Genomic DNA, 72,089 nt, shown 5'->3' on the forward strand with positions numbered 1-72,089 from the left:
CATGACTGTATGTATGAGAGCATTTTTTCAGCTGTAGTACACAATGATTCTTTTATATCACTAATTATGATACTCGTGTCATCTGCAAATAGTAGAATTTTGGCTGAGCTGTCTGGAGCCTGTATATCATTAATATAAATTAGAAATAACAATGGGCCCAGAATGCTGCCCTGTGGAACACCTATTTCAATTTGTTTTGGTTCAGATATGAGTTTAAAGTTGTGAAGATTGTTGGATGACCTCAGCTCAACAACTTGTGACCTGTTTTGTAGATAAGATTCAAACAATTTTTTAACAGTGCCCCTGATGCCTATTGCTTCAAGTTTCTCTAGTAATATTACATGGTTCACAGTATCGAAGGCTTTGGATAAATCAAGATTAATTCCAACAACCTGTTTATTTGACTCCCAATTTCTTACTATTTCTGTTGTGTAGTCCAATATGGCTGTTTCTGTACTGTGCCCCGCTCGAAAGCCATGTTGACTGTTATTTATTAGTTTATGTTTTTCTAGATATTTTGTAACCCTGATTTTCATTAATTCCTCAAGTATTTTTGAGAAGGCTGGGAGGAGAGATATAGGTCGGTAATTATCTATTTTATGTCTGTCACCATTTTTGTATAGAGGTATCACTTTAGAGAGATTTTAAGTTTATCTGGAAATACCCCTTCACTAAGGGACAAGTTTGCAATGTGTACTATAGGTTTGACAACACATGGAGCAATTTTCTTATTTATTGATACAGGTACATCATCCAACCCAGAGGACATTTTGGATTTCAAGCATTTAATGACCTTTAGAACTTCAGGCTCATCTGTTGGGACTGCCATCATGCTGGTATTTACCATTGGAGTCGTCACCGTTGGTTGCTGCTTAAATTTACTACTTAAAGTAATGGGAATATTTACAAAATAATTGTTTACATAGTTTGCCATGGCATCTTTTTCTATGGGAATATTTTCATTATTTTTAAGATTGATTTCCTGGTCTTTAGTTTGACCTCCAGTTTCTTTTTTTTTACCATTTTCCACATCATTCTGGACTTGTTACTAGCCTTCCTTATTAATCTATCATTACTTAATAATTTTGCTTTTGCTATTACTTTGCGGTAAGTCTTTTTGTATGTCCTCACATACTCAACAAACTGCTGATTATGACAATTTTTTAACTTTAAATTTAGTAATTTCATGGTTTCACTTGACTTTTTAATTCCAGATGTAATCCAGGTCCCTTTGGATCCAGATGGTCTATAACTCAAAAGCTTTTTTGGGAAACACATTTCAAAGTATATCATAAAAGTGGAAGCAAATATATTATAAGCATCATTTGTGTTTGTTTGTGCCAAGACCTCTGACCAGCATTTTTTAAATTATTTTTGAGCTGATTACAATTTTCAGTAGAGAAAAATCGTTTGTACTCCTTCTTATTTTTCTCCACCTTTAGAGTTGCAGTGAGATTAAAGGTTAGTGCATTATGATCTGATAATCCTATATAAACACATTTGAGAAGATTTTATCTATTAGGCTTTCACTGGAATCTGTTGTTCTAGTGGGAGCTGATATGTGGGGGAACATGTTGAAGCTTTTTAGTATGTCTAAAAACTTGTTTTTTACTGGACTCTGGACCAATAGATTAATATTAAAGTCACCACAAAGAATTATGGTAGAGTTCTCATTTGAGAAAATGTTGAGCATTTCTTCCAAATTCTTAAGAAAGACTTCAGTATCTCCTGATGGTGACCTGTAAATTGCTGCAACAATTATTTTCTTCTTTAAACTATATAACTGAAAGGCTACTGCCTCAAAATCCTTTTCTATGATTAATGGTTTAGCCTCGTATCTTAACTTAAATTTAAGCTTGGGATTTAGATAAATGCATACACCACCTCCTTTGGCATTTTGCCTACAGTACTGACTGGCAAGTTTATATTGGCTTAAGTTTGTGCCTTTTAGTTCACTGTCCCTGCACCAATGTTCCATATCACATAAACAATCAATATGGTCACTATTTGCTGCCACCTCAAGTTCAAGGTACTTGTTTTTAAGACACTGAATGTTCAGACTCATAATTCTTAGCTGATTTGAACAATCCGACTGACCTGTGACTTTACACTCTGTTGATGCATTTTCTCTTACACTGTTACAAGATTTCATACCTCGTTGTAGATTCCTCTGCTGGTAAGCATTTATCTCTTTCCCTGTTATGTGCTGTTGTTCACTGTTTTGCCCCAGCAAAAATCCTGGCTTCTCAAAGGTGGCTGCATTCTTCTGATGTGATGACTGCTCCTATTACAACTGCTGCTGCTGTGTGCTGTTGCAGTGAATGCCAGTGATTCTGGTTGCTTGGTTATTGATGTTGGAACTACTGCTTCTGATGTTACTGTGACTGCTAATGATTCTGGTTGGTTGGTTTTTGATGCTGTAACTATTGCGTCTGTTGTTAGTTCTGCTGCTGCTAATGTTGGTTCAGTAGTAGGTTCCTCTGTTGCTACTGTTTTTTGGATGGTCCATTTGTGTGCTGCTCCTGTTTGTGCTGGTGTTTCTGCTATTGGAGATTTATACCATCCCAGTTCAGTGGCTGTCACTTTGTAATTGCATTTAATTGCTTCCCTTATTAAGTTTCCTAACCTGGCCTTGCCATTTCAGTTAAGGTGAAGCCCATGTTTCATAAAACATACTCTGTCAAGTGTGCTTGAGTCAATTAATTTCACATTGCTGAATAGCCTACAACTACTTTTAAGTTTCGCATTAATTCTGTGAATTTCCTTATTCACACATGACCATTCAGGTAAATCATGCCTGTGGGTAAAGTGCACCAGTAAAATGTTTGTATTTGACAGTACTAGCAAAAGACTCAAGAGCTGTTTATACATTTTCATTGCATTGTTTTCGTAAATGTCTTTAGCGCCTGTGTAGATTACAACACTGTCCTGCTTGTCATAGTTATATTTTACGATGTTTTTTGTCACTTCTTTGAATCCAGCACCTGCCTGTGACTGTCGTTGATTTACTATTTCCTTGCAGTTCTTGAGAAATTCCTTTGGCGTGACTGTCTTCAAAGATGTCGACTTTTGATTCTTTCTTCTTTGTCACACACGTCGGATATTGTTTATTTGTATTTTCACTTTGTTGCAAAATGTTGTATTTGTTTTTATCGCAAAATGTGACAGATTTTACAGAGTTTTTTATTCTTTTAGTGGACAAGGGATTACCTTTTCGCAACACTTTTATCCACTCGGACGTTGTTTCACTGTCTAGCTGCATAGATTACTGTGTACCGTATTTAGCCTACATAAGCTTAAATATTACATATTAATGTTTTATATGATTAGATTAGATTAGTATTTGTTCCATATATCATGCATACAACATTTTGTAATGATGTGGAATGTGTCAGATTAATAAAAGGTGTCTATACAAGATATTACCTTACACAAAATATTACATGACATTTAATTTTTTTGTGGGTAGGATGGGGGGTGGAGAAATTACCCTCTTACTATCTCCAGAAATTCATCTAATGAGTAGAAGGAGTTGCCAGTTGCCATTCAGAAATTCTTTTAATTTCTTTTAAATGCTATATGGCTATCTGTCAGACTTTTGATGCTGTTAGGTAAGTGACCAAATACTTTGTGGCAGCATAATTTACCCCTTTCTGAGCCAAAGTTAGATTTAACCTTGAGTAGTGAAGATCATCCTTTCTCCTAGTGTTGTGGCCATGTACACTGCTATTACTTTTGAATTCCTTTGGATTGTTAATAACAAATTTCATAAGTGAATATATATATTGTGAGGCTACAGTGAAGATCCCTGGCTCGTTAAATAAGTGTCTGCAGGATGATCTTGGATGAGCAATTATTTCAGCAATTATTCTGATTACGTGGTTTTGTGCAATAAACACTCTTTTACTCAATGATGAGTTACCCCAGAATATGATGCCATACAAAAGTAGAGAACGAAAATAGCCATGGTTAGCTAATTTACTGAGATGTATATCGCCAAAATTTGCAATGATCTGAATAGCATAAGTAGCTGAACTCAAACATTTCAGCAGATCTTTAGTGTGTTTTCCCAGTTCAGCCCCTCATGAATGCATACACCTAGAAATTTTGAATATTCTACCTTAGCTATCGATTTCTGATCAAAGTCTATATTTATTAATAGTGTCATTCCATTTACTGTGAGGAACTATATATACCGTGTTTTGTCAAAGTTTAATAAGAGCCCATTTGCAGAGAATCACTTAATGATTTTCTGCAAAACGTCGTTTACAATTTCATCAGTTAATTCTTGTCTGTTGGGTGAGATAGCTATACTTGTATCATTGACAAAAAGTACCAGCTTTGCATCTTCATGAATATAGAATGGCAAGTCATTAATATATATTAAGAACAGCAGATGACCCAAGACCAAACCTTGCAGAACCCCATTCTTGATTGTTCCCCAGTTTGATAAATCACCAGTTTTTTGCATATTATGTGAACTGTTTATTTCAACTTTCTGCACTCTTTCAGTTAGATATAATTTTAACCATTTGAGCGCTGTCCCATTCATACCATAGTACTTGAGCTTATCTAGAAGCATTCCATGATATACACAATCAAAAGGCTTTGAGATATCACAAAAAATCCCAAGTGACTTCCGGTTATTCAAAGCATTTAATATTTCATTACTGAAAGTATATATAGCATTTCTTGTTGAAAAATCTTTCTGGAAACCAAACTGACATATTGTTAAAACTTTATTTTTACAAAGGTGTGAAGCTACTGTACAATACATTACTTTTTTTTCAAGAATTTTGGATAAGGCAGTCAGAAGAGACATTGGGGCGGTAGTTGTTGACATCAGATATACCTCTTTTTTATGCAGTGGTTTAACAATGGCATACTTCAGTCTATCTGGGAAAATACCCTGCTTCAGAAAGCTATTACATATGTGGCTAAGAATCCCACTTATCTCTTGGGAACAAGCTTTTATTATACTGATGGAAATGCCATCAATTCCCAATTACATGTGAGCTTTTATTCTTGAGAGAGTTTATTATCTTCCTAATTTCAGGAGAGGTGGGTGGAATTTCAATTGTATCAAATTGTGTGGGTAAGGCCTCTTCCATTAACTGACTTGCTTCTTCTAGTGAACATTTAGATCCTATTATCTCTACAACAATTAATAACTCTTCTTAATGTAGCGCAGTAGTTTTTGTAATATTTGGCAGTTTATGGGTCATTACTCTTTCTTGTTGTTAGATACAGTTCCCTTTTGTGGTTACAAGATATTTTTATTCCTTTAGTAAGCCAAGGTTTTTTGCATGGTTTCTTATAATTAGATTTAAGTACTTTCTTGGGGAAACAGTTTTCAAATTCTCTTACAAGCAATTGTATATATATATATATATATATATATATATATATATATATATATATATATATATATATACACACATTAAAAACAAAGATTCCAAGACTTACCAAGCGGGAAAGCGCCGGCAGACAGGCACATGAACAAAACACACAAACACACACACAGAATTACGAGCTTTCGCAACTGGCAGTTGCTTCGTCAGGAAAGGGGGAAGGAGAGGGAAAAAAGAAAGGATGTGGGTTTTAAGGGAGAGGGTAAGGAGTCATTCCAATCCCGGGAGCGGAAAGACTTCCCTTAGGGGAAAAAAAGGACAGGTGTACACTCGCACACACACACACACACACACACACACACACACACACACACACACACACACACACACACACACACACATATCCATCCGCACATACACAGACACAAGCAGACATATTTAAAGGCAAAGAGTAAGGGCAGAGATGTCAGTCGAGGCGGAAGTACAGAGGCAAAGAAGTTGTTGAAAGACAGGTGAGGTATGAGCGGCGGCAACTTGAAATTAGCGGAGGTTGAGGCCTGGCGGATATCGAGAAGAGAGGATATACTGAAGGGCAAGTTCCCATCTCCGGAGTTCGGATAGGTTGGTGTTGGTGGGAAGTATCCAGATAACTCGGACGGTGTAACACTGTGCCAAGATGTGCTGGCCGTGCAACAAGGCATGTTTAGCCACAGGGTGATCCTCATTACCAACAAACACTGTCTGCCTGTGTCCATTCATGCGAATGGACAGTTTGTTGCTGGTCATTCCCACATAGAAAGCGTCACAGTGCAGGCAGGTCAGTTGGTAAATCACGTGGGTGCTTTCACATGTGGCTCTCCCTTTGATCGTGTACACCTTCCGGGTTACAGGACTGGAGTAGGTGGTGGTGGGAGGGTGCATAGGACAGGTTTTACACCGGGGGCGGTTGCAAGGGTAGGAGCCAGAGGGAAGGGAAGGTGGTTTGGGGATTTCATAGGGATGAACCAAGAGGTTACGAAGGTTAGGTGGACGGCGGAAAGACACTCTTGGTGGAGTGGGGAGGATTTCATGAAGGATGGATCTCATTTCGGGGCAGGATTTTAGGAAGTCGTATCCCTGCTGGAGAGCCACATTCAAGGTCTGATCCAGTCCCGGGAAGTATTCTGTCACAAGTGGGGCACTTTTGGGGTTCTTCTGTGAGAGGTTCTGGGTTTGAGGGGATGAGGAAGTGGCTCTGGTTATCTGCTTCTGTACCAGGTTGTGAGGGTATTTGCGGGATGCGAAAGCTGTTTTCAGGTTGTTGGTGTAATGGTCGAGGGATTCAGGACTGGAGCAGATTCGTTTGCCACGAAGGCCTAGGCTGTAGGGAAGGGACCGTTTGATATGGAATGGGTGGCAGCTGTCATAATGGAGGTACTGTTGCTTGTTGGTGGGTTTGATGTGGACGGATGTGTGCAGCTGGCCATTGGACAGATGGAGGTCAACGTCTAGGAAAGTGGCATGGGATTTGGAGTAGGACCAGGTGAATCTGATGGAACCAAAGGAGTTGAGGTTGGAGAGGAAATTCTGGAGTTGTTCTTCACTGTGAGTCCAGATCATGAAGATGTCATCAATAAATCTGTACCAAACTTTGGGTTGGCAGGCTTGGGTAACCAAGAAGGCTTCCTCTAAGCGACCCATAAATAGGTTGGCATACGAGGGGGCCATCCTGGTACCCATGGCTGTTCCCTTTAATTGTTGGTATGTCTGGCCTTCAAAAGTGAAGAAGTTGTGGGTCAGGATGAAGCTGGCTAAGGTGACGAGGAAAGAGGTTTTAGGTAGGGTGGCAGGTGATCGGCGTGAAAGGAAGTGCTCCATTGCAGCGAGGCCCTGGACGTGTGGGATTTTCGTGTATAGGGAAGTGGCATCAATGGTTACAAAGATGGTTTCCGGGGGTAACAGACTGGGTACGGATTCCAGGCGTTCGAGAAAGTGGTTGGTGTCTTTGATGAAGGATGGGAGACTGCATGTAATGGGTTGAAGGTGTTGATCTACGTAGGCAGAGATACGGTCTGTGGGGGCTTGATAACCAGCTACAATGGGGCGGCCAGGATGTTTGGGTTTGTGAATTTTAGGAAGTAGGTAGAAGGTAGGAGTGCGAGGTGTCGGTGGGGTGAGGAGTTTGATGGAGTCAGGTGAAAGGTGATGGATCGGTCAGCTTTCAGATCACGGATAGCCTGGGCTTCGGCTGTGGTGATGTTGGGAGTAGGATTAAGGTTTTTCAAGAAAGATTGAGAGGCAAGGCTGGAAGTGAGAAATTCCTGGAAGGTTTGGAGAGGGTGATTTTGAGGAAGAGTAGGTGGGTCCGCTGTGATGGAGGACGGAACTGTTGCAGGCAGGGTTCAATTTGGATAGTGTCTTGGGGAGTTGGATCATTAGGAGTGGGATCAGGATTGTTTTTCTTCGTGGCAAAGTGATATTTCCAGCAGAGACTACGAGTGTAGGACAGTAAATCTTTGACAAGGGCAGTTTGGTTGAACCTGGGAGTGAGGCTGAAGGTGAGGCCTTTGGATAGGACAGAGGTTTCGGATTGGGAGAGGGGTTTGGAGGAAAGGTTAACTACTGAATTGGGGTGTTGTGGTTCCAGATTGTGTTGACTAGAAATTTGAGGTGTTGGGGGGAGTGGAGCTGGAAGTGGGAGATTGAGTACATGGGAGAGACTGGGTCTGTGTGCAATGAGAGGAGGTTGAGGTTTGTTGGAAAGGTTGTGGAGGGTGAGTGAGTTGCCTTTCCGGAGGTGGGAAACCAGGAGATTGGATAGTTTTTTGAGGTGGAGGGTGGCATGTTGTTCTAATTTGCGGTTGGCCTGTAGGAGGATGCTATGTACAGCCGGTGTGGATGTGGGAGAGGAAAGATTGAGGACTTTGATTTGGGATAGGAGTTGACAGGTGTGTTCATTGGCCGAGTCGATGTATAGGTGAAGGATTAGGCGGGTGAGGGCTATGGATTGTGCTGTTTGGAACTGGTATAAGGACTGATGGAAAGAAGGATTGCAGCCAGAGATGGGAACTTTAAGAGTGAGGCCTTTGGGAGTAATGCCAAATGTCAGACAAGCCTGAGTAAATAAAATATGGGAGCGTAATCTGGCTAGGGTGAAGGCATGTTTGCGGAGGGAATGTAAATAAAATTTAATGGGGTCGTTGTAGGGATGTTGTGGGGTTGACATGGTATTAGTAGGTGGAAAGGGTAATATGAGGTTAAAGTGAAAGTAAATAGAGATTTATATAGGGAGAGATAAAGGTGTGAAAAAAGTCGAAAAAGTGTTGGTTTGAGATGAGCTATGTTGATCATGCGCTGAACTTAGGTTGGTGAACAACAATGGGTGCAAAGGTTGGGTAGTTATGTTGTCTCCAGATCACGTTAAAGGGTGGGGAAATTCAAGAAAATTTCGAAAAAAAATTTTTTCGAAAAAAGTTTCGAAAAAATAATTTCCGAAAAAATAAAATTCGATCTAAATTTTCGAATAAAATCTCGAAGAATATGTGTGTAAATGTATTCAAAGTACTGGTTATGTACTGGCAGGTTATGAGAATGAGGCTAACAATTGTTTGATGAAGAAATAATAACGTGTAAACCTGTGGGAAGCTGCTAAAAAATGATCGGTTATGTGGGAAAAAAACGGGAACGGAAATAAAACGAAAGTTGTTGGAAAAAACTGAGATGGTTGTGTAATGGGTGAAAGGAACTGAACCTGTGAAATAGTATTCACGAGTTTACACGAAATGTTTGTAAACGTGGAACAATGGATTTTATAGCAGCGGTTATGTTGAAAGCGTTGAAAATTTTAGGTTATGGTTTGGAAGTAAATTACCCTCCACCTCAAAAAACTATCCAATCTCCTGGTCTCCCACCTCCGGAAAGGCAACTCACTCACCCTCCACAACCTTTCCAACAAACCTCAACCTCCTCTCATTGCACACAGACCCAGTCTCTCCCATCTACTCAATCTCCCACTTCCAGCTCCACTCCCCCAACACCTCAAATTTCTAGTCAACACAATCTGGAACCACAACACCCCAATTCAGTAGTTAACCTTTCCTCCAAACCCCTCTCCCAATCCGAAACCTCTGTCCTATCCAAAGGCCTCACCTTCAGCCTCACTCCCAGGTTCAACCAAACTGCCCTTGTCAAAGATTTACTGTCCTACACTCGTAGTCTCTGCTGGAAATATCACTTTGCCACGAAGAAAAACAATCCTGATCCCACTCCTAATGATCCAACTCCCCAAGACATTATCCAAATTGAACCCTGCCTGCAACAGTTCCGTCCTCCATCACAGCGGGACCCACCTCCTCTTCCTCAAAATCACCCTCTCCAAACCTTCCAGGAATTTCTCACTTCCAGCCTTGCCTCTCAATCTTTCTTGAAAAACCTTAATCCTACTCCCAACATCACCACAGCCGAAGCCCAGGCTATCCGTGATCTGAAAGCTGACCGATCCATCATCATTCTTCCGGCTGACAAGGGTTCCACGACCGTGGTACTTGATCGTCGGGAGTATGTGGCTGAGGGACTGCGTCAGCTTTCAGACAACTCTACATACAAAGTTTGCCAAGGTAATCCCATTCCTGATGTCCAGGCGGAGCTTCAAGGAATCCTCAGAACCTTAGGCCCCCTACAAAACCTTTCACCTGACTCCATCAAACTCCTCACCCCACCGACACCTCGCACTCCTACCTTCTACCTACTTCCTAAAATTCACAAACCCAAACATCCTGGCCGCCCCATTGTAGCTGGTTACCAAGCCCCCACAGACCGTATCTCTGCCTACGTAGATCAACACCTTCAACCCATTACATGCAGTCTCCCATCCTTCATCAAAGACACCAACCACTTTCTCGAACGCCTGGAATCCGTACCCAGTCTGTTACCCCCGGAAACCATCTTTGTAACCATTGATGCCACTTCCCTATACACGAATATCCCACACTTCCAGGGCCTCGCTGCAATGGAGCACTTCCTTTCACGCCGATCACCTGCCACCCTACCTAAAACCTCTTTCCTCGTCACCTTAGCCAGCTTCATCCTGACCCACAACTTCTTCACTTTTGAAGGCCAGACATACCAACAATTAAAGGGAACAGCCATGGGTACCAGGATGGCCCCCTCGTATGCCAACCTATTTATGGGTCGCTTAGAGGAAGCCTTCTTGGTTACCCAAGCCTGCCAACCCAAAGTTTGGTACAGATTTATTGATGACATCTTCATGATCTGGACTCACAGTGAAGAACAACTCCAGAATTTCCTCTCCAACCTCAACTCCTTTGGTTCCATCAGATTCACCTGGTCCTACTCCAAATCCCATGCCACTTTCCTAGACGTTGACCTCCATCTGCCCAATGGCCAGCTGCACACATCCGTCCACATCAAACCCACCAACAAGCAACAGTACCTCCATTATGACAGCTGCCACCCATTCCATATCAAACGGTCCCTTCCCTACAGCCTAGGCCTTCGTGGCAAACGAATCTGCTCCAGTCCTGAATCCCTCGACCATTACACCAACAACCTGAAAACAGCTTTCGCATCCCGCAACTACCCTCACAACCTGGTACAGAAGCAGATAACCAGAGCCACTTCCTCATCCCCTCAAACCCAGAACCTCTCACAGAAGAACCCCAAAAGTGCCCCACTTGTGACAGAATACTTCCCGGGACTGGATCAGACCTTGAATGTGGCTCTCCAGCAGGGATACGACTTCCTAAAATCCTGCCCCGAAATGAGATCCATCCTTCATGAAATCCTCCCCACTCCACCAAGAGTGTCTTTCCGCCGTCCACCTAACCTTCGTAACCTCTTGGTTCATCCCTATGAAATCCCCAAACCACCTTCCCTACCCTCTGGCTCCTACCCTTGCAACCGCCCCCGGTGTAAAACCTGTCCTATGCACCCTCCCACCACCACCTACTCCAGTCCTGTAACCCGGAAGGTGTACACGATCAAAGGGAGAGCCACATGTGAAAGCACCCACGTGATTTACCAACTGACCTGCCTGCACTGTGACACTTTCTATGTGGGAATGACCAGCAACAAACTGTCCATTCGCATGAATGGACACAGGCAGACAGTGTTTGTTGGTAATGAGGATCACCCTGTGGCTAAACATGCCTTGTTGCACGGCCAGCACATCTTGGCACAGTGTTACACCGTCCGAGTTATCTGGATACTTCCCACCAACACCAACCTATCCGAACTCCGGAGATGGGAACTTGCCCTTCAGTATATCCTCTCTTCTCGATATCCGCCAGGCCTCAACCTCCGCTAATTTCAAGTTGCCGCCGCTCATACCTCACCTGTCTTTCAACAACTTCTTTGCCTCTGTACTTCCGCCTCGACTGACATCTCTGCCCTTACTCTTTGCCTTTAAATATGTCTGCTTGTGTCTGTGTATGTGCGGATGGATATGTGTGTGTGTGTGTGTGTGTGTGTGTGTGTGTGTGTGCGAGTGTACACCTGTCCTTTTTTTCCCCTAAGGGAAGTCTTTCCGCTCCCGGGATTGGAATGACTCCTTACCCTCTCCCTTAAAACCCACATCCTTTCATTTTTCCCTCTCCTTCCCTCTTTCCTGACGAAGCAACTGCCAGTTGCAAAAGCTCGTAATTCTGTGTGTGTTTGTTTTTATATATATAGTTGTGTAAAATCTGAATATTTGCAATAGGTATGATGTAACACCCAATGTTGTGCCATATTAGGTATAATGGTACATTTGTATCATGTATATATAATCACATATGTATATATGACTGTACTCAGCTTGTAAAAAATGCTATGATGTTTGCAAAAGATACCAGTTGCTGTCTCCATTTAAAAAAATACAATATATAAATAAAATTAATTAAATTTTATTTCACATCATTTCTCATGAAGTAATTAATGAAAATCATATTTTCTTTTGCATGTTTTTTGTATGCCCAAGTAGCCATGTTTCTTCTGTTATTGATTATGTACAATCTCTTTAAATTTCTGGAACGTGTCTATGAATATAATGTAAGGTACTTGAGAGATCAATGAAATAATATTGTCCATGATTTTTATAATATCAAAATTTTATTTTTGGCTGTTAGATTCTAAAGTACAGTATATGACAAATTAAATAATACTGGCAGTGACATAAATGTCATTATATTTTTTGCCCAAAAATGACAAGTGATGAGACTGTTACACAAACATCACATGTAATTTTAGTGCAGTTACCCCTCATCTCCCATATGCTTTGTGGATCCAGGCCAAATGTTCATTTCTTCCCATACCTGTGAACAATAATGATACATGTGATTCTTGAGTTTCTCCCGGCATATTTGATAATCAAAATATCCACAGGTGTACTGCTGGTCTACAGTGTCCAACGGGCACAATATTTCGGTGATCATACATGTCGTCATCATCAGGTGAACTGACGGAACAAGCTCCTGTGAACGTGCCAGTACAGAGATCTGTACGCTATGGCTGCTCAGCGGGAACTGGCCTGAGCAGCCATAGCGTACGGATCTCCGTACTGGCACGTTCACAGGAGCTCAGTCCGTCAGTTCACCTGATGATGGCGACATGTATGATAGCCAAAATTTTGTGCCCGTTGGACACTGTAGACCAGCAGTACAGGCGTGGATATTTTGATTAATAATGATACATGTTTATGAAAGGATAAATTAGACAAGAAAATTCATAAAAAAAGAGTCGTATAATCACAGAAATGGAGCAAATACTATTTCAACATCAACATCTACATTTACTTTTACTTCTATCCTCTGCAAACCATTGTGAAGGACATGACAGAGAGTATGTTCCATTTTTCCAGTTATTAGAGCTTTTCCCCATTCCTTTCATTTATGGAACATGGAAAAAATAACTCTTTCAGTGCCTCTGTGCATGCTTTTATTAATCTAATCTTGCTCTTGGGATCCCTGATCACTGTAAGCATTATAAGTAGGGAGTTGTAGCACATTCCTAGAGTTATTATTTAAAGCAGGTTCTTGGAATTTGGAAGTAGATTTTCTGAAGATAATTCACATCATCTTCAAGAGTCTGCCAGTTCAGTTCTTTCAAAATCTCTGTGAAACATTCCTATGGGTCAAACAAACCTGTGACCATATATATATACATCCAATACTCCTTGTTACCCCTATTTGGGATGGGACTCACAAAACTGAACAATATTTTAAGATGCATCATGCATACACAAGTGATTTGTAAGCATTCTCCTTAGCAGACTAAGTGTATTTCCCTAGTATTCTAACAATAATCTGAAGTCTACCACATGGTTTCCCCATGGATGAGTCTAAGTGATTATTTACCAAGGCACTTGTATGAACTAACCAATTCAAGTTGCAGCTCATTGAGATTGCAGATGTAGTATTCTATGCTTCTTCCTTTCTCTCTCTCTCCCTCTCTCTCTCTCTCTCTCTCTCTCTCTCTCTCTCTCTCTCTCTCTCTCTCTCTCTGTTTGTGTGTGTGTGTGTGTGTGTGTGTGTGTGTGTGTGTGTGTGTGTGTGTGTGTGTGTGTGAAGTGTATGATTTTACTATCCTGAACATTTAAAGCAAGCTGTCAACCTTTGCACCAGTTGAAATTTTATCAAGAACAGAATAATATTTGCACAACTTTTTTCAGATACTACTTCACTGTAGATAACTGTCATCTTCCAAAATGTCTGAGGTTACTATTAATATTTTCTGCTAGAACATTAATACAAAACATCCTCAGAAAAGGCCCCACAGCACTTCCCTGTGAAACTTCTGTATCTATCAATGACTCCCCTGTCTTGACATCCTGTTGCATCCTCCCTACCATGAAATCTTCTGTTGCATGATAACCTTGATGTTAGCAATAATTTAAAATCCAGAGTTCATGTTTGCTTCCACAGTGTTTATTTGATGAACGAGAAACATGTGAAACAATGTACAGGATAACATATTTACTGTTCTCTAAGATGTTTCTTTAATCTTATGTCTCTCATTGTAAGAATATCCATTTTAATAAAAATTTATAGACACATGCATTGTTGTTATGAATTAAAAACACTGTCATAAGAACCCAAAAATAATCAGAATTTGAGCAACTATACAAATTACAGCAAATGACAATATTCTGATTCCTAATTTTTATGTAAATACAACACAGATCTTAAATATTCATTGATACTAAATAAAAATTATAAACTTTATGTGTTTTATCTTCATGTGAAAATTTTACATGAATTAGGAAATTGATCAGTAGTTTCATAGACAGCTTTATTGTTAGAGTAGTAGCATATAAAAGGACTACTAAATTTTCTTTGAGAAAACTTGCATATTTCAGTATCTTCTTTTTCAATAAGCTTATATGTCACTTAACAGCAATCCAGTTATTTCAGTAGTATACACTTTCTAATATACTTTCCTGCCCCAACAAATCCCATACTTATTATCTTCCTTCATCCATCACTACCTTTTCCCCACATTCTCACCGTTTCTCTCCTACCTCCATCATTTGTATCTCTGTTTTACAGATGCAAAATATAAGTGGTAAGTTGAAAGACTAAAGTTGCTCTTACCCATATCCTCCTGCAGATGAGTGGCTGGCAGAGAAGCTTCCAGTGTACGGCCCAATGCCTGCAGAGAAGCTTGCACTTGAGGACTGGCTGTGTGATCCACTATAGCCTCCACCATAGCCTCCACCATACCCACCTCCTGGATAATAACCTCCACCATAGTTGTGATGGGGATAATAGTTATATCTGTGGCCATATCCTTCATCTGGATAGTAGTTATATCTGTGTCCATAACCACCAGATGGATAATAGTTATATCTGTGTCCATAGCCACCTCCATAGTAGCCATGACCACCTCCATAGTAACCTCCATAGCCACCTCTCAATGTACTCCTGCAAGTAGAAAAGAGTCCTTACTGTATGCAATATGTTTTTAAGTTAATTTTCACGTAAAAATACACTGATTTGAAACTTCTTAACAGCACTGGAAAATAAGTACAGTATCATTAACAATATCTGAAATAATTTTCTAATTTCTATAGCTCCCCCACATATCCACTGATCCAAAGGTACAGCATTAATTCCCAATGACTTGCAAGAGCTCAACTTATTCAGCACTGTGTCAAACCTTTGTCCTATTACTGGAGCATCTGTTGCTTCCACATTGACTTCTTCTCCACTTTCGAGGCTTCCAGGAATATATTACGAACTTTCTCTTCTTCTTCTAATTATCTGATTATGTGTCACAAAATTTGTTTCTTCTGTTTTCATAGATTTTCCTTTCCTACATCCATGCTGTTCTTAATCTAGGATATTTTGTTTCGCTATGTATTTTATAAGTGTTTTCATAGCCTCTTCTACAGTTTTTGATAAGGTGGTTGCCAATCATTATAGATCTATAGTTTGCAGGATCCTCCTTGTCACCAAATTTATAAATTTGCACTACTTTATTCTTTTTCAGACAAGTTGAGAACAGCCCTTTCTTGATTAATAAGTTCATGAGGAATGTCAGAGTCTTTGCTAGATACTGTGAGCAGTGTTTTGTTACTTTTGCAGATATTCCATATATTTAAGTGTCCAGAGCATCATATGAAGATTTTATGAGGTCTCAATTTGATATTTATACCATAATATCTGCCTCATCATCTTGTTAAATTTTTTCTTCTTATCTCTGTACATCTTACAGTCAGCTTAACTATTACATATTTCATATGTTTCATAGAAACCTTTTATACCTTTTAACATTCATGATCTCTATGGTGACATATTTCTTATTACAAAGTGTCGCTATAAAATAATGGGACTGATGCCACAGTGTAAATATGCACGTGCCTTAAGATGAATGACCAATAGCTATGAAGCATGTAACCATCTTGTTCAAATGCAGCATTACTGGTGTCTGTGGACAAATCAGTGTGCTCGTGGCTTCTGTTTGTGTAAGAGCTGTTATTTTGTTTTGCAGAAAAATGATAAATGTAATAATATAGGAACAAATTGTCATCAAGTTTCACATAGAACTTTGAAAATTTTATACTGAAACCTATCTTTCACTAAAATAAGTGTATGGCAAAGACTGTTTATCATGTACATGAGATTTTGAGTGTTTCACAGATTTCCAAGATGGAGAGGACATTGAAGATGACTCATGCTTGGGAAACCTCCAACATCAAAAACAGATGAAAAAGTTGGAAAAGTAGGTAAGTTATTTGGTCTGACTGTCAGGTGAGCATCTGATCGATTGCTGAAACTATAGGAATTGACAAAGAGTACATAAGGCAAATTTTGCATAGCCAGTTTAACATGAGAAGAATGTGTGCAAATTTGTCAAAAATTATGGCAACCAAACAAAATAAAATTTGTGAAAAATTTGTACTGACACCGTGAATACCATTGAAAATGATCATAATTTCTTGGAAGAGTGATAAGGTGATGAATCTTGGTTTGTCACTTCTGATCCAAAAACTAAGTACCAATCCAAGCACTGAAGGGATCCAATTTCACCAAGAGTGAAAAAAGCTCAAATGAACAAATAAAGATTCAAAGTGATGATGATTTATTATACATATTATGAATTGTGTACCTCCACTGAGTTCCTCAACATCAAACTATTAATAACATTACTACCCTTGGGTTCTTGCACAACTGTGTGAGAAAATGAGAGAGAACGACCCAAATTGTGAAACAAGAAGTAATGGGTTCCGCATCAAGACAACACACTGGACCATACTGAATTGCCTGTTAGAAGGCTTTCAGTGGAGTACAGCAGCTAGCGATAGAACACCCACCTTGTTCACCTTACTTAGCACCGTGTGGCTTTTATCTATTTCCCAAAGCCGAATCTGCATTAAAAGGAGCAAGATTTCAGTCAATTGAAGCAATGAAAGAAAAAGCATCATGCATCATCCAGGGGCTCACTTTTCCATCCATGGAAAATTCACTTACAGTGTTGTACAGATAGAGGAGGGGAATTAAGGGTGACAATAACTAAAAACATATATTTTTGAAATAAAACATTTTATAGCAATATTCCCGTTATTTTATTGCCACACACTTGTCTTTCTGTGGATCTCTCAACAAGCAGTATACATGTGGTGACTTCTATCTGGTCACTTCTCTGTACTTAAGAAAGGTTTTCCATTTGTATCATCAATCAACATTTCATCTGTCTGTTAACCAGACTAGTTTGTCTAAAACCATTTCTTTCTCAACTTCTTTAGACGGTTTCTTTTCTGCATAATGATTTAGGTACTGTGTACTTTCTGTCATTAAGCTAGAAAATTTCTTGAGTTATCCATTGCTGCTGTTCATCTGTTTTCACTGTGCCTATTGTGTTCTACCTTCCTTTTGTCTTCCGCTTAACTACCCGTGGCACTTTTATTTTATCATTTCTCATCACATGGGAGAATTTTCACTTGCTCTTATTCTGTCCTAAATTTTCAATATTCCATTTCCCCTAAAACTTTTTTTCCATCCTCTTGAACTTAAACCTCACTGTTAAGTTATGGTCTGAAAGTATGTCTACCTAACTCACTGCCAAATCATAATGTGGTCAGTTTGATATCTTCTCATATATCCTGTTCTTTTCAAAATCTACCTTCTGCTCTGCTGATTTTATGAGATGAAACAGTTGGCAGAACTCTACTCTATATTCTCCAGTAATTTTGCCATTCCTTTTCTCCATTAATATAATGTTCCAGTCAATTAGTATCTTGGTATCATCACCCTTCATAAATATTATCAAGTCTTTTATTTTCTCATTTTGTGGCATGAACATGTGAAATTGCATACTGGTGACTGATACTGGCTTTGATTCAGTCCTCAGAAGAGTAAGTTGGTCACTACACTGCATTATCAATCCATTAGACTCTACTAATTGTAACCTTAACTGACTCATTTTTCCTTTGAGATTCTTCAGTTTTCCTACAAAATTGAAACTTCCAACATTACATTCTCTAATTTTTCAAACATTATTCGTGTATTTCCCCATCCTGCCTCTGAGGAAATCCAACCCAAAAATCCAAACAGTTATTGCCTTGATTTTTTCTGATATGACAGTGTGCGCTGTAGGTGCACTCTTCATGACTTTAATGCAGTGGTATCCATTTCCTTCTAAATCCTCAAGCTGCTTATCATTTTTTATTCTTTTTTTAGTAGCAGGTTCCCACCCCTCTGAGAAAGTGTGTGCCCTGATTTTTCGCTTTAATCTGGCAAGGCCATTTTCAAAATTGAGGCTGAACATTATGCTGAAAGCCTTTGGCTAGCATAGACATCATTTTTATACAAAAGGTAGATTGTGCTCCACCTGTAGTACTGATACCACTTATCAAAATTTCATATGCAATACACAAAGTTAGGAAAAGCAACCACTTAACTTGCATACAGATTATACATTGCACATTCAGACAGGCAGAAAATTAGAAAATCATACAAGCTTTCACCCTTTTTCTCATGTAACTACAAACACTCACATAGGACAACTCTCTCTATATGTATGTGTGTGTGTGTGTGTGTGTGTGTGTGTGTGTGAGAGAGAGAGAGAGAGAGAGAGAGAGAGAGAGAGAGAGAGAGAGAGAGAGAGAGAGACAGACCACTTACACCTGGGAAAGAGCAAAAGTTAATGCTATTTTCCTATCTGGTACATTTGTCTATATGCCACTCACCATTTAACTTCAGTTGAACAGTTGCCTTTATTAGCCTTTATTAGAGAAATTACAGCAACTTCTAAAAACACTTCAAAAAATTAGTTCCCTACAAGCATTTCACAGTAATCTAGATATTACCTTCCTCTGCCAACAGATGCCTCAGTAATGCACAGTAATCACAATAATTTATGAATTGTGGTATTACTTCCAGAAATTTCAGTGAGAATGAGGTTTGCAGAATTATAAGAAATGCTTCAGAATCTAAATGTTATTAAAACAATTTTCAGATACATTTATTTTTTGCTCTAGAAAACTGTGTGCTGTTAATATTGCATGCATTGAATATTATACACTACCAGTCATAAAAATAGTTACCAGAGGGTTGTTGAATTGTTTTATGAGCAGATGATCTCAAACTGTTATATAAATGACAAGGTCACCTATATTATCTAATTCCTCACTTCCTGCTTGTTAGAAACATCTCATTTTCAGTATGCAGACAGAATACAAAGGATGTTGACCAAGTAAAGAACATTATTCAGAATTCCTTCATGAACTAAGTCGCTTGTAACTGCTTTTAATGACTGATATTGTAATGAAATTCATTAAATGTGACTTACCCAAGGGCAAAACCAGCAGCTTTACCAAGTAAAAGCCCTTTCCCAAAACCAAGGCCAGCTCCAAGCAAAACAGTTCTTTTGTCCCGCTTTTCTGCTGGGCCAACTTCTGCTGCTATTTCAAATGAATCTCCTTCTGAGAAACAAGACAGAAAGAAAAGGAAATTAAATTCTAATGCACATGATATGTAGCAACAAAGAAAGGAAAGGCTATCTCTTAGTTAAAGCTATACAAAGATTTTGTATGACATTAGCTGGATTTGTGCCATGAAATCAGTCAGTGGCAACAGGTGAAAATTTGTGCCAGACCAGGACTTGAACCCAGGTCTCCCATTTAACTTGAATGATCACCTTAACTGTCTCTCTCCATCTAACCCAAATTCCCAGCCTGCTGTATGCTAGTGGCATAGCGTCATCTGCCCATTAACCACTCATGCACCATTTTGGATTCTGACAAGAAATCAAGCATGGTGTGCATCCAAACTGGAAGAATGGATCTCTGGTGTATATATGAGATGACTAAAGATCCCTTCAATTACCACTACATCATACAACACAACCTCTAACCATATAATATCTTTGTAACACTGTTTTGTAAAAAAACACAAACCACGACTTTTCGTACCACACTTGGGTGTATAAATTATACATTCCTTGCTAATCCATACTCAGAAAGCTCCAGCATATTATCGCAGTACTGGTAACCCAAAATACTACAAACATTTTGTGAACAGTCAGCGAACTTTACTTTCTTAATATCCGGTCACTAAAATCAGTTCTGTCATCTGTTCCATAAAAAACTGAAACGAACCAATACTGTCAAATGCACAGCTCCGTGCATCATTGCATCTGAGGCTTTGTATGATGAGACTGACTCGTTAAAGAAAAATAGCACTTCAATTGACTGGTAAGTAAGAAAAATATCAAAGGTAAATTTGTTCTTATGTAGGAAGCTTTATTCAACAAAACAGCTGTTTTGGCATCAAAAATATATCACCCCTGTTGTCTGAGGATGGAAGTTCCAACGTTTTGAAATATTGTTATCTCGAAGAAAACTATCTATTGACAGATATCTGGCACAGATTCAGAAAATGTGCTTGTGAAACACAACTGGCTCTATCCCCAACAGATCTCAAGTTGATTACTTATTTCTAGACTTCCAGAGGTTCTTCATGGGTGGTTTCTGAGCATATTGCGTGTCTGTGGAATATCATTTTCTGTGCCTTTGGATTCGTAATTTCCTGTCGTAAAGATCACAGTTAGCAGTAACTGACGGGAATTGATCTAGTGCAGCGTCTCCAAGAAAGTGTTGTGTGCCCTCTGCTGTCCTTAAATGGACGATTTTGTCCTATTCGTAAATTTTGAGTTGGAACCTCACGCCAAGTTGTCATCTACATCTACATCTACATTTATACTCCGCAAGCCACCCAACGGTGTGTGGCGACGAGCACTTTACGTGCAACTGTCATTACCTCCCTTTCCTGTTCAGGTCGCGTATGGTCCGCGGGAAGAACAACTGCCGGAAAGCCTCCGTGCGCGCTCTAATCTCTCTAATTTTACATTCGTGATCTGCACGGGAGGTATAAGCAGGGGGAAGCAGTATATTCGATACCTCATCCAGAAACGCACCCTCTCGAAACCTGGCGAGCAAGCTACACCGCGATGCAGAGTCTGCCACTTGAGTTTGCTAAACATCTCCGTAAAGCTATCACGCTTACCAAATAACCCTGTGACAAAACGCGCCACTCTTCTTTGGATCTTCTCTATCTCCTCTGTCAACCTGACCTGGTACGCATCCCACACTGATGAGCAATACTCAAGTATGGTCGAACGAGTGTTTTGTAAGCCACCTCCTTTGTTGATGGACTACATTTTCTAAGGACTCTCCCAATGAATCTCAACCTGGCACCCACCTTACCAACAATTAATTTTATATGATCATTCCACTTCAAATCGTTCCGCACATATACTCCCAGATATTTTACAGAAGTAACTGCTACCAGTGTTTGTTCCGCTATCATATAATCATACAATAAAGGATCCTTCTTTTTATGTATTCGCAATACATTACATTTGTCTATATTAAGGGTCAGTTGCCACTCCCTGCACCAAGTGCCTATACTGGATAAAATGTAGCACATTACACAAAGGTTTGTCATAAATAAAACACTTATAATCAAAAAGTACCTTGTACACACAACCGTGTCCGTATATGTACCGGTCACAGATGACTGTTATATAAAAAAAATTACAATGCCCAATAAATTGCACGGTACCACTTCTGTTTACGTTGGCTGGACATGTTCTAATCATTGCAGACCCACCTTAGACGGCGTATGAGGCAAAAACAGATGTTTTATAACTTTCATTACAGTTTTAAAATTATTTACGCCTCGAATATTGGTAGAAACACTGGGTTTCCAGAGACCGCTTCTAGTAGTGTACCTTACAGAAAAATTACCCCGTGAGTTAAGAGTTTGCAGTAAACGCCGGTCTTTGAAGCCTACTTTGTCGGTACACAACTTCATGTATTTCCAGAACAGTCACTGTATCAAACGCCAGTAAAAATGGTTCAAACGGCTCCGAGCACTACGGGACTTAACATCTGTGGTCATCAGTCCCCTAGAACTTAGAACTACCTAAACCTAACTAACCTAAGGACATCACACACATCCATGCCCGAGGCAGGATTCGAACCTGCGACATTAGCGGTCACGCGGTTCCAGGCTGAAGCGCCTATAACCGCACGGCCACATTGGCCAGCAACGACGGTAATACGAAAGCAGTTTCATTTGCGCTCGATTTAGACATCAGTGTATCTCCAGTTCAAGATGGAAATAGTGAAGGATCTTCTACAACACTGTTAAACTATCATCGGAAAGCCTGTAGACCTACAAAGTGAAATTTTAATTCGCGGTAGCGAGACGGAGAGCGTCGTTGCCAGAAGGCCCCTCGTGGGCTGTGAGGGTAATGACAAGCCGAGTAAGGCACAGCACGGAGAGCCCTCACCTGGTGCCGGCTGGTCCGCAGCGTCGAGGGCCGCGACGGCGGCTGCGGCGAGCAGGAGCAGCGCCAGCCGCGCTAGGGGGCTGCCTGCGGCTGCCATGGCGACACGCGGTGGGAGGAAGGCGGTAGTGCGCCGAGCCGCGCCCGCCGCCGCCTTATATACGACGGCGGCGTCCCTCGCGAAACGGCGGGGACGAGCGGGCTAGCCAGCGACGGCCTAGCTGCGGGCCTTCCCAGAAACCAGCCTCGCCTACCGGATGAGCCGCTGGCCGGTCCCAGGTCAGGGCCGTACCGGCTACTCTTCCTCCAGGGACTTACAAGGAGTCGGGGATTTGTCCACAATTTTTTGTGGTGAAAGAGGACCCCCAACACCTCACGTGGTTAAAATATTAGGACGCACTACTCCGAAAATCCCCAGAAAAATCGATCCAAAGTTTATTAGGTGCCTTATGAGTATAAAATGTTACTCTAGTCTGACGCCGCTGTCTGGCCTACATGGTTAGCGTTCGGACCCATGAGGCAGCGGTCTCGGGTTCGATTCCTCCTGTGGCACTTTTTTTTCCTTCTGTTGCTTGCAAAATTGCAGGGCATTGTTACAGGAGATCCATGAAATTAATTCCCGGGAAGATTGTATGAAAATTCCTTCTATAATTCACCATCAATCATCGTCACCAATATTCCGAGACATGATTTAATATGCCTGGTTTGCCTCAAAATTGTCAGAAACTCGAAACATTTCGTAAATGTTAATGGGGCATGTTTTTGTACAGATTTATTGCAAAGGCCCTGTGATTGTAAAAAATTGCTTTTATATGTTGCGCAAGATGTTGCAAAAATTATTGTTTTGTTTGTTTTTATAATAATTAGCACTGCGGTTCTTGTTTATAATTACTATTTCTATAAAAATTGAATGTTTCCCAATCGACTTTGTTATTCTCATTAAAAAGGCAATGTTTCTCCTCATATACTTTACAATGAAAAATGGAAAACCCACTGCCATGAACTGTGTTTTTGGACAATAATTTAACTAATTTGTTAAAGATAATGTAGGTTTGGGAAACTTTCTGAATAATTGGTGGGATAACCAAACAAAATGAAACAGAAGAAAAAAAAATTGCCAGAGGAGGAATCGATCACGAGACCTCTGGCATGACAATCCGAGCCTTAAACACCGAGGTCAGGAGGGGCTCGGCAGTATACTGACACTTTATAAGGCACCTAAGAAACTTTTGATCGATTTTTCCCGGGATTTTCCATGTAGTGCGTCCTAATATTTAAGCCACATGAGGTGTTAAAGGTCCTCTTTCACCACAAAAAATTGCCGACAAATTCCTGACCCCACGGTCGTGCCGTCTCCTTGTGAAGAGTATGGGCGCGTTAGAAGATTCAGCTTGTACGACAGAAAAGAGCTATACACAAATTCCAAAAAATAAGTTCCATTAAACTAAATGAGAGCACTTTCCCAAAAACGATAAGATATTTGACATAGGGAAAAATATCGTAATACCAAAAAATAATTAATGTGGAGTAAGCAAATTTTGGGAACACATTCGTCCAGGTAATACAGAGGGGTCCAAAAAAATGTATCCACTGTTTAAAAGTCCATAACTGGCAAACTAATTGACGGAGTTGTCTGATCTTTGGTAGCGTAATAGTTTGTAGTTCCGGCAGTCGCCACACAAGCGTTGTATTGCGTTGTTTTGTTTTGTCGGTTCACAGTCACCAGATAGTGTTTTGTTCTTAGTTGCGCCTAGTGACTCGAGTAAACATGGTTGGTGCAAGGCTTACATTCGATGAAATGAAGTCGGTTCTGAAGTAGCATTTTAAGTACGAAAACATCAATGAGGTTCAATGGCAATGGAGAAATGAGTATCAAACAAAATCGTGTTAGGGCGTATCTCGACGAAAACCTCCCAGAAAGATGGATAGGCCGTAGAGGTGCTGTGGAGTATCCACCACGTTCCCCAGGTCTAACTCCTCTGGACTTTTACCTGTGGGGAACACTGAAGGACGTCGTTTATCGACAAAAGCCCCACCCACATTGGATGAACTTCGAGAATCCATCGTACATTGATGTTCAAATATCCAACTGAACGCGTTGCAATAAGTAGTTCGTGCTGCAGTTCCGCAGCATCGTTTGTGTGTGGGTGTTAATGGTGACCATTTCGAACACCTACAGTGATATCTTTAAGTTGGACTTTAAGCTACACTTTCACCAAAAATGAGACAACTCCGTCAATTGGTTTGCAAGTTATGGACTTTTAAACAGTGGGTACATTTTTTTTGGACCCCTCTGTATACATGGTGGCGCACGATAAGTCACTCGCTTGAATTTTGATCCTACAAGTATACTATTGGGGCAATAGCTTTCGAATCGTTCTCTCAGCAGTTCATTGAAATTACGTCAGATGTCGTTGCGAGTTCATCCCTTCCGTTGCACATCCCTTCCGTCGCACAAAAGACGAAGCTTGTGTTACTGCTCCTGGCGACAAACATCGTTAAATTGACACGGAGGAGGTTTTGTGCTCATTTAGGCACACGGTGGGCTCCCACCGCACAGACAATACACTGATTACACAAAAAATTTGAAGGTATTGGCTCAAATGGCTCTGAGCACTATGGGACTCAACTGCTGTGGTCATTAGTCCCCTAGAACGTAGAACTACTTAAACCTAACTAACCTAAGGACATCACACACATCCATACCCGAGGCAGGATTCGAACCTGCGACCGTAGCAGTCTCACGGTTCCGGACTGCGCGCCTAGAACCGCGAGACCACCGCGGCCGGCTTGAAGGTAATGGATCCGTTTTGAAGTGTCAACGATCATAAGCATGTATCGTACATTCGCTGCAAAACATTGAAGCAGTTCGAGTGGCTTTGACTCGTATCCTGAGTAAATCAACAACAAGAGCCAGTGCCAAGTTGGGAATTTCACGCCGATCTGCACACAGAATTATTCAATCCGACCTTCGCTTGTATCCATACGAGATGACTGTGGCACATAAACTTACTGCGAGAGATAAGGAGCGGAGACTGCAGTTTGCAAGGAGTGGAATCGAGCCACACGAAGAGGCAGTGCCACACAACACATGGTCTTCTGACGAAGTTTATTTTTAAATAAACAGTGTTGTGGCCAAATAGAACGTTATATTCTGAGCACTTGAACCTCCGCGAAAAATCCACACGAAAGACACCTACAGAGAGAAAGTGTACATGTGGGTCGCAATGTGAAGCCATGGAATCATCGATCTATTCTCTTTCGATACTACAGTAACTGGTGAACACTGTTTACATATGCTGCAAAAACAGTTCTTTCCTCAACTCATGGCCTAATGTCTTCCATTGCACACACAATGGTTCATGAAGGATGGAGCACGCCCCCATGCTGACGATGTTGTGTTTGATTTCCTATACGAAAGACTTGGCCTTAGGGTATTGTCAAAGAGGTTTCCAGAACGTTATGCAGGAGAAGGAATGTGGCCGCCCCACAGCCCGGAGATTAACCCATGTGACTTCTTCCTTTGGGGGCTCCTAAAAGAAAAGACGTACCACAAAAAACCTGAAAATGCAGTGCAACTTAGGGCCATCATTGTGGAGCAGTGCCGCGCCATTCCAGAAGATTTGTGTCAGAAAACTTCACAAATGCATGTGTGCGACTAGAAGAAGTTGTAAACCAAAACGGCAGCGTATTGAACATGTGACTCATTAGGTTGTATTTCAAAGCTGTATTTTTTACTTCAACATCAATAAATTACAAATCTTGTCAACAACAAATGTGTTATTTATGAAACAAATCAAGTGACGTATCGTGTGTCACTCTGTATGTTAAGTGATTTACATTACAAGATCACAGGTTTATATAAACGCGAGAAAAACCATTGCAAATGTGAAATGCTGGTACATTAATAACCGGAGTAACCACTAGAATGTTGAACGCAAGCATGCACACTTGCAAGCAGTGTGTCGTAATGTGCCGGATATCAGTTTGTGGGATGGAGTCCCATGCATGTTGAACTTGGTCGGTCACTACAGGGATGGTTGAAGTTGGCTGTGGATGATGCAGAAGTTGTCGTCCGGTCATGCCTCATGTGTACTCGATTAGACAGATCTGGTGATCGAGCAGGCCCAAGCAACATGTCGACAATCTGTAGAGCATGTTGGGTTACAACAGCGGTATCTGAGCGAGCGTTATCCTGCTGGAAAAAACCTAGAATGCCGTTCATGAATGGCAGGGCAAAAGTCCCACTCATCAAACTGATGTTGAACTTTGCAGGCAGGGTGCCTGCGATAATCGCGAGAGTGCTCCTGCTGTCATACGAAACCGCACCCCAGATTATAACTACAGGTGTGGGTTCAGTATGTCTAGCATACAGACAGGTTGGTTGCACGCCCTCAACCGACCTTCTAACCAACACACAGACATCACTGGCACCGAGGCAGAAGCATCTTTCGTCAGAAAACGCAACAAACACGACAGAAATCCATCCCAATCTCCAGTGAGCTCTCGCTTGGCACCACTGAAGTCGCAAATGGCGGTAGTTTCGGGGTAGTGGAATGCACACTGCAGGGCTCCTGTCTCGGAGCTATGGTCTAAGTAACCTTTTTGTAGCAGTTCGTTGTGTCACTGTGGTGCCAACTGGTGCTGCAGACGCAGCACGAAGCGCTAGAGCCAAAGGCCAAACACGATGGTCTTCCCTCTTGGTGATGCCATGTGACCGTTCAGAGTCCGATCATTTTTGGTGGCTACGTTCCTACGAAGTCTTTCTGTGGTACCGCAGCGCTAATTACACGATCTCGTTCAAACTGAGAGAGGTGTTGATAATGGCTTCTTTGACGCCTTAATGGCATTCTTAACTTACATCAGCTCACCACGTCCAGAATCAAAAGTAACTAACGCTCACGACTGTTACAGCGTGTATTTAAATCAAACCTGATGTGCATTCTGATAGTGGCGCTACAAACGCCACTGCAATCCGACTGGCGCGAAATTTTAAAACATCATCTTTTAGATATAGAAAGACGCCCATCAACTTTTCTTTATGTCGCTCAACTCCTTCTTGGCTTTGCAGTTTTTTTTTTCCTTCAGTGTATATTTAGAAATTGTAAAATCTATTCCACAATAACAAAGCTGTTAATGACGATACTGAAGAAATATACATACAGTACATGAGCTGTATGTTGGCCAATCAGCTCCTAACTCCCAAGTCCTTAATCGTTAGAAATCGGAAGGCTTCAGCCAGTAGTAAGTTGTTTTTGGCTGCTATCTGGCTCACAGTAGGCCCACACCACTCTCTTAAGTGCACCACTCTTCCGTATTGTGTGAGGCAGTCATTATCGTTTGCTATGTTATTGTGACGTACCTCACTCTATTTCATATTGTTTCCCTTCCTTATAAGAAGCCAGAAGAGTACGAAATGTTGCAGTTATGCTTTTATTGAACATGCCGATACATAAGACAATGGCAGTTTCTGTTACAAGGAACATTTAAGGGTTTTCTACCTCCAAGTAGGGCTTTCTGCTTCCACAGAAGCACGTGTTGAGGTGCCTGAAATGGGGGGAAATAGGCGTGGCTGGTTGCTGCTATCTTCTATGTAAGAGTCAACCTGTACTTACCATAATACTTTCATTTGCAATTATTCACACTTGATAACCATTTTTGATCAGTATTGATCCGTCTCCTCGCGTAAACTGTGTGGCGGCCAATCTTGGTTTTCTGCTATCTGCTACTTCTTCCGGCAATCAGTCAACTTACACTTAACACATCGGTTTTAATTTTCTCCAACGCGCTGGAGATGGAAAAAGACTGAAAAATCTTCAATATGTAAAGCTCATTTTAATATAAAAGCTATTTCCCTTTTTTCTTACAACATTTCAAAATATATAACTCCATTTTCAATTTCAATCCATCAAATCTTACCTTTAGGTAGTTTTCATGGACAGTAAGGTCTCAGGTAGCGGCTTTTCGCCGACGCCCTCCCCCCCCCCCCTCCCCCATTCACTTTCTTCAGCATTAATACAAACAACAAGGTCGCTTCCATTCCTATATCTACGCTACTCATTTCACCGCCATAAATGCTTTCACTGAATGTTAAAATTCCACCTGTTAATGTCACTACTGCCAATTGGGAGGTGTAAATTTCCGTTTTCATTCTAACAAAACTACTCTCTGCTAAATGTGAAATACAAGGACAGACAAACAAATGATGACAATTTCAGAAAAAACTGCATGTCTTATTCAAGAGAAAGAGCTTCACAAACTGAGCTAGTAAATAACACGTTGGTCCGCCTCTGGACCTTACGCAAGCTTTTACTCGGCTTGGCAATGACTGATAGAGTTGTTGGATGTCCTCCTGAGAGATATCGTGCCAAACTCTGTCCAACTGGCGCGTTAGATCTTCAAAATCCCGAGCTGGTTAGTTGGCCCTGCCCAAAATGCTCCATACGTTCTGAATTGGGAGGATACCCGGTGACCTTACTGGCCCGAAGACAAGCAGTAGAAACTCTCGCCGTGGACGGGCTGGCATTATCTTGCTGGAATGTAAGCCCAGGATGGCTTGCCAGGAAGGCAGCAAAACGGAGCGCAGAATATCGTCGACGTACAGAAAGAAATGTCACCCCAAATCCTGTTTGTCGGGACGTATGGTGGACGACATCCACGTTGGTATCCGACCACCGTACGGAATGTCTTCAGACACGTCTTCGGCCTGGAATCTCATTGACTGGAGTAGAATTGTTGTCAGTGATGGTTTCCGCTCCGAACTGAGGCCCTGAACCCCAATGTCCACTTAAGATCTGCATGGCGATGCCCTAGACAGCAATTTTTCTGTAATTGTAATCATTTCTGTGTCGGACCGAGACTCGCACTTCGGACCTTTGCCTTTCGCTGTCAGGTGCCCTACCGACCGAGCTACCCAAACAGGACTCGCAACCCGTCCTCACAGCTTTAATTCTGCCGGTACCTCGTCTCATTTCTTTGTCTGTATATGAACATCACATCAACCAATTTCCATCGCAATAGGATGATCTCTTCGTGATGCGTAACTGACAACCGAAGCTGCAGTAACTTGCCTATGAATCGAAGTAAAACATGCTGTGACAACCAGTAACACGATCAGTCGCCCTTCGCCCCCCCCCCCCCTCCCTCATCAATCCAAGTGATCTAGGATGAGCCAAACGCTTCACTAGCAACAGTATTGGTATTTTTTATTTTTTACTAAGTCTAAATCGCTCTGAGCACTATTCGACTTAATTTCTGAGCTCATCAGTCGCCTAAAACTTAGAACTAATTAAACCTAACTAACCTAATGACATCACACACATCCATGCCCGAGGCAGGATTCGAACCGGCCAGCTACTAAGTCTACTGAAAATATACATGGCGATCGACGTCTCTCGGCGCTCACTTTTCTCTTAGCACCCTGGGCCCGGATCAACCTGATATGTATGTAAATCTGGCCCTCTCTCGAACAATCAGCTTCCTGGACACGTCTGCTGGAAACATACACAAACTATCTACGCTCATCTCTACATCATGATGTACCTGACTCGTATGTTCATAATAATATCGTGGCTGTAAATAAATGCCGCCAGTGCTGAAGTGACAACTCGTTTTGACACATTCCACCTTGTGTCTGTAACATTCGAGCAGTAATATGAACTGATTTACAGCTTTGATATTATTATGAACATGTAGCTGAATCACGTCTTAATGTATGCAATGAGCGTAGGTGATTCTGTAGATTAACAACAGTGGCGTCCTTTAAATAATTTGTGTGGTCGGCATACTCATTTGTCTACGATAAACACGCGATGGTGTGCACTTGGAAATTAAATTACTTTGAAAATGTTCGTGTTCCAAGCAAAAACTGAATAAGCTGCGTGATGTAAAGCAAGAAAGAAATGTTCAAAATTTCATTGGTGGTTGATCTCATTCCCGAAAAACAGCTGTGCTGAAAAGTTATGGCCGGCCGCGGTGGTCTCGCGGTTCTAGGCGCGCAGTCCGGAATCGTACGACTGCTACGGTCGCAGGTTCGAATCATGCCTCGGGCATGGATGTTTGTGATGTCCTTAGGTTAGTTAGGTTTAAGTAGTTCTAAGTTCTAGGGGACTAATGACCACAGCAGTTGAGTCCCATAGTGCTCAGAGCCAATTGAACCATTTTTGAAAAGTTATGTGAGTTGTTCAGGATCAGCCCACCTACAATCGCCAGAACAACTCGATGATACATATGCCGTAAGTCTGGAGCACTTTTCCTCCGACCATCAACGAAGATGCGTCCTTACATCCATTCACTATTCACAATATTCCTGCTATTTTAACGGCTACAATATATTCTCGAGATGAATGTGAGACGGTTCTCCAGACGAATGAGCGACGAAAACCATTTTGTAAACTGAAGTAGTATACATCTGCCAAGAGTACACTCCTCCTTTTATTCATGGTCCAGTTTAAAAATCCTGACTCCATAATAAACGAATGTGTTTCTGCAGTGCCTTGAGTAGGTCATACGCAACTGAACATCACGCAGAGGTCCACTGTTCTTGTTGTGGTTGGCCGGAGAGCCAACACCGTGTTACTAAAGGAGGCCGAAATGCACGCGTTTTAGCTCATGCAGGCTGGCGTGAGGTCTGGAACATGACAAGGGAATTAGAATTGAGAATAGCGGACGTAGCTGGTGGAATACTTAACTTTAATCCATTAATGGTGAACGTCGCTCTGGACATTACATGATTCACAATAATAACTGATAATGGCGTCTTGCTAGGTCGTAGCAAATAACGTAGCTAAAGGCTATACTAACTATCGTCTCGGCAAATGAGAGCGTAGAAGTCAGTGAACTATCGCTAACAAAGTCGGCTGTACAACTGGGGCGAGTGCTAGGAAGTCTCTCTAGACCTGCCGTGTGGCGGCCCTCGATCTGCATTCACTGATAGTGGCGACACGCGGGTCCGACGTATACTACCGGACCGCGGCCGCTTTAAAGGCTACCACTAGCAAGTGTGGTGTCTGGCGGTGACACCACAGTTCTGATTCTCCGATAAACAATAAGTCAATAAAATACAACTCGATGTAGTTGCAACGTCTGCAGACAACTGTATTTGGGAGATCGTTAGATTTAGTCGTGGAGTTAAATCCACACATCGGTCTCGTGAAACGGCTATTCTTGATAGATCATCTAATGGCCACCAACATCCACTTTGTGTCCCTTAACCATCCCCAAAAGCTTGTAATGATACTCTGTTTCACGTCCATCGTCAATGAGACCTCGGTCTTCTTGACTTCTTTCAAGTCGAATGAGGATTTTTCCTTGAAAATCAGAGTCCAACGGCGATTCTGTGGCATTAATTTGTAAATTTCTGCGCTTTCGCTCCAAAGAAATGGCAATCATAGTCAACACATAATGAGCCTGACGCACAGGATTTCGGTCTCTATGAACTAACTGCTTATTCCAGACAAAGAGCATTCACTTTCCTGCACGTGCAGCACAGTTCCGGTTTGCTGGTGATTGCTAACCTTATATCTTTCCAGTTTCCTCTTTCTCAGATTATGTTCATTTCTGGACGCTATCGCATTTGCAGTGCTGTAGTTGAATTGTGTCAAAATGAACCGTTTTTTACTAGCGTTTAATATTCACTGTTCATCAAATAAGAGCCATAGAGGATCAAAAACGTGATGACAATGACCGTGACATAATGATGTTCCACCTGAAAAGACACCTGTGTTCTAATAACGCTGTAACTCCATTGGTTTTTGCACCGTGTTTCCTCAATATAGCGTGCATAATGGCTTCCACAAAGCCTTTGCCCAACCGCCGCAGAAGAGCTTCTGTGGAGTTTGTGAGAGACAAGAGCTACAAGTCCTGAGTGTGAAACAAAAGTAACTGGGTCTGACAACAGTCAGCAACCATTAGTCCACTGATGATTGGAAACTGCTGTACAGAAATCAATTACGATGATTTGAGTGGTGTCTCATAATCGTTAAAAAGAAAGACAGGAGTTTCAAATGGCTCTGAGCACTATGGGACTTAATATCTGTGGTCATCAGTCCCCTAGAACTTAGAACTACTTAAACCTAACTAACCTAAGGACATCACACAACACTCAGTCATCAGCAGGCAGAGAAAATCCCTGGCCCCGCCGGTAATCGAACAGGGGAACCCGGGCGTGGGAAGCGAGAACGCTACCGCACGACCACGAGCTGCGGACGACAGGAGTTTAACGAGTTGTCGACGACTAGATAACTGAAGATAGATCTCACATTCGGAGTACATAAACGTTTGCGTCTCTAGTCTCTCCTAATCCCTTTCTAGAGCTCTTTAATAAGTCCAGAACTATTCCTCTCGCTATTGCTGATTTCTCCCAAACTAGTCTGTTAGGTGATGTGACTTTACGACTCCTGCAATGGAGAGGCACGAGTAACAACAAAAATACAAAAAAATGGCAGATATGCGAGCTACGTTTTAAAGATGTTGTCCTTGGGAGGCCACCAACCGGAGTGTAGTCTTCAAAGACTGCTTTGTACAGCGCTAAGCGGAGGACGGCAGACACGGGGAAGCTGAGAGAACAAAACGACAAACGTACTGATGTGTGTAACTCAACGGTTGGGTTGATCAGTAGGAATCCTTTCAAACATTCTGCTGGTAATTCTCTCACAAGCGTAATTATAGCTTTCAAGAAGCATAAAAGCTGGACGCTGTATACAACTACCAATTTTAAAGTTCGAACAAGCCGCGCGGGATTAGCGGAGAGGTTTAAGGCGCTGCACTCATAGACTGTGCAGCTGGTCCCGACGGAGGTTCGAGTCCTCCGTCGGGCATAGGCGTGTGTGTTTGTCATTAGGATAATTTAGGTTAAGTAGTGTGTAAGCTTAGGGAGTGATGACCTTAGCAGTTAAGTCCCGTAAGATTTCACAAACATTTGAACATTTTTGAACAAGTTCGAACAAGGATAAAGCAGCAAATCGTCTTCTTTCACAGTAATGCTCCTAATATTCCTGTTAATTATTTAGCACGGAAACACTGACTAGACAGAAATTTGAAATACTCTCCATAAGAACACAAGCCCAGCGCTTTAACCACTGCACCACTTCGGTCGATACTAACTTGAGCTGGTCCCATTCTGAGTCCGTCCTGCTGCCCTTCCCCTTAGACGTTTGCTTCTTCAGCCTCATCCTGCTGACAACCTGCGTTTTGTAATACTAGTTTTGGATATGAAGATAACCTATCACCTGCATAAGAAAGCAATGAGTGATCCAGACGGTGTTTTTTCTATCTTCTAATAGTAATCACGTTTTCCCAAAGACACCATTTCTTCAATTATGGCTATCTAAATACAGTTAACGCCAAAATGAAAACATTTTTCGTCGAATTTATTTCATTATCTATAGGTATACCTAAGAGTTCGTATTCTGTGTGCCATGCGGTGTATTCAGCTTTGGAACTTTGACCACAGACGAAACAAGTTATATATTATGCATATTTATGTGTTTGCTTGCATCATGAATCTAGAGTATATTGATTAAATTATGATGCAGCATTCTTTTTCATGATGTAGTACATGTTCAGGCTGCAAAGTGATGCATTTCATGATCGCTGATTTTTAACTGATCAGCTCCAGAGAATTTGTAAACTGATGTAATTAACTAAACCTTAGGACAAACGAATTAGGATACGTTGATTTCAGTTAATTTATTCGAATGTTAGGGATACAGATCGAGGCTGTTAACGGCCCAGACGTAGACAAATGTTTTATTACAGAACGATGGTAATGTTTGTTTGCAAAATTGTTTGTGTCAAAGGCAAAAGCTACATGACTATCGCCATGTAACTATCACAAAGGCAGAACTGTTTCTGCCTTAATCATATCTGTCACAAAATTTCTCCGGTAAATCTTACTCTGCAAGCTATACGAGGATATACAAGTGTAGATATCACAGAGAGACAATAAAAACAAAAAAGTCGAACGAATTTAAAAATATTCCATCGTGTGGCGCAGCTAACAACAAGGCTTGCTTTCACACAAATAAAATAAAAAATTAAGTCCTTCATAAGGACAAGGTCTCTTGATAGCTACAGGGAAGTGGCGACAATTACATTATCCTACGGCTTTTGAATGTACAGAAATTTTCACTTGATTATTTTTGTAGTGAAAAGAATATTGATTGCTTATCACAACACAGCGTGAGCTTAAGGAATTTTAAAAGATAAGGCATCTCATATGGGAAACTATGTGAGTATTCAATATTTCTCAATCTATTGTCTCTTGCATATAATTAGTCTACCTCTCTGAAGACACTGTTATCAGCTAGGCACTTCAGTCTGGAACCGCGCGGCCGCTATGGTCGCAGGTTCGAATCCTGCCTCGCGCATAGATGTGTGTGATGTCCTTAGGTTAGTTAGGTTTAAGCAGTTCTAAGTTCTAGGGGACTGACGACCTCAGAAGTTTAGTCCCAGGGTAGCGCTCAGAGCCATTTTGAGTCACTGTTATCAATTGTTGACAACGCACTGATCGATCTTAGCTGAACACATGGATTTTTCTCTGTTCGTAAGGTTTGTGTTCGAAACCGTGTGATCTTTACCTTGCAGAAGCTCTATACCGATTATGTTTGAGAAGGTAGCATGCAGGATCGCTGTTTGGAGGGGGGGGGGGGGGGGGGGAAGGAGGCTCTTCGTGCTCGGTTCCTATTTGAGCTAAGAACATGGGGTAAAAAGTCTTTCGCTGAGCACGGACCAGCGGCCATTTCTACAGCCATTCGAACATCTGTTTTGCTGTAGCTATGTAACACCATATCGAGCAAGGTTTGAACGACGAACCGGAGCTCGTGCCCAGGCGAATTGTGCCAGTCGATTAACTCCTTTTGCAAAAGATGTTAATTGGTCTGAAATTAATGCTCAGCTAATGACACAATTTGTATGTGAACCGCTCGAATTTCACGCGCAAATATGTGCAAAAAAACCTTTTTGCTGGGATGTTTTTGAAGCACGTCATCGATGTACTGTAAACTTGTACGAAATCTTTAAAAAAGAACATAGTCGTAAACTATAACATAAAAGGAATTTCTACTCCTCACAGCTCGTGATTAATAAGGTGTGAAGATGATTAATAAATTGATCAAAACTGGTTATCAAGAGTGAATAATTGAAACTGAAAGTATTATGGTAAGTATAGAATGATTCTTACATAGAAGATAGCAGCAGCCAGCCACTTTTTACAGTGCTATTTACTTATTTCAATAGCTGGTTTCGAACCAACGCTATTTAAATATATAAAAATCATTGTAAAAAATGGCTGGTTGTTGCTCTTATCTCCTGTGTAAGAGTCAACCAATATTTTGTACACAGCCACGGGCTCAGAATATCCGTTTTCGACAATATAACATAATGGTAAATATTTTTAAAAGCGATGGTACAGTCTAAGCTTCTCTCTTTACAATATGTCATTCATTATAGTAAATACATTAGTGGCAATTAAAATTGCTACACCAAGAAGAAATGCACATGATAAACGGGTATTCATTTGACAAATATAATATACACTCCTGGAAATTGAAATAAGAACACCGTGAATTCATTGTCCCAGGAAAGGGAAACTTTATTGACACATTCCTGGGGTCAGATGCATCACATGATCACACTGACAGAACCACAGGCACATAGACACAGGCAACAGAGCATGCACAATGTCGGCACTAGTACAGTGTATATCCACCTTTCGCAGCAATGCAGGCTGCTATTCTCCCATGGAGACGATCGTAGAGATGCTGGATGTAGTCCCGTGGAACGGCTTGCCATGCCATTTCCACCTGGCGCCTCAGTTGGACCAGCGTTCGTGCTGGACGTGCTGACCGCGTGAGACGACGCTTCATCCAGTCCCAAACATGCTCAATGGGGGACAGATCCGGAGATCTTGCTGGCCAGGGTAGTTGACTTACACCTTCTAGAGCACGTTGGGTGGCACGGGATACATGCGGACGTGCATTGTCCTGTTGGAACAGCAAGTTCCCTTGCCGGTCTAGGAATGGTAGAACGATGGGTTCGATGACGGTTTGGATGTACCGTGCACTATTCAGTGTCCCCTCGACGATCACCAGAGGTGTACGGCCAGTGTAGGAGATCGCTCCCCACACCATGATGCCGGGTGTTGGCCCTGTGTGCCTCGGTCGTATGCAGTCCTGATTGTGGCGCTCACCTGCACGGCGCCAAACACGCATACGACCATCATTGGCACCAAGGCAGAAGCGACTCTCATCGCTGAAGACGACACGTCTCCATTCGTACCTCCATTCACGCCTGTCGCGACACCACTGGAGGCGGGCTGCACGATGTTGGGGCGTGAGCGGAAGACGGCCTAACGGTGTGCGAGACCGCAGCCCAGCTTCATGGAGACGGTTGCGAATGGTCCTCGCCGATACCCCAGGAGCAACAGTGTCCCTAATTTGCTGGGAAGTGACGGTGCGGTCCCCTACGGCACTGCGTAGGATCCTACGGTCTTGGCGTGCATCCGTGCGTTGCTGCGGTGCGGTCCCAGGTCGACGGGCACGTGCACCTTCCGCCGCCCACTGGCGACAACATCGATGTACTGTGGAGACCTCACGCCCCACGTGTTGAGCAATTCGGCGGTACGTCCACCCTGCCTCCCGCATGCCCACTATACGCCCTCGCTCAAAGTCCGTCAAGTGCACATACGGTTCACGTCAACGCTGTCGCGCTATGCTACCAGTGTTAAAGACTGCGATGGAGCTCCGTATGCCACGGCAAACTGGCTGACACTGACGGCGGCGGTGCACAAATGCTGCGCAGCTAGCGCCATTCGACGGCCAACACCGCGGTTCCTGGTGTGTCCGCTGTGCCGTGCGTGTGATCATTGCTTGTACAGCCCTCTCGCAGTGTCCGAAGCAAGTATGGTGGGTCTGACACACCGGTGTCAATGTGTTCTTTTTCCATTTCCAGGAGTGTACTAGAACTGACATGTGATTACATTTTCACGCAATTTGGGTGCATAGATCCTGAGAAATCAGGACCTAGAACAATCACCTCTGGCCGTAATAACGGTCTTGAGCCGCCTGGGCATTGAGTCAAACAGAGCTTCGATGGCGTATATAGGTGCAGCTGCCCATGAAGCTTCAGCATGATACCACAGTTCATCACGAGTAGTGACCGGCGTAATGTGACGAGCTTGTTGCTCGGCCACTATTGACCAGACGTTTTCAGTTGGTGAGAGATCTGGAGATTGTGCTGGCCAGGGCAGCAGTCGAACATTTTCTGTATCCAGATAGGCCCGTACAGGACCTGCAACATGCGGTTGTGCATTATCCTGCTGAAATGTAGGGTTTTGCAGGGATCGAATGAAGGGTAGAGCCACGGGTCGTAATACATCTGAAATGTAACGTCCACTGTTCAAAGTGCCGCCAATGCGAACAGAAGTAACCAATGGCACCCTATACCATCACGCCGAGCTATACGCCAGTATGGCGATGACGAATACACGCTTCCGTGCGTTCACCGCGATGTCGCAAAACACGGATGCGACCATCATGATGATGTAACCAGAACCTGGATTGATCTGAAAAAATGACGTTTTGCTATTTGTGCACCCAGGTTCGTTGTTGAGTTATCATCATCGCAGGCGCTCCTGTCTGTGATGCAGCGTCAAGGGTAACCGCAGCCATGGTCTCCGAGCTGATAGTCCATGCTGCTGCAAACGTCGTGGAACTGTTCGTGCAGATGGTTGTAAACGTCCCCATCTGTTGACTCAGGGTTCGAGACGTGGCTGCACGATCCGTTGCAGCCATGCGAATAAGATGCCTGCCATCTCGACTGGTAGTGATACGGGGCCGTTGAGATCCAGCACGGCGTTCCGTATTACCCTCCTGAACCCACCGATTCCATAGTCGCCGGTCGGTGTGGTCGAGCGGTTCTAGGCGCTACAGTCTGGAACCGGGTGACCGCTACTGTCGTATGTTCGAATCTTGCTTCGGGCATGGATGTGTATGTTGTGCTTAGGTTAGTTAGGTTTTAGTACTTCTAAGTTCTAGGGGACTGATGATCACAGCAGTTAAGTCCCATAGTGCTCAGAGCCATTCGAACCCATTTCATTCCATATTCTGCTAACAGTCACTGGATCTCGACCAACCGGAGCAGCAATGTCGCGATACGATAAACCGCAATCGCGATAGGCTACAATCCGAATTTATCAAAGTCGGAACGTGACGGTATGCATTTCTCCTCCTTACACGAGGCATCACAACAACGTTTCACCAGGCAACTCCAGTCAACTGTTGTTTGTGAATGAGAAATCGGTTGGAAACTTTCCTCATGTCAGCACGTTGTAGGTGTCGCCACCGTCGTCAGCCTTGTGTGAACGCTCTGAAAAGCTAATCATGTGCATATCACAGCATCTTCTTCCTGTCGGTTAAATTTCGCGTCTGTAGCACGTCATCTTCGTGGTGTGGCAATTTTAATGGCCAGTAGTGTATATTAAAGAACGACCTGTGCCAGAATAATTGTGTTTCAGCTACTTGTTTCTTGGTCAAATTGAAATGTCAAAGAAATTTTCTTGGTGTGCAGACTCACAAAAAACACACATTAGAAAGACGGAAACGCACATCAGAAAGAAGTAGAAATGTTCAAGGTGTAGTGCAGTATATTGATGCCTTTTGTAAAACAACAGTTGTAATATTTTCTTCTGCTTATTTTCTTTTCTCTGATAACACATCAGTTCGATTACTAAAATAGGTAGTACGTGTTTGCCTTTTTTGTAGGAACGAGGTATACAATGTGCTTGAATATTTTTCCCTTTGGTTTAATGAATACTTACGCAGATAATACAACCTTGCTTGCGAAATCCTTGACAGCCCTTGTTACTCTATAGTAGACTGAAAGAGTCCGAACCTACGAAAAATGTTAAAAATTATTAAATTATCTTTCAAACTACTTGTGACTTGGTATTATAGAGGTAGAAAAACAATAACAGTAACAGAAACGAGAGGGAAAGAATGATTAAACGCAATGGAAAAGAGTTCTGACGGATTCTGAAAATGTAAAATTGAGGCGACGGCCTATATTCTCAGGTATTTTTGGCGACTTTTGTTATGTGGACGTAATTCCGTTGTCCACGAGACGCTTTCTGCCTGACGTTTTGCCTCCCAATGCTTGTTTAAGTTTGAAACTGCTATTTGAATCGTTATAGCTTCTGATATCAATTCCAGCATTAGTAGACGAAATGTTAGGCGCAGAAACACGCGTTGGGCCACGACCTAATACCCGTATAACACAAATCACAAAGGCTGCAAACACCAACTATCAAAGCCAGCAAAGTGTGACAACTCTTAATTTACTGTAGCTCTTTGTGACTATGGCACTCCACATCCAGTCACTCTTTCGTACTAGCTTGAGATACCGCATAACCTGTCTGGAGTACTTCCTGTTCAAATTGTACCTCGTTATTCTAGATAAAACAGTTGTAGTACTGACTGTAAGGCCTCCGAGAAAATAATACGTACTATGTCCCGTTTTGACGTCCACGTAGCACATGGGAAGTTCCTTGTAGGCCACGTCAGTGATCTGTTGTATACTGTCTCCGTAGTAGTGGCACGCTACAGCTAAGCGTAAGGCCTTCAAAGGCTGCAACAGATATAAATGATTCAGCAGCCAGGACACCCCATGGCCAAGATCGTTCACGACGACACCGTCTGCAGAAAAGTAGACGCAATCAGGTCTAACACATGCTGCCAAGAAGAACTTTCAACGCTTTTTCACGCTGCACAAGCATAGTCATAGGGGTTGAACCTGATATCCTAATGACGTAACTTTCCGCATGATTTTCCAGTGAAGCAAAATGAAAACACGAGCTTGGTCTTCTTTTCCTAAATAGACTTTTATGTACTGCGATGTAATATTCAGGACCTCACAATTCGTTAACAAAAGTAACGAAATTCTTAAAAAGGAAGCAACTCATTCTTTGATGAGTTTATTCTGTTTGCCTGTTGATATTTGTACACTGGGTGTAAATTTTAAGTTGACAAACCAGACCAACTCGAAAAATAAGCTTCACACGAAAAAATGTGTAGAATCCAAAGTTGATTATTTTCGAGGGGGACATCTGCTGGTGCTAAAATTAGGCCGCAACCCCAGCCCCCTCAGGGTAGGGCGGGAGGCAACTTTAAAATTTCAAACGGGAACCCCACTTTTTTATTGCAGATTCAGATTCTACATAAAATACTACGTACATTTTGCCTTAAACATTTGTTTTGACTCTTGGTAGTTGGCGCGTAATTCAAGAAAATCCATGTTCTCAGTTTTGCGTGGAAAATGGTTACGGGCAAATAAAAAAATACTTATTTACTTCGTAAATTTTGATTCTAAAGTTTTACAAATGCTGACCCAAACAAAACTTAACCGAATCTGAGGAAAAAATTACACATGGGTCAACATTTGTAAAACTCTAATTCCTCTCACTCAAACCCCACCCTACAGAGAGAGAGGGAGAGTTTTAGTTTTAGCGAATCAAAATTTACGAAGTAAATAAGTAATATTTATTTATCCGTAACCATTTTCCACGCAAAAATGAGAACATCGATTTTCTTGAATTACAGTGCCAACTACCAAGAATCAAAACAAATGGTCTGATAAAATGTACGTCGCTTTTATGTAGAATCTGATTCTGCAAAAAAAAATGGGGATTCCTGTTTGAAATTTTAAAGATATCTCCAGCCCCACCCCCAGTGGGCTGAGGTGGCGGGCTAATTTTAGCACCAACAGATGTCCCGCTCGAAAATAATCAACTTTGGATTCTACACATTTTTTCGTGTGAAGCTTACTTTTCTTGTTATTCTGGTTTGCCAACTTAAAATTTACACCTTCTATACGTATTGTTACAATAAACGAAACGGTATAACATTTGAACAGTGAAATCTAGTAGCAACTCAATGTTGGGAGACCCAAAACAAATTAAAAATTTCTTCGGGCAGCTAACGTTTGTCGTTGAAATGAAAGTATTTCGGATACATTAAACGATTACTGCGCAAGGTGTCTAATACTCTCAATATTTAAATTTGACGCTCTTGCTTTCTTCACTTACTTGTTTTAATCCGTTGTTTCAGTTTTGAATCGTACCCATTCTCTGTCACGTTCTGGTAAACACAATTACACGTAGAGAATGCGTCTCGTAAGCATGACATGTGATTTGGCAAAAGTATACACACTCCAGTAAATGTCAAGTGGGTCGATCGACCTTATTCTACTTCGTATTCATAAACTGATAAACACTCTAGGATTATTCAGTAATAATAAAGCACTGTTGCCCCACCAAGGAACAATAACGGGATCATAATTTTCGAGTTCCGACCTAGAACACCCCGAGGAATTGCTCTTGTTTTAAAACAAAACGCAGGAAGCAATAATCATCTCCTCCTTATTCCCAATTTGAATTGTTCTTTTCGATCAGCAACAGCTGGACTTTTGCTGAAGAGTGGTTAGCATGCATTAATCATTCAAGAAAATGTCGACGTTTCTGTACTGAAATATCTTCTCACATTACTAACGATGGCATCTTTTAGAAACGGTCCTTCATATCCTTGAAATTGAAAGCAGTATCATGCCAATGTCGAATTCGAGGAACCATTGTTCTGTATTCGGTGTCACGGACGGCACGCAGCCATTTGCAAGAAAACAACGGCTAACCACACACGATATCATCGCTTAAGACGCCACTGTAATATTAACAGTCTTCGGCGGGTTATTTCTCTTTTACAAAGATTTTTCATCCTGTTACGGCTCTGAAAGAAGGTTGTTTGACAACAAACACGTTCAGATGACAAATATTTCGGTACTTCTTACCGTGTTACAAATCAAAATCAGTTTCGACATTGATCATAGATTTAATCTTTTGTATGTTGCTGGGTCGAGTAAAAGTAACTTAAAATGTCGTTCACGTGAGAAAAACAGAAGTAAATCACAGCATTAATCTCAAATTTAAGATAATATATTATGTATGGTACTTACACTTCTAGAAAATTGATATAGATCCCTTTACAACGAACTATGAACTGCCGAATGGCTCATAGAAGTTATAATTACATATTGTTTGAAATTTCGCACCGGAGAACTTGAAAGGCTGCTGTCAATATTGTATTACTACTAATTAACCCGATAGACGAATTAATCATAGCAGCACGTTTGTTAAATTCCGCTTCTGCGTTCGAATCGTTTCCCGCGTTAGTGACTTCACGAAGCAGTCTTTGAAGACGTACAATGCGGTAGGTGACATCCCAAGGAGAACTCCTTTAAAACGTAGTTGACATATCTGCCACGTTTTTCATATTTTTATTCTTACTTTTTCCCCTCCACGACATAAGTCAAAAAGTAAAGTCACGAAGGGGCAATAAGAAACAGATAACAAGCAGAAAGCTGTAGCAGGGAGATTAGGAGAGTCCAGATCAGCAAACTGTCCTATACTTTCTCATTACTTCCTCCTTCCACGCCGGCCTGGGTGGCCGAGCGGTTCTAGGCGCTACAGTCCGGACCGCTCGACCGCTACAGTCGCAGGTTCGAATCCTGCCTCGGGCATGGATGTGTTTGATGTCCTTGGGTTAGTTAGGTTTAAGTAGTTCTAAGTTCTAGGTGACTGGTGACCTTAGAAGTTAAGTCCCATAGTGCTCAGAGCCATGTGAACCATTTGAACTTCCTTCCACTTACCAGGGAATATATTTTTAGTGGCTATTGCCACTTTTATTGTTCAGCTGGAAATGTACAATGAGAAGGTTACTGCAGCAGAAATGGATATTTTGCAGAGATCCCAGAAGCACAACGAGACTTGCGTTCAGGTGCAACTGGATTCAAATTCCCACCTGACCATTCAGATTTAGGCTTACCGTGGTTCGCTTAAATAGCAGGACGAATGGTTCAATGGTACCTATGAAAGAGATGTGGCCAATTTATAACCCCATCCTTTCCCTTTGCTAGATTTATGGTCCGTTCTTAATGAAAGGGTCGTCGACGGAGCCCTAACCATAATCTTCCCCTGATTCTTCCAGGATGGCACGTCAGGGATGGATCCATTTACTGAAAAATCACCAGATATAGTGCAGTGAACTAAAAAAAGACTACTTCGAAAAATCAAAAAAATTTAAAAAGAATACAGTATTTCACTGACCCGCTAAGAACACGTCTCCAATAAAACCAATGGGACCACAGAATGCGATTTTTCCCTCACTAATTGGGTCAATGACATCACTCTACCACACAATGGAATTCATCGCAGGAAGGTTTTGGTGATGCCAAACGTGATGCCACCACCTCACTGGAGCGGTTTCCTTATAGTTTTTCGTTGCTGTTACCAATAATAAAACTGTTGTGGACTAACTGACGGAGAGATTTCTTTTAACGAAGTACAAATTCTACTGGAAAAGCACAATCAAAATTAATTTGATAAAACTTAATTTTATAAATATTGTTCAGACAAATAACGAGAATCAGACATGTTGCACAGACGTAGTGAGGTAAACAGCCCCTATGGGCTATCAGTTTCAGGGTAAGATAGATTAGGCAGAATTGGTGCTGGAGTGTTTGTGTCTGTCAGTAGTGGTTTATCTTGTAGTGAAGTCAAAGTAGATACTCCATGAGAATTGGTATGGGTGGAGGTTATACTTAACAGCCGAACTATTTAATAATTGGCTCCTTCTACCGACCCACAGACTCCGATGATATAGTTGCGGAACAGTTCAGAGAAAATTTGAGTCTCGTAACAAATAAATACCCCCGTCATACGGTTACAGTTCGTGGGGACTTCAACCTTCCCTCGATATGTTGGCAAAAATACTTGTTCAAAACCGGTGGTAGGCAGAAAACAACTTCCGAGATTATCCTAAATGCTTTCTCCGAAAATTATTTCGAGCAGTTAGTCCACGCACCCACGCGAATTGTAAATGGTTGCGAAAACACACTTGACCTCTTAGCCACAAACAATCCAGAGCTGATAGAGAGCATCATGACTGATACAGGAATTAGTGATCACAAGATCGTTGTAGCTAGGCTCAATACCGTTTCTTCCAAACCCACCAGAAACAAACACAAAATAATTTTATTTAAAAAAGCGGATAAAGTGTCACTAGAAGCCTTCCTAAGAGACAATCTCCATTCCTTCCGAACTGACTATGCAAATGTAGACGAGATGTGGCTCAAATTCAAAGATATAGTAGCAACAGCAGTTGAGAGATTCATACCTCATAAACTGGTAAGAGATGGAACGGATTCCCCGTGGTACACAAAACAGGTCCGAACGCTGTTGCAGAGGCAACGGAAAAAGCATGCGAAGCTCAGCAGAACGCGAAATCCCGAAGATTGGCTAAAATTTACAGACGCGCGAAATTTGGCACGGACTTCGATGCGAGATGCCTTTAATAGGTTCCACAACGAAACATTGTCTCGAAATTTGGTAGAAAATCCGAAGAAATTCTAATCGTATCTAAAGTACACAAGCGGCAAGACGCAGTCAATACCTTCGCTGCGCAATGCCGATGGTACTGTTATCGACGACTGTGCCGCTAAAGCGGAGTTATTGAACGCAGTTTTCCGAAATTCCTTCACCAAGGAAGACGAATGGAATATTCCAGAATTTGAAACACGAACATCTGCTAGCATGAGTTTCTTAGAAGTAGATACCTTAGGGGTTGCGAAGCAACTCAAATCGCTTGATACGGGCAAGTCTTCAGGTCCAGATTGTATACCGATTAGGTTCCTTTCAGATTACGCTGATACTATAGCTCCCTACTTAGCACTCATATACAACCGCTCGCTCACCGATAGATCTGTACCTACAGATTGGAAAATTGCGCAGGTCGCACCAGTGTTCAAGAAGGGTAGTAGGAGTAATCCATTTAACTACAGACCTAAATCATTGACGTCGGTTTGCAGTAGGGTTTTGGAGCATATACTGTATTCAAACATTATGAATCACCTCGAAGGGAACGATCTATTGATACGTAATCAGCATGGTTTCAGAAAACATCGCTCTTGTGCAACGCAGCTAGCTCTTTATTCGCATGAAGTAATGGCCGCTATCGACAGGGAATCTCAAATTGATTCCGTATTTCTAGATTTCCGGAAAGCTTTTGACACCGTTCCTCACAAGCGACTTCTAATCAAGCTGCGGGCCTATGGGGTATCGTCTCAGTTGTGCGACTGGATTCGTGTTTTCCTGTCAGGAATGTCGCAGTTCGTAGTAATAGACGGCAAATCATCGAGTAAAACTGAAGTGATATCAGGTGTTCCCCAGGGAATCGTCCTGGGACCTCTGCTGTTCCTGATCTATATAAATGACCTGGGTGACAATCTGAGCAGTTCTCTTCGGTTTTTTGCCGATGATACTGTAATTTACCGTCTAGTAAGGTCACCCGAAGACCAGTATCATTTGCAAAGCGATTTAGAAAAGATTGCTGTATGGTGTGTCAGGTGGCAGTTGACGCTAAATAACGAAAAGTGTGAGGTGATCCACATGAGTTCCAAAAGAAATCCGTTGGAATTCGATTACTCGATAAATAGTACAATTCTCAAGGCATCACTTCAACTAAGTACCTGGGTGTAAAAATTAAGAACAACTTCAGTTGGAGAGACCACATAGATAATATTGTGGGGAGGGCGAGGCAAAGGTTGCGTTTCATTGGCAGGACACTTAGAAAATGCAACAAGTCCACTAAAGAGACAGCTTACACTACACTCGTTCGTCCTCTGTTAGAATATTGCTGCGCGGTGTGGGATCCTTACCAGGTGAGATTGACGGAGGACATGGAAAGGGTGCAAAAAAGGGCAGCTCGTTTTGTATTATCACGTAATAGGGGAGAGAGTGTGGCAGAAATGATACGCGAATTGGTATGGAAGTCATTACAGCAAAGACGTTTTTCGTCGCGGCGAGATCTTTTTGCGAAATTTCGGTCACCAACTTTCTCTTCCGAATGCGAAAATATTTTGTTGAGCCCAACCTACATAGGTAGGAATGATCATCGAAATAAAATAAGAGAAATCAGAGCTCGAACAGAAAGGTTTAGGTGTTCGTTTTTCCCGCGCTCTGTTTTAAATATCCAGCTCTTCAGGTTACTTTACTGAAACGATGGCGTGCATTTATTGCGGAGACGCAATTATGGAACAACGTTTTCAAAAATATCTTCACTTAGCAGCGAGAAAGCAGCTTCATTGTGCGAAAAGAAAGGATATATACAGTTATGAAGTAGATTCTATCAGGATTCGCCGTTCATAGCTCAGGGACTCGTTTAGAAATGACAATACCCAGAGTAACAGGCGATGTGGAATACTCGAGACGGGCACGTTCCAGCGGGAACCGTTGGCGAAGAGCCGCGACTGCCGGAAGAATCCTGGAGCGGAGAGTGGCACTCTGAGACGAAAAAGAGGCTAGATCCTGTGCCATTGTCCGGCAACAGGACCGAAAAACAGCGTGCATGGCCCTCTGCAGGCAGACGCCCGGTGGCCACCTTCATGCTTTAACGTCCTGCGATTTCACGGCGGCGAGGAGGAATAAAGGAGGGAGTCCGCAACACTCGGCCAAAACATGGGCAGCGGCCGCCCCGCAGAACAGTTATCGCGGGGGCGATGTGCCTTGCGCCTTGTCGGCAGTAAATGGGCTTCACAGGTCCATATCGTTGTTCTCTTAACTGGTGGACTTCGATCGATTCATACGTTCTCTAAAGTTTTCATTTATTTCATTGATGTAGTTACAAATGCACGACGGAAAACATCGCAGCCTCAAGGACTTTCTAACATTCTGCGTGGTGTCTGTTTGTTCTAAGTCGTGTCTCCCTACCACTTTCGCACAACGACGCGCTGAGCATGTTTTTTGAACCTGGGACCTGTTGCTGGTAAGGAGACGCCAGACCACACATGGCATGTAGAGTTCAGTGAGACTAGCGATGATGTAATCAAATATTTAATGATTTTAGCGTCAGCTCCACTGCACTCCCTGTAAAAGAATCCTAATACTAACTAAATTTAGTGGAAGGGGTTCAAGGCTTTCCTATTTTTAGTTAACTGGTAAAATAACGTCGAAAAAGCAGTTAAGTTTACCATTGGAAATTTTATTCTACTCACAAAACATTGTATATAAATTGCACTATTGATAAAAGGGAGTGTTTTAATACAGGATGGTAAAAACCAACTGCGTTCAACAAAAATGTGAACTAATATTCCCTGAATGGGATTTCCAAGTTCTACAATGGATCGAAGGATGACATATGCCATATCACATGTATAATCTAGGTTTAAATTAAGTTTCACAAAAGAGAAAACCATCAAAATAGTCTACCGTGACCCTCAATTATCTTTAATTACTTATTTAACTTGTCGTAAGTTACAGTGGCTGATGTGGCTTCTCAATAACTATATAACAGAAAAATCATCGCGTTTCAGATTTTTGTTTCAAGTAGCAAATGTGAATATCATGAGCTTTAATTGACGATCGACACTAGTGTTACGTAAAAAGGGGATGTAACAGATGAGACTTCTGCAGTTCTGAGTGAAGCCTTACGCGCTTAAAAATGTGGCATCGCATGCTTTCATTACCTTGTAGGAGTTTAGGCAGCGTCAGTGGGCGGCAGGCGGCGCAGCTCCACACAGCTCGCCGTCTCGGAAGCAACTCTCTCGTAACTTCTCCTTACTATAATTAACCGAAGTTGGTTTAAAAAAAGCTATCTCGCATGTGTTTTCAACTGAGCAATCAGGGTCTCAATGTTAACCTTAAGCTCCACCTACAAAAATTCTGTCTATCCAATGAGAAACGTTATGCTTTTCGTGGTGGGGCAATGTTTTTAATGTTTACTACGTCACAGAGACGCGAAAAAGTCTCACGCTAAAACTTGCAGCTGGTGTGGCTCTTTTAGTGTAATTGTAAGATATATACTGTTCTTCTAGGGGGTTCTTTCTTTTAACATGGGCGGAGGGGTGGTCCAGGCGACCAGCTGGCGACATGAGTGTTCGTCCCTTATCGTAGGGCCTCTTAGCCTACACGATTCTGCTCTCGGCTTCTGTTCTCGTTTCTCCCCTCGGAACTGCGTCTGTTTCACGGTGGGAAGGTATGACATGCATTTAGGCGTTCTTGTGTTAGTCTGTGGTATTCCATTTTCTCACTCGTTGGTCGTATTACTTTGGTTAATTTAATGTCAGAATTTATTCGGAGCTATGTGACATACTGCCGGATTTGTTATCATGTCAGGGTTTTCATGGAAGGTTTTGGATTTGCCTGACACCTTACAACTTGTGCGCCATAAACGAAAGTTGGTAGGGGTCTTCCTACATCTGAAAGATGATATCCGTTCAAATTCCGCGCCAGTCGCATAAGAATGGCGTTAGTAGCGCCGCTATGAAGATGCAAATCAGGTTTCCTTTAAATACACGCTGTAACGGTCGTGACCGTTAGCTATTTTTGAGACAGAACGTGGAGAGTAGACGTTACTCAAGAAAACCTTCAAAGTGACAAAGATGCCGTTATCAACACATCACTGAGTTTGAACGAGATCGTGTAATTGGGCTACGAAAAGCTAGATGTTCCTTCTGCGGTATTGCAGAAATACCTGGCAGCAATGTATCTACGGTATGTCATCGCTGCCAGCGGCGGTCACGAGAAAGTACGGCCGCAGGAAGGCCTGTCTCCGGACGACCAAGTGGCACTATCGCACTACCGAGAGGGCTCTGGAACACCATACTGCATCTGCAGCAGCAATCTGAACAGCAGTTGGCACAACAGTGACACAACCAGCAGTTACAAATCGGTTACTTCAAGGGCAGCTCCAAAACAGACGCCCTATAGCGTGTATTCCACTGTTCCCAGATCACCCTCATTTGCGACTTCAGAAGTGCTAAGTGAGGCCTCATTGGAGGGCAGGATGGAGGTCTGAGTGATTTCTGATGGAAGCTGGTCCTGCCTCGGTGCCAGTGATGGCCGAGTGCTGGTCAGAACGAGGCCAGTTCAGGCCCTCTATGCGTGCTAGGTGCACAGGACCTACTCGTGGAGTTATGGTCTGGAGTGCGATTTCACACGACAGCAGGAGAACTCTCGTGATTCTCCCATGCGTTCTGACTGCAAATTTGTACTGTTACTTAAAACCGAGCGAGGTGGGGCAGTGGTTAGCACACTGGACTCGCATTCGGGAGGACGACGGTTCAATCCCGTCTCCAGCCATCCTGATTTAGGTTTTCCGTGATTTCCCTAAATCTTTTCAGGCAAATGCCGAGATGGTTCCTTTGAAAGGGCACGGCCGATTTCCTCCCAATCCTTCCCTAACCCGAGCTTGCGCTCCGTCTCTAATGACCTCGTTGTCGACGGGACGTTAAACACTAACCACCACCACAAAACACATGTTACTTAAAATCCGTCTTGACTGCAAATTTTTTATTCTAATGACCGGTTTCGGCTCATTCAAAACCATCTTCAGATCTGTAAAAATAATGACACTAATTTACTATTTCACGGAAGCAAATCTTTTTCATCCTATCTAATCAACATGAAATGTACCAGAACGTACCTGATATTTCAGTCACAGGAGTAACCCTTCCAAATCCAGCGACTTTCACATGCTACGTCACATAAAATTGGTTGGCAGAGTGCACGTCATTTATATTAATTATAACACTATTACCGACAGGTTACGTCTGATACATTTATTACATTCCATTTGCACATACTGTATTCAGTAGATCTTTTTATATTAAAAATACTTAATTAAAATTTATAGATGTCAAGGTTAAAATCTGTACTTGTCAGAATTAAAAAACAGTAAAATTATCATTTTTATACGATCTAAAAAACATAGGGCAATTTATATATCTATGGTTCTGGTGTGAACTTGCTTTCCTCTACGGTCTGCTTCCGCGGTTCCCGCAATCAAGATGGATTTTAAGTAACATTATAAAATCACTGATTGCTGTTATCCCATTAGACATTATGTCTGTTTTTGCAAATTTGTACGTCAATCTGGTTCAAAATGGCACTGAGCACTATGGGACTTAACATCTACGGTATCAGTCCCCTAGAACTTTGAACTACTTAAACCTAACTAACCCAAGGACATCATACAACACCCAGTCATCACGAGGCAGAGAAGTCAATCTGGTGATTAGGTCTGTTGTACTGCTGTTCATGAACAACATTCCAGGAGCTAATTTCCAACATAATAACGCTGGCCCACATGCCGCTATTGTTACCCAACATGCTCTACAGAGCGTTGACGTGTTGCCTTGGTCTGCTTCATTACCAGATATGTCTCTAATCGACCACATATGGAACATCATCGGCCGGCAACTTCAGCTTCATCCACGAACAGCGTTAACCGTCGTTGTATTGACCGATCAAGTTCGACAGGCATAGAACTCCATCCCAAAAACTGATATTCAGCACGTCTCGCGCTGACACAACCTGTGATCGTACAATGTTAATCACTTATATACGTATTTCCACAATTTCATTACTCTCCTATAATTATTTTTCGATGCTCCGATTTTTTTTCCGTAGTGTATTTAACCATCACATCGAAATAATCAATGTGGCACCATGAAACGCGGTGATGGTGTTAGATCCTCTCTACATAGTCTTCCTACAGTGCCACACAATTTCTCGACGAAAAATGGCTTCGTGGTGGCCTTGGTTACAGAGATCTGCATTTTAGCTGTTCAGGAAACACTCGCCTCGAAAATTACCTCGTCGTCATTGTGGGAATATCAGCCTCGTAATGGTTTCTTGACCGGAGAAAGGGAAAGGAGTCAGTGAGTGCCATGCCAGGAGAATACGAGCATGAGGCAAAACTGGATACCCGAAAGTGGATAGCGCAAACAAGCAACGTATATGACTGAGCCTTGTTGAGAATGAGTTGGGGTGTTGACGTGGACCAAAAACATCGCATTGGACAGCTATCCGCGAGTCTTCATCTTGAGAGCATCCCGTAACTTCGTCATACTGTTTCAGTTCTACGCTCCTTCGATGGTTGGCCCCTTAAGAGCGAATTATGTTGGCAACATACCATGGCAGTCCTTAGAAACAGCGTCACCTTGCCCGATAGGGTCTGGGTGTGGTGAACGCACATGTTCCACAGCTTTCTATGCTGTTTGTCTCGGCATCATAAAGATACATCCAGCACAGGTCCATGGTGATTAGTTGGATAGAGAAATCATGTGCTTTAGCCTGACACAACTCCTACATTTCCACTCGTACCTCGGCTCTGAAGAAGTTTGAGGAGTCGCGGATCTCAACGAGTAGTCCTTTATGAGGTTCAAAATGTCGAGGAAGATATTGCAAACTAGTCCCTGACTGATTTTTCCTTTTTACAGCATCGCCTCTATTGCGGTGTGCCTTAGTCTTAAAAGTGGCAGGGCTCTGCTTCTCTTGCAATGTCCGGCATTCAAGGTAGAGGATAAGACAGACTGCAGCGATCGATTAAAATAGCTTTACGATCGGCGTGGGAAAAAGCTGAATACTAAGACAGCTCACATTCCAGTAGTTACTCGTCCGAAACTGTTCGCGTTCATTGCAGTTTGTTGTCTGTGAGGAGGAAGCAGATTGTAGCGTAAGATATTGTGCAGATGCTGAAAACGCAAGATTTTGTAATAGGATTGTGCCACCAGTCGCTTGTGACGAGATTTGTATCAGACCCATTAAAGGAGCGCTGTTTGAGAAATGGTCGTCGAACAACGTACCTTCATCACTTCACAACGCAAATTCAAACATACGAGTTTTTAGCCTCCGTGAGGATAAGATTGTTCAGTATTTGTGTATGTGAAATCTTATGGGACGTAACTTTTAAAGTCATCAGTCCCTAAGCTTACACACTACTTAACCTAAGGACAAAGACACACACACCCATGCCCACGGGAGGACTCGAGCCTCCACCGGGACCAGCCGCACAGTACGTGACTGCAGCGCCTTAGACCGCTCCACTGTTCAGTATTTATGTGCTTAATTTACACAGGGAAATGGCAACTCATTTTATTGACTGAGTGGAACTGGACGTATATATTGTGTGACTTGGTTTTCTGCTGCTAATACTTTTCCGTCTAAGTTTCTTTGCCAGGTACACTTTGAAAACTTGAAGGGCATTGTTACATCTCAAACGAACTTAGCTCGAGTAAAAGACCGAATGTTCATAAAACGTGCGTTATCAGAATTCAAATATTTTTTAATGGAACAGAAATATAGTTAGGTTTACCCTTTTCTGTACTTCACGATTCATACTTTACTTGAATGAATGGATTGTGTTCAGCAGTTACCAATCTGAGGTTTGGTTGGAACCTGAATACTTTACTGAGGCTGATCCGGATGCTCCTACCGCGTTATACCTACTACAGAACTGAGAATGGCTGGTCCAGCAACTAGCAACCTTCTGTCGTTTCACACAAAATTCGAATCTCGATGCCACATGGAATTAACACATAATGAAAAGACACTTGTCAGTTTACTGTAAAGCAGCAATATCAGTTTTTACTGTGCAACTTTTCTCCATAAACCGCTTGAGGCTGTGCTGACTACTAATGAACTCAATAAATCTGAAAATATAATACCAAGAAAAATGTTGTCGCTTCTTCCCATGTCAAATAACAGTAGTAACTACCACCCAATCAGTTCGCTGCGTTTAAACTCTTTAGTAGCATACAGAGGAGCAAAGAAAAGAAACTGATGTGCCTTTTCAGGAAAAGCAATATGGCTGCAGAGAAAGAACAGAAAACGAGTAGTAAAAATGTGAGAGAATTATGTTCTCATTTTGAGGTTAGCACGTGCACTCTGAAGTGGAATGACGTGCCTGTAATCTTGAAACCAACGCCCATTTTTTTAAAAAAAATAAGCGTGGGAGTACAAGAATAATGTTTAATCCCTGAATCGTTTAGTTCGAATGCTGAAGAGTCAACACAGACCAACGAGCACCAAAAATACGAATTGGCTGAGAAGAAATACAGCATGTAGCCACAGTTATTGGAACACCTTTTACTGTGGTTCAGTCACGATAGCCATTTAGCTAAAAAGCTTTTAGGACCTTAGTTTGCTACTACTTTATTGTTTAACATTACGGGATGTCTTCATACCACGTTCTGACACATGAAAGGCTAATTTAGTTACTATTCTTATAGATCATTCCTGACCGAGTGAGATGGCACAGTGGTTAGAACACTGGACTCGCATTCGGGAGGACGAGGGTTCAATCCGGCGTCCGGCCATCTTGATTTAGGTTCTCCGTGATTTCCCTAAATCGCTCCAGGCAAATGCCGGGATGATTCCTTTGAAAGTTCGCGGCCGACTTCCTTCCCAACCCGTCCAACCCGATGATCATTCCAAAGATTTTCAATGGATCGAGGCCGGAGCTAGTCCAGAAAATGCGACAGATTTGCTTTGAAGCATCATGCAGCTATTCCTTGTTCGGAGGCAAGACAACAAACAGACACAGTAATGATGCGATTTTAAACTGTTCGTACATAGTTAGAAGCAGGCTATTGTCTTGTTTTCATCACGCTATTTTTTCATTTTGCCATCGACAAAAACTAACAATTCGATCTGAGTGCCACTTCATGTACCGTCACATAAAAACTTCTTCTATACGTCCAGACAATCACGAGGTCTCTTGATCGGTAGCTGCTCGAGCACTGAAACCCGGGTTCTGTCACCTACTAAACTTCTCGTTCTGCCACTGTTCTCTTTATCCAAGTTGCACCGTAAGACTTTTGTAATAGCTGAGGAAAACTGGGCCGTACAGTATATTTTCGATATCGCCGATCAGTTTGGTTGGTCTACCGGTCATGATATTTATTTCTCAAAAGTTTCGTTGCTGCTCATTACTAGTGCGTTCTTTAAGGTGCATTTCTACTTGAGCGCAGCACTAAAGAAGACAAAAAAGAGAAACCTAATAATTTAATTTTTTGAGTTCGTTCATTAATATCTTGCATACGGAAAATACGCAGTATTTGGTAGCCTACCCAAAACTTTAAATCATAGCTTCAGTAAATAGTAGGTATTTGGGAAATTGAAATAAGAACACCGTGAATTCATTGTCCCAGGAAGAGGAAACTTTATTGACACATTCCTGGGGTCAGATACATCACATGATCACACTGACAGAACCACAGGCACATAGACACAGGCAACAAACCATGCACAATGTCGGCACTAGTACAGTGTATATCCACCTTTCGCAGCAATGCAGGCTGCTATTCTCCCATGGAGACGATCGTAGAGATGCTGGATGTAATCCTGTGGAACGGCTTGCCATGCCGTTTCCACCTGGCGCCTCAGTTGGACCAGCGTTCGTGCTGGACGTGCAGACCGCGTGAGACGACGCTTCATCCAGTCCCAAACATGCTCAATGGGGGACAGATCCGGAGATCTTGCTGGCCAGGGTAGCTGACTTACACCTTCTAGAGCACGTTGGGTGGCACGGGATAGATGCGGACGTGCAATGTCCTGTTGGAACAGCAAGTTCCCTTGCCGGTCTAGGAATGGTAGAACGATGGGTTCGATGACGGTTTGGATGTACCATGCACTATTCAGTGTCCCCTCGACGATCACCAGAGGTGTACGGCCAGTGTAGGAGATCGCTCCCCACACCATGATGCCGGGTGTTGGCCCTGTGTGCCTCGGTCGTATGCGGTCCTGATTGTAGCGCTCACCTGCACGGCGCCAAACACGCATACGACCATCATTGGCACCAAGGCCGAAGCGACTCTCATCGCTGAAGACGACACGTCTCCATTCGTCCCTCCATTCACGCCTGTCGCGACACCACTGGAGGCGGGCTGCACGATGTTGGGGCGTGAGCGGAAGACGGCCTAACGGTGTGCGAGACCGCAGCCCAGCTTCATGGAGACGGTTGCGAATGGTCCTCGCCGATACCCCAGGAGCAACAGCGTCCCTAATTTGCTGGGAAGTGACGGTGCGGTCCCCTACGGCACTGCGTAGGATCCTACGGTCTTGGCGTGCATCCGTGCGTTGCTGCGGTGCGGTCCCAGGTCGACGGGCACGTGCACCTTCCGCCGCCCACTGGCGACAACATCGATGTACTGTGGAGACCTCACGCCCCACGTGTTGAGCAATTCGGCGGTACGTCCACCCTGCCTCCCGCATGCCCACTATACGCCCTCGCTCAAAGTCCGTCAAGTGCACATACGGTTCACGTCAACGCTGTCGCGCTATGCTACCAGTGTTAAAGACTGCGATGGAGCTCCGTATGCCACGGCAAACTGGCTGACACTGACGGCGGCGGTGCACAAATGCTGCGCAGCTAGCGCCATTCGACGGCCAACACCGCGGTTCCTGGTGTGTCCGCTGTGCCGTGCGTGTGATCATTGCTTGTACAGCCCTCTCGCAGTGTCCGGAGCAAGTATGGTGGGTCTGACACACCGGTGTCAATGTGTTCTTTTTTTCCATTTCCAGGTGTGTACATTGTAAATCTCTCGGATTCATAGCCCATTTTCTTCCTCTGTCCCTGCTAATCCATTACGTGTCCCACCTTACGAATCATAACGATACCAACCACGATTACAACATTCGCTGAATCCTGTAATCAGCTAATCAGAACCATTTGTTCCCATTCTGTTTCCTTCTTTACTCTTCTGCTCGCAACCCCCTTAACAGTTCCTATTTGCAGTTCCGTACATGTGGCTAGTTTACCTCCAAGGTTTGTCACAAAGTAAGGTGGCAACGCAAGATTGCTTTAGAGACGTTTCTCGTCGAATGACATTTTTGTTGTCATTGCATTGATTTCCATAGTTTTATACAGTCATAACACATTAGTCAACACTGATTCGCCCGCATCTCGTGGTCGTGCGGTAGCGTTTTCGCTTCCCACGCCCGGGTTCCCGGGTTCGATTCCTGGCGGGGTCAGGGATTTTCTCTGCCTAGTGATGGCTGGGTGTTGTGTGTTGTCCTTAGGTTAGTTAGGTTCAAGTAGTTCTAAGTTCTAGGGGACTGATGACCATAGATGCTAAGTCCCATAGTGCTCAGAGCCAATTTTTTAAACCACTGATTCTTCCACCTCCGGATATAATTACGCAAGGAGAAGAAGTCTTAACGTCTGTCTTCTACCTTAATGATGCCAAATTGCTGTAAAACAGTACCACGTACGTTAAATGAAGTAGTTGAGAGCTATGAACCGCAATAAACCTAAGATAAACTGTGCTACTTGAGCAGTGAGAAAGTTGTGGCAAAAATACAAAATTTACTATGGAATATATAGTGCTACAAATATTTCCGGTAACTATATAATATAAATGATTAATTATTAGGTAAATATTTTTATTTTAATGTTTCAATGTATTTACGATAATTACATTTTGACATCCATACATATTATAGAAATGTATCTATGTATGTGTGTGTGTGTGTGTGTGTGTGTGTGTGTGTGTGTTTGTGTGGTTTTCACATTCCGATTTCAACCAAGCCTGATACACATTTCCCTCATTGTCCAGCAACAATCGATGTGGAGGTGAGAACCCCGTCCCTATCATAGATCAGGTAATATGACTTCATAAATAACAAGATGCGTAAAAAACTGTCGAATCAAGCATGACGTTTAAGTGTATTACTTGTGTGCTACGAGCTCTATTCGTAATCAATTTCGCAGACAGTATCCACGTATGCTGGTAATTGCACCTGCAAAATTATAGCATTATACTACTCATAGCTCCGGAGATACGTCACAAACACTGAGATGCGTGAAAAACTGCCGCGTCCTGCTTGAAGCTTTAACGGATTTATCCTTTGCTACCAAAACACTCCTACAGTAGTCAATCCCTGACACCCGGCAGCGCTACTGACAGATTTCAGCTACGAAGCTCAAAGGCTGTAGGCGAAAACAATAGCCGTCTGTAGAGCTATGAAGAAGCGTAGCCATAGAGACGTTCACAAAATCGCATTGTAGAAACATGATCCAGCTGCGTCCAGCGTACAGAAATACTGCGATCCTTAATCTTGATGCTACACTTATACATGTGAGCATTATGAAGATTTCTTTTACGACTGTTTCATGTTTTCGAAGGTGTTGTCACGAATACATGGGAATGAAATTTTTTACATAGTACACTAAAAAAGTAGTTAGTTTTTTGCTTTCGTTTCTAATAGAAAATTGGCAACATGAATATCGGAACAATGGCGGTATCGCCAGATAATATGCAAAAGAAGTATTTGTTTCTTTGTTTCGAGTGGAGCTAACAGCGCTGTATCGTCTTTCTCACTTGAGACATATCCGCAGCGCCAGTCACCGAAATCTGTAAGCTGACAGCCAGCGATCCCGAGAACATGGCAGCAGCATTGCCAAGATAGCTCCATTTTTTGTGGTGATGAAAAGAAATTGAAATGATAACCAGTGTGACTAAATTTTGCCACAGATGAGAAAAAATTATTATCTCGTTGTCGAAGTATACAGCTAATTGCACCGTGCATTAATGCACGGATATCAGTCATTGTTATCATCAAGAAATTAGTGAAGCAGAATGATTATTCACTTTGTAGAGGTGCGTGTTCTGATTTGGAACTACTTCGCACGTCAAAATTGTGTGCCGACAGGAGCTCGAACCTGGGACTTTTACCTCTCTCGGGCAAGAATTTAGGAGATGAGCTATTGGCAAAACTAAAGCTGTGACAGAGAGTCGTGAGTCCTGCTTGGATAGCTCAGTCAGCAGAGCACTTGTCCACAAAAGGCCAAGGTGCCATGTTCGAGTCGTGGTTGGCACAGCGTTTTAATCTCCCAGAAAGTTTCAAGTTCATAAACAGCGTTTAGAGATGAACTGATTGACTGATTGAAAGGAATATTGGAAGTTGTGTATTTTGTTTAAAGTTAACGTCATTTATTTACGACTCAAAGCTGGAAGCTACTGGCAGCTGATTGAAATAAACGAGATTTAATCGAAAATTAACGGAACTCATTATAATCACAGATTCTAACTTGAGTTTATATTAACTACGAGCAGCATTTGTTTGCTTCACGAATCAGAGAACACTTTATAGCTAAGAACCAATATTTCTGCAGAGCCTTGCATTGCGCTAGTAATACGAACGAGAGAAACTGCAAATAAAATTAATTGTATTTGCTAAACAATCTGTATAAGTTACTATAAAAGAGCTACATTTAATTAACCTTTTTTCTTTGGATCAGAAACATGAATTACAAATTGTTCACGGTAATCAAATCTTCGGATATCGGATTATGCAAGTAAAACAAATGCAGATATAAAAGTAACAGTATTACAACAAGCCATTAGTACATCAAGAACTCATTGCTTGGGATCACGCACTGTCACGGTCACTAACTTGTCGCGTTACGTTTGGTTGTTACTATACAAATCGGAAACGCGAACCGGATGCTGTCTTGGACGGCAGCATTCCTCCATATTCAAGGACGGCCAGAATCCCCATCCACAGTGGTACGCAAAGCTTCCACATGCTTTTGGGCACTTCTACGGCCCACCTGTTAACCTTGTAGGTCTGTCGCGCACAAGACGAGGAGTAATGAAGAGACAAGTCATTCCTGAAGTAGGCGGTATGTGAAACCTTAGCCTCTTTGTCATTCTTAATTTAAATCTGAAGCTTAACGTATGATACATTGTTCTCCGTTAATAGACCGTTACTCTGAAAAAATGAGGATATATGTTATTAAATCGTAAATAGATAGAAAAGTCCGAATGTAACTAACAGTGCTATGATCAAATGATGATGCTTTTAGACTAGAGTAGCAAACTCAACAGCACGAAACCGTAATAACAACTTCAGGTACCTGGAGCACTTCTCTCACACGATATCGTGCAAACCATATTATAGTAATTTCGAGCGTATAGAGACAAAGTTCGAACAGACTCCTAAGACACATAAAAGCATTCGGGTAATCAAATTCACACCTCAGCCAACGGTACAAGATGTTATAGTAGTTTACTAAGCGGTACACGCTGCAGTATTTGGAGGAATTTTATTCTCATGACCACCGCAGACGATGCAAATTCTGCATTGCGTTTCAATGAAAAGACCTGTTTTCTGATTAATTAATATTTCTGCAGAACCAACAGCTTTTTTGTAAAATATGTTCTCGTAAGTAGTATGGAAATCATATTTCGTCCGCTGAACTCAAGAAAGACACTACAAATGGTGGTGTTGTGATCTCTCCGGTGTGCTCTGCTTGACTGATTAACGGTATGCTTCCGGGTGCTCTGTCGAGTTGTTGTTTCCATTGTAGGCCCTATTATCGACAACCGACCCTGCCTTCGTCGTCAGGTGCTACGATTTTTGCTGTTATGTGTACTCACTGCCTAGACTCCAACCAGATGGTGAACTATTGTTCCTCCTGCGCCGCTGTTTATAGCTGAGTTCCTTTCCCGACGCCCAATACGCCCTTTGACGCCCTTTTGTTTTTCAGAGCCCATATTATTATTCCGGGGAACTTGAATTCTCTTTTGTTTTCCGGATCTGGTGGATGCGGTGGTCGGGGAGCTCTTAAAGAATTGAATGCAGGACCGCAAGCCTGATTGGAGTCCAAGCAGCGAGTATACGTAGCAGGAAACCTCGTGGCACCTGACGACGACAACACGGTCGGTTGTTGAAAAATACTGCATTAAATGGAAACAACTCGACAATACCCCAAGAAGCACGTCATTAATGGTTTTATTTTTGGGTCAACTGGAAGAGAGGTTAACACCCAGCCCAATAAATTTATGGCATCATTTAAGCTTGAAAACCACAGTAAATAACTCGTAAAAACACAGTTCATAATACGTGACATGGAGAATGGACTCACCATCCAAACAGCCAACCAAAATTCTGAGGTTTCATAAAATACCTGACCAGAAATGCGAAGTACCAGAAGACATGGTCTGATGCCAACTTAACTTCGTATACGACCACATCCAATTACCACAAAGGCACACTGTAACCATTCGCATCTGCAGCCTGAGCCACTGCTCTGACACTAGCAGCTGCCAGACGAGGAAATTACTGTCCCCTACGCAGGCTGCCGTTAACACAATAAAAACGGCTGCGTTTGGTGTGGTGCCGTGACGGGGAAGACGGACCGCTGATGAATTACATCACACTGTGTAAATCACAGCAACGTTCGGCTATTTTCCCCAAGTATGGCGGCGACCTGGGGAGAAGTCACATACCGTTGGCACTCCTTGCATCATTGTGGAGGGAGCCATCGGATATGACTTCAGGTCATGACTGGTAGTGACCGAGGGAACTGACGGCACAACGGTACTTCACGGACATTTACATACCCATCTCATATATCTCGTACGATAGTATCATAGTGCCATTTTTCAGCAGGATAATGCCTTTCGACACGTGCCACGTACCTCTATGAACTGCCTCCGCGACCTCAAACTTGTCTACGATCTGACGTGTGGAATCAGCTCTGAGGTCAACCCTGCCCCAATACCAATATCCAGGACATCAAGGATGATTTGCAACAGCTGTGAGCTAGCTTGCTAAAGGGGAGGATACGCCGGCTTTATGACACCCTTCCCAAAAGAATCAGTGCACGCATTGAGGCCAGACAGGGTGCAACGTCGTACTGATGAGTTGAGTCATAATGCAAAGTTCTTTGTATCGAGTTTGTAATCACTGGAATAACATCACATATCCTCTAATCATGTGAAGTTTCGTTTAGTTTTCTCCTCTCTTTCTGGGTACTTAGCTCCTTTTGTCAGAGTAATCACAAAATCTATAACTGCCACATGCACTGGAAATACTCAGTAGCGATAATAATAATATGTTAATGTACAAGAACAATCGATCCTTTAATGTTTTAGTGTTATCGTAATATAAAAGTGCCAGCATGAAAACTACTTCACTAACTTTGTGGCTCAGTGGCTACGTAGGAAAGAAGGGTGATTAGGTTTTCACGTCCCGTGATAATCACGGAAACCCAAATGTGAATGGCCGGAAGCAGATTTGAACCGTTACGCTCCCGAATGAGTATGCCGTGTGCTAACCGTTGCGCCTCCTCGCTCGCTCACTAGTAAGCCCCAGAGTACAGATACGAAAGTCTGGGATTCGATCCCTGATAAGCACTAGAATTTTTATCTACCTATCTGTTCCTCTGGCAATATTTTTTTTAATGTGAAGAGCGTTGACTTGTATCGCGGTCTGGAGTCCACATTAAATTGTATGTCCCGCTGTAACTTGATGGTGGTATGAGTTCAAAGGTAAGTAGAAGAAGGGCATAAAATCCTCTAAATAGCCTTGCCTAGCGCTCAAAATAAACTTGAGGTTAGTGATAGCTAATACCTTTGGACAGTAATGCAACACACAAAATTATTTGATAGTCGTACCAAATATGTCAATTTCATCTTCAAAAGTTTATAAGCATGAAAATGGAAGTTTTCTGTACGTTACATATGGCTCATAATTGTTCAGCTTTATTAATAATCTGCTTTAACGGTAAACATCGGCATTTTTCTTTCGAATTGTGTAGACAGTAACTCAAGCATATGAATTTCTAAAATGAGGTATGAGTTCTGTCCTTTCAGAAAGAGCATCATATCTGAAACGTGTCATAATTAACAGGATAACTTAAAAATGTGGAAAAAACTTAGTAGATACGGTTTCTTCTTCTTCCTTATCATTTTGACATACTGCAAGTTATTCTCTTTTGTGATGTGAGTATTTTCCGAATATAGTTTATGGACTTTACGATTTCATCGAGAAAGCTATGGCAGGCGAGATATACATAGATATGCTAGAAAAATTCTTGTCTCCATAACTGATAATCATTCGAATTACTTTATCTGCACACCAGACAGCTACCCGTTTCACTTTCACATTTACTTCAAACGTTACCTTAAAAAGATTCTTCCATGATATTCAGTTAGAAAAAAATGGAGAATAAATATAACGTTCGTCGTCAATTGTCTCCTCGATCATTATTATTTCTTCTAGTAGTCGTACATAAACAATACTGCGTCTCATCCAGCTATGTCTGCCATTCTTCAAGATATGCGCGGACGGACCGTTGGAAACTTCGAGTCCATTGACTAGATACCAACTGATTTGCGTGTGGGTAGAAATAAGCTACCATTTGGATGTTCGTGGTTTCAGACGATGTTCATGCTTAGCGCAAAACGGTACGAACAATCCTTTCTTCCATACCTTTTCAACTGTCACGGTTATGTCTATGTATGCCTACACATACAGCAAAGACTTTTGATACAATAGACATATTAGTAAGTATATCTAATGATCACATACAACGTACATGAAATGAAATGCTGAAATGCTTTTTCAATTAACAATGTGTCGTTTTTCTCTTTGAAAACTTTGTATGCAAGTGATAAGAAATTACCACATTTCACTTTATCAATGATTTTATGGCAACGATTTTCTGAATCGGTTACATTTCTCGCAATGGTGTCCACGAAAACTTCAAAGTAATTATTTTTGGATTTGTTAATCGTAAGACATATATACATAAAAGACAAAGTGTTGTGTATACGGATACATTTCAATGATGAAAGAGAAGAAAGAGTGAAGTCAAAAAGTAAAATACAGGCATAAACCATATATCCATAGCTGTTTGTTCAATACACTCAATCGCAACTGTGGATAATTTGAACAAATCCAAGATATTACCTTGATAGGTTCGTTTTAAAACTAATTGTAGGTTGCAGACCCTCGAGAAGATACACCTAGTGGCGTAAGGCCACACAAAATTCAAATTTTAATTAATGTAGTGAACGCTTTTAACCAGTAATGGTTAAACGCAGACTATATCGCGGTAGTTTCGACCATGTTTTCCGTACTAGTAAGCTCAGATGAAGTGATTTCCTCTGACATCCGTCGAGAAGGACATAACAAAAGCCTACTTAAGATGTGACTAAGCACGCCTCTGTTGAGAATGAAGCTCAGCTGTTTGTGTTAGCTGGAAGGAAGGTCACCATTAAGATTCACAGAACGGCACCTAGTCTCCTAAACAATTCTCACTTTACAAGCGCATAAATAAACACTCGTTAGCGTCATCAAAGTAGAAACTCCGTGAAGGGAATACGGTTAGCCACTGCGTGTGATGTTCCCTTCAGTATTGTTAGCGAGCGAGATGTTGCTGTGGTTAAGACATTGGGCTCGAAATCTAGAGAATGGCGGTTCAAAGTGTGAAACTGATGTATTAAATAAAGCCATCTTCCTGAACAGACTGTTCCTTCATTTGGGCTTCACATTTATTTTATACGGTTGGCCAAGCTTGATCACTTGATCTTTTTCAAATGTATATGAGACTGCAATCAAGCATAATGCCTGAAAAGGTCGTATGTAATGGCAATAAGAGAACCAAATGATGTATCATATTCCACAAACATATAAATCCCAGAAGCCCACGATACCCTTCCCACAACGTAATGGCACATACAGGTATGATGCACACTCTTACGCTTCGGTGAACAGTGACGTACAGAGTGAAAATTGGTCATTGTGAGAGGTGATAGTTTATTTCATATTCAGTATCAGTCTATTTATTTATTTATGCATTTATTTTACCTGGCAAGATTAGGGCCTTCAGGCCCTCCCTTACACCTAACCAGGCATACTCAGATTGAACGAGTTACAGTTTCTAAATAACATTAAGGACATTTAACTTATTATGCAGTATTGATGTTAAACAAAAAAATTGAGATTATAACAGTAGTACAATGATAATTATAACAATAAAAATAATTACAACAATCAAGAATAATAATGATAATAATAATAATAATAATAATAATAATAATAATAATAATAATAATGATAGTGACTATGTATATGAAAGTAAACATACTTTTCTTTTGTGAATGTCAGTCCCATTGTTAGTTGGGAATTTTCTCGTTATATTCTTGCAGATTGTGAGTTATTCTCATCGAGCAGAGACATAAGACGATGGAATGGGGTGAAAGAGATATATAAGAGGTAGATAGGTTAGAGGAAGAGAAAAAGAATGGTAAAATTCGAAGCTGTGATGGAGAGGAGAAAGAAAGAGATGGGAGGGGCACAACAATGGTGGCTATACCGTCCCTAATATGTAAGTTTTGAGTTCCCTCTTGAATGTTGAGTAGTTCTGGATAAGACGCAGATCACAGGGGAGTGCGTTCCATAGCCGTATGGCTGAAATGGAGAATGACACGGAAAAAGATTTTGTGTTATGTAAAGGTACAGCCAAGATGATAGACGTATCCGATCTGGTATTGCGATTGTGGAATGATGATAGGTGTTTAATGTGAGAAGATAAGTGTTGGGGACACCAGTGGCTAAGAAATCGATGAAGTAAGCACATCGTGTGGAGATCGCGTGCCTTATGTGGGCGTATCCAACCTAGCTGGGAGTATGAAGGACTGATATAATCATACAACCGAATATTGCACACGTATCTAACGCAAGCATTCATCACTAGCTCGAGGCATCTAGAATTTTCACTATTTGTGCCGTGTTGAACTACATCGCAGTAGTAAAGACTAGGCAAGACTAGTGTTTGGACTAATTTTTGTTTAACATGAGTTGGAAATATTTTTCTAAATTTTTGAATTGCATCTAGGGAGGAAAGGGATTTCCGGCAAGCTGTGACTGTTTGTTCTTCCCAGTTTAGGTGTATGTAGGCTAATGATTTTATTTAATAAATCAATGATGACTGTGACTCTAGAATCAAGAAAACTAACGAGAATCATGTGTTTTACAAAAGGTAGTGTACTCTCTGAGTTCCCAAAGAGGTGCTCAGTGAAATATTCACCTCCATTCAAATGCTACTGTGCCACATATAAACTTGATTCTGCCCGTGAATGTTGTAAGACAGTGAAAACATTATGGTAATTGCTCCTCCTTTCCCCCCCCCCCCCTCCCCCCTATAGTCCCTCTGAAATACTCTGCATAGTGAATGGAATATCAAAACAAAGCAGCCTTAGCTTGCATTCCAGTAGCGACAAGGAATAAAACTCAGTATGTTTTTCTTGTTACAGTGTAGGTGCTCGAGCGACAGCATCAGTCTTTTGACTCTTTTGCTCCACCGTCAATAGGCGCGAGATCCACTTTCTCGATGGTGTAGGTCGTGTCTGGTCCTGGATGTAAAGAAGCAATTTCTAATACGGACGAAAGCATAAAATTCTCTGCTGTTATGCAGATAACGCTACCCGCCCACATAATAATACCAGGTGCAATGATGCGATCATCTATTGTGTGCGCTAATTGTCTTGAGGAGAGGTACGTGCGTTTCGGAGCCATTCATACTACTACAGCAAGCGTAAACGTTGAATGAACTCTTCACAGTGCACAAAAGACATTCGACATTGGATTTTTCGTCCTCCAATAGCAAGTGCAGTCAAAAGACAGTTGTACAGCTCTCTTCTCCTCTGCTTCTGCCAGCACAAACGTAAACAAACAAAGAACTTACTTCCTTTTTTTACACACATGGTTGTATCAGCAATAAATGTCACTTTACTGTTTAGTACATAATTTCCAAGAGTGGAAACTTCTTTTCATTGAGTTGACTGCGATAAGAGGTGGAACGTTGAAATAAATGGTTGCAATACATTCGAAAGTTGAGTTAAGAAGTATTGTTTATTTATTGGTGGTTACTACTGTTGGACATTGTGTCCATTATTAAACCATCCGTTTTTAAATGCATTCAACTTTGCATGTTTGGAACAGTCACAGCAGACAATCCAACGGCAGTGCAGATAGTTTAATATTAATATTTTGTATTTAATTTTTTAATATGGCTATGTTGCTCCACGTATCGACGGAATATTCCATAGATGAAATCCCCCACATAAACAGTTTAGCGACAGCTCCGGATCTGAACTCTCTAGAGCAAGTGTGGGAGATAAGGACGAATGAATCTTACCGACTCTTGCACATATCTTTATTAGAAATGCGATCTACTGCCAATAGAGAACCCCGTGGGCACTGCTTTGCATTACTAGCCATTTTAGATTAAATGAAGAGTAAAGTCTTCGACTAACTTTTTTATTCGTTACAGTTTTCAGCTATATGCATCAGTGTTGCTCTTTCATGTTTTAGAATGCCATCTATTCACTTACCATTAGGTTCGCGATGTGGTACATAGGCCTACTTATTTCTTGAAGTCCAGCATAGAATTTACATGGCCCACTTACCATTAATGTGCCTGGCCACATGTCCTCCCTACCTTCATTCCATTTTTATTAGTAAAAATTACGTATTTTACTCTATTCTGTTCCCTAATCCACATGTTCGTTTTCCTGTCTCTCCTTGTAATTTCCTACTTGCATTACTCTAACGCTCACAGTACAAACCTCAGTTTTTGAACAGTTTTCCCATGTAATATCCTATTGGGAAATAACTGGTAATTTACAATGACTTAGCCATTTGTTTTCACACACTTGGAGAGGTTAATCTAGATAATTTTATTCATATCACTAAAAGTGCTACAAGTAATTTTTACTCTTCCATTTACTTATTTTGCTGTCCATCCAGTCATCGTCTTTAACTGCCCTAAGCAAAATCTAGTCTGTGACTTAACTGTCATAATATATGCTTCACATATTTCCACTATGGGGGCGATTAGATTAAGAGGAAACAAGAAGTAACATCTTCCGATATCCATTATCGCGACAGTACAGTGTTTATTTTGATTAGCGGTGGAGTTTTCGTTGAATCTGGGCCAAAAAGCTTTCTCAAAACGTTTGGATCCAAGGGGGAAAGAGTAATTTACGCTTATCGTTGCTCTCTGAGAAGTATCTCCTTCCAAAGCCAGTTGATTGATCAAAAAGCTATGGTTTCTTTCTATGCATTTGATGATAATTTAAATGAATGAGTTGTCTATTACAATAAAGGATTATGGCAGATTTAAAGTATTTTATATTTTACTTGTCTCCTTTTTTGTTGAAGTAGGATTTTGCATCGTCCCTTGCATGTGAAACTGTTATCAAAGGCATACGATTGCGTAATTCATAATCTTCCGTTACAGAAATTAAATATTTATGGATAGCATAGTTGAGCATTTGCCTGGGTTATATCTTATTTAAGAAACAGAGCATAGAAAGTTACCCTAGGCTATCTGAGTAATACAAAGAGGGATGCCACAACATGGGGAGAAATTACAGTGGATGTTCCTTAAGTTTCAATCACTGGCCCCCTATTGTTCTAGCTTTATGTTAATAATCTACCAGTTTATTTCAGTTGGGTGCAGAATTATTACTGAAGATGACACAGGCATTGCTGTAAAGCTGAGCGAAGGATCACCTACAGAGAAATTAATCAATCATTTTTTTGTGTAAGTTGTTGACTGGTTTTGCGTAACTGGATTAGCTTCAAACTTTTAAAAGACACAACTCACCCAGTTTTGTACCATACCTCCTATTAACCTTGTACACCATCAAGAACAGAGTAGAAAGTTCTATGTAATTAGGTGGGCATATTGATGGAAACTCAAACCGAAAAATTGATACAGTGAACTTACCAAAATGTTTACTACTTCTTCCATAAGAATAATTGCCAACTTTTGGATTATATTTTGAGTTTTTTGATTCTCTAATGCAATATGTGATAATATTCTGGAGTAACTTTTCAGTCAAAAAGTATTCATTGATCAAAAGAAAGAAATTGCAGTTATGTGGGGGATTCACACATTCCCAAACTGCAGGCATCTCTTTAAGCAGCTATGTATATTAATCACAGCATCACGGTACATTTATTCAGTTACAAAATTAGTTATCAACAATCCATTTGAGTTTTTAGAGTATCATAACATGAATATTCACAAGTACTACGGTATTAGGAGAAGCGAACTGCATAACGCTTTAATGAATCTAACTTTGCCACAGAAATGGGTGAAATATCTGCTACAAAAGTCTTTAACAATCTGTATGTGAAAATGAAATGTGTGACAGATAGCACAATTATAATCAAACATAGAACAAAACTATTTCTCCTTCTAGAACAACGAGCAATACTCCAATAGAAAGAATTAGTTGTTTATATACTCGTAGAAAAAAAATTGTTCATCGCCAGCATAAGCCACATAGAAAAATGAACATGCATGTATGTATGTACTACAACGCTTCCTAACCCACTGGCCCGATTTCAACCGAACATAATACATATAATAGTTAGAATATGGAAAGAAATGTTGTGGCGTTATGGACCACAAACCTCCTACTGAGATGGACGTGATAACGTGGAGAGAGAAGAGGGAAGGAGTAGATGGACAGACAGGTAGGGGGAAGGAAGAGAGAGGTACACATAGGAGGGAGGAGGAGATGGACGGAGTGAGGGGCAAGAGGGAATGGACAGAGCGTAGGAGGTGGACAAGGTGGACAGAGAGAGGGGGGTGAACGGGAAAACGGGCAGAGAGACAGGGAAGGAAGACTACTAGAAAATGCATACCAGGACAAGGCCGGGTACTCAGCTAGTATACTACTGATCAAATCGTCCAGTTTCCAGATTTTTGGGGTATTCAGATGCAACACTGGCTCGACGTTGGTCGGCGTCGCAGAATGACGGTAAGCTTACGCATCATCGTGGTTCTGGTCGACCATGTCTGACCGCCACAAAGGAAGATCAAAGTATTGTGCATCAGTCCCACTGTACCCGCTTCACATCTGCGCCTGCCATCTGAGTATAAGAAATGGACTTCCTGAAGCATTCTGTGTCTTCCTGCAGCATTGGTTGGAGACTAGCAGATGCCAGAGAAGACAATTACCAACCCACCTGTAGGATTCCTTAACACCATAATGCAAATTGCTGCATCTGGAGAGGTGCAGTGACCGGAAAGTATGGACTGCTGAAGAATGGCGACCCCAAATGACAATAGTGGGCGAGTACGGTAGCGATTTGAGGAAAGTCGCATTCTTCCATTGTTTTGGAGCGGCTCAGTGTTATTACTTCCGGCATCACGGTGTAGGGAGCCGTCAAGTATGACTTCTGTTCAGAGCTGGCAGTGACTGAGGAACCTTTGATGGCACAACGGTATGTCATAGAAATCCTATGTCCTCATGCTACGGAGTCGTGGTGCGATTTTTGAACACTGCAATGCTCGTCCGTTCATAGCGCGTGTGTCTATGAACTGTATGCGTGATGTTGGTGTACTCCTGCGGCCAGGAAGATCCCCAGATGTGTCTCCAGTAGAACACGTGTGGCACCATCTTAGACTTCACCTCCACCCCCTTGCAGTGTCGACAGTTTTACCACCAGTTACAACACTTGTCGGCCAGCTTGGCTCAAGAGACGATGCAACGGCTGTACGACACCCTCCCCACCTAAGTCACTTCAGGCAGCCAGGCCAGAGGTCATACAACATCATACTGATAAATGGACTCATACTGCCAAGTTCGTTAGAAATTTGAATCGATTTTTTAATCGTTGAAATTGGACCTCATACTCTCTCAATCTGTTAAATTTCATTTCGTTTTTTTTTCTGGATGCTTCACTTTTTTTGTCGTTTTATGTTATCCTGGTGCCTTTCCTTTCTTCATATCTGATGTTTCATCAGTTCCGGCGTAATTGTGCACCTTCAGTCTCACCTGAAGATAGCGGCCAGCTGGACTGTCGAAATATCGTGTCGTCGGGACGGTGAAATCGGGCTACACACCCTTGAAGAGCAGCAGCTGATGGTGTTTCTGATGCATCTTCTGGATGACACAAATGCTAGTACAAGTCATTCATTGTTGCTAATTACTGTCTCATACTCCATCTTAATTGGAGAAACGCGGTGCCCACCCAGCAAAAGTTTCTGTTTTGTTTACATCATGCTTAAATTATTTTCATTTGTCTCTCTTATCAAATTTATATCCAGTGTACTCACATTCACTATTTTCGAATAGTTTTGTTGAATTAAGCGTATGTTCACATTATCGATTGCTTGAAACTCACACCTATCCAAAAGCTGCCTTGTTCGATTTGAGTGTTTCTTTCCTTTTGCTTTCTTCTCGTCTCCAACAATTATTGCTGTTTTCCTAAGTACCTTTCTTAAATAATCATCCCCTTCATCAACTTCTGTTGAATAACCATTTTACATTTTTATTGTTGTAGAAATTTTTTTCCTGTTTTAGATACTTTTTAATGCACATTTCGGGGCTAAAGCTTTTGTAACTGTGCGTTTTGGGCATTTTTGTATGCCCAGCATCTTGTAAACATGCTTCAGCTCGTTCTGTAAACACCCCGACAACCCGTTGAAGAAAAATGTCTCGTTTGTTGATTATGCCGAACATTAGGCTACTAGTACATACTTCATAAAAAATAAATAAATCTACTATCATGTATGTACTTTATTGAGCTAATTTCATTACTAGACGTTGGCAGTAGTTTTCTGCCGTTATCGAACACTGGTAACAAAGCTGTGCATCAGAACAAAGTCACAGCCTGAACTTCAGTTCCTAAAAAAGTTAATGCTGAGAAAAACACAAAGCTCAAGAGACGAAGAGATAGACGGACGAAGTTTGGTAAAGTGACTTGCAATTGTGAGAATGACTGTGCGGCTTTCCAATGGACGATGACACAACAAGACCTACTTAGCGGCAAGAATCACTCAAGCCTTGTGCTAAGGTCGTCCAGAACGGAAACCCCACGTTGCTTGCAACAACTTTCGTGGAACATCTTCCAGAGAAACTGAAGTGGCACTAACTTACGAGTCTTTCGTTCGTTAATGCGATTACTCATTGGAAACATAAATACTCATTGAAAAATCTCTCCGTCTTTGAAAACTTTGTAGCAATAATATGTACAATGTCGCAAATATTGTTACAGCACAAAGTTACCTCGCATTTACCTGGAGTATTCAACATGGCATAAACAGAACAACATCGTAAACAACAGAGTCTTCATACTATCAACTGCGAGTACGTGGCGCTCATTCACCGCGAAAAACAAATACAGAAATCAAAAGGAGGCAAAATATTTTCAGGGCAGCTAAAATTTGTGATACAAACACAAGTACAGCGCCTATTAGCTTTCACATGTATGTTTCACCCGTCTGACACAGTTGCAAAATATCTTTCCTTCCTGCGAAATAGGTGACGGGGAAGAAACCATATATTTAGTCTCTCATTGCTATTTAAGTGCTCCGTTACTCTATACTTGGTAAAACACGCCGTCGATGATTCATAAGTTTTGGCATTACAACACAAACTCACTGCGAACGGTGTAGCAGAACCAGCGGGTAAAACCACTATCAATGACACAGTTGGATTGTGGAGGTTAATGAAAAGGTCTGATTAATATTTAGTTGCTTCACATTCTACAAGAGTGGTCGCAATAGGCTTCTGATGCTGACGAAACCTCAAGAAGCATCACAGAAATGCAACGATTACCTGTTCACACATCTGCACACTGCTTCTTCAGCTAGGCCTAGTACCTAATGGAAACTGATTGACTGACACGGCAACGGTATCCTAAATATGCTGCGGGGAAAGGGCAAATTTACAGGAAGCACGAATTTGGCAACGAGACATGATGAGGAAACAACACTATGTCACGTCTTCGGGGATACAACAGATTTAATGGTAACACTTGTGTCGAGT

General features: G+C 41.8%; 1 protein-coding gene across 1 annotated transcript; it reads right to left on the reverse strand.

The window, feature by feature from the left end:
• Window positions 1-12,408: 12,408 nt before the first annotated feature.
• On the reverse strand, window positions 12,409-22,748 carry LOC126352043 (uncharacterized). Its single transcript, XM_050002653.1, has 4 exons — window positions 22,623-22,748; window positions 19,617-19,749; window positions 14,918-15,247; window positions 12,409-12,640 (listed from the first exon to the last, which is right to left on the reverse strand). Exons 1-4 carry the CDS (start codon window positions 22,717-22,719, stop codon window positions 12,625-12,627), a joined length of 576 nt encoding a protein of 191 aa, XP_049858610.1. The 5' UTR covers window positions 22,720-22,748; the 3' UTR covers window positions 12,409-12,624.
• Window positions 22,749-72,089: the final 49,341 nt, after the last annotated feature.

Source organism: Schistocerca gregaria, chromosome 1, assembly GCF_023897955.1.
Source record: "Schistocerca gregaria isolate iqSchGreg1 chromosome 1, iqSchGreg1.2, whole genome shotgun sequence".
Classification (NCBI taxonomy): Eukaryota; Metazoa; Arthropoda; class Insecta; order Orthoptera; family Acrididae; genus Schistocerca; species Schistocerca gregaria.

What these genes read in the sequence shown, in the direction of transcription:
- LOC126352043 (XM_050002653.1), bottom strand. Translation starts at nt 22,719, where the DNA reads ATGGCAGCCGCAGGCAGCCCCCTAGCGCGGCTGGCGCTGCTCCTGCTC. An exon ending in TGCGGACCAGCCGGCACCAG is followed by an intron (nt 19,750 to 22,622) that starts GTGAGGGCTCTC and finishes CTTGTTTCTCAG; the next exon opens with AAGGAGATTCATTTGAAATA. An exon ending in GCTGCTGGTTTTGCCCTTGG is followed by an intron (nt 15,248 to 19,616) that starts GTAAGTCACATT and finishes TTCTACTTGCAG; the next exon opens with GAGTACATTGAGAGGTGGCT.